The sequence below is a fragment of the Nicotiana tabacum genome, chromosome 10 (assembly GCF_000715075.1).
Source record: "Nicotiana tabacum cultivar K326 chromosome 10, ASM71507v2, whole genome shotgun sequence".
Classification (NCBI taxonomy): Eukaryota; Viridiplantae; Streptophyta; class Magnoliopsida; order Solanales; family Solanaceae; genus Nicotiana; species Nicotiana tabacum.
The window spans coordinates 165000668-165062061 of record NC_134089.1 but is presented as its reverse complement, the minus strand read 5'-3'; the positions used below and the strand labels follow the sequence as shown (position 1 = coordinate 165062061).

Here is a 61394-nt window from a genome sequence, read left to right as displayed (position 1 = left end):
TAAAGTGAAGTTTTACAATACATCTGAAGCAGCTTTTAACATTGGGGGGCTACTCTAGGCTGATCAAATCAGATGAAATTCAATTCGATCAGAAAGCAATAAGATTCCTCTTTTCCTGCTAAAGCTTTCATACCATGTATGCCTTACGTAATCCTGGATTTTTCACTAGTCGATTAGGCTATTTCTTTAGGGCTGGGCATATATCGGTAAAATCGATAGCCCGAATCGAAAAAAATTTACTGAGTTATCAATATTGGATTATTGGGTTAACGATACAGTAACAGTTTAGTATTATTTTATTATTGGGTTATCGGCTCAGGTCTCGATTTACCCAATTTTATTAACGGGTTAATCGATAACCCAATAAACTTTATAAAAATATTATTTTATCCTTTAAATGTTTCTGTTCTCCCAATTCTCGATCTACTGTTGTAACCCTTCCAAATTTGTCATTCTAACACATAGAGAAACAATATTGTAAGGTTTATCATATTTTTTGAGAGGGTTTACAACATTAGAGAAAGTTTATCATATTCTTTATACAATACACATTATCCTTTAGGACTTCTTCCCTCTAGAATCTAGATTGAGTTATTTTATCGGGTAAACCGATAACGATTGATAACCGATTAACTGATAACTAATAACCGAAATCTTATCGGTTCGGTTATCGGTTTAGCATATTTATAAATCGATAACCAATATACCAAATCGATAACACTCACAACCGAACCGAACCGATTGATACCCACCCATAATTTTCTTAACGCGAAAGGAAGAAAAGATAGAGACTCTTCAGTCTTTTTTGGGTATATAATATAACAACAACAACAACAACAACTCAGTAAAATCCCACAAGTGAGGTTCAGGAAGGGTATTATGTATACAGACCTTACCTATACCCAGATATAGAGAGGTTCTTTCCAGTAGACACTCGGCTAAAGAAGACGAAAAGAAACAATGATGTTTTATACTTCAATACCACACAAGAGGAGGGGGGGGGGGGGAGATTTGTATGGTGTCCAATTTTTTGCGTGCGTAGATTATAGAAGGACCTGGTTCTTCTATGTGTTCCTTATACTACTGTTGCGGAATAACAAATGCTGAAAGTAAAGAACACAAGTATATTTACGTGGAAAACACCCGGCTCAAAAGGTCAAAAAATTATGACCTACTATCCAGTAGGATTCTTCCCAACGCTCACTAAATCACTGAGCCAAAACAACGTTTACAAAACTCTTGTGAACCTAAGGATTAACTCTAACCCTTTTAAGAACCTACTTGACGTGCAAACTCTGTTTCTCTTTCGGCGCATGTTAAATAAATGTGTGCATCCATGGGGAAGAAGACTCGGATTCCTACTCAGAAGATGATTGAAGAAAGAGAATCATGTAAACAAGCAACAAATCTGACGAAGAAGCGAGGAAATCAAGTAAATCATAAAGTAATGGAGAATTGCAGTAACAGTCAAAACCTAAAAATGGCGACCAAGGAAGGTGAAATTGAGAAATTTCGAGGCAAGGAGAAGGAAGAGAATCAATAAGAAATGACATGCAGATTTGAATTACCATCACAATTGGAGATTGATTCAGCAATTGAAGCAATCTCCAATGGAACAGTAATGGTGGAGAAAAATGAAGCTGTGGGAAAAGTGGAAAAAGTGAAAATGGTAGTGCAGGAATGGGAGGAAGGAATACCGATACAACAATCTGGAAGAAATCAAGTGCGAAACAACACTGGCAGGAAATCATGGGCAGATGAAGCTGAAGAAGTAAATGAAACTAGCGCTAAGAAATCAATTTGGGAAAACTTTGATATCACAAAAGTTGCGAAAGTTGGCTTCAAATTGGAATATGTGAATCCAAGTAAGCATGGAGAAACAACAATTTGTGAGATTGAACTCGAAGATATTACATTTGAAATTGATTTCTTGAAAAATACCATTGTCTGTTATGTGCTTGGAGCACACCCTCTTTTCAATGTACTTAACAATTACATACAAAGATAGTGGGGTAAACATTGTGAGCACCTAATTTTTGCCCCGCATGAAAATAACTCCTAAAAATAGATCAAAAATAATTTTAGTGAATTTTAGGAGTTTTTCTTTATTTAGTTGCATTTCATGCATGTTTAATATTTTAAAATCATGAGAAAAACCATAAAAATTATCACATTTTGATTTCATGCCATCTTCGGTTTAATTTGCACTTTAGAAATTAATTACTCATTAATTTGTAGAATTAATACATGAAATTCACAACATAAAAAATAATTTAGTAAATTTTGAATGCATTTTAGTTAATTAATTTAGTCATTTATTAGATAAATCATTAAATAGGTTAATTTTGCAATTTTCAGCTTTACATGTTAGGTTAATTAATTGGTGGCTAAGCACAAAAGGAGGCTGCCTAGTCTTAATGAATTTGGGTCTGTCTAAACCCATTTTTCGTTCAACCCAATCCAAACCTACAACCTATTTGGCCCATAGCCATCACCTAATAAAATCAAAATTTTCTATTCTAAAAAACAGACCTAGACCTAATCACAAGGGGACCTTCCCTAATTTCTCTTCAGCAGCGACGCACTTCCCTCTTGCTTCTCCATTCCTTCTATGCACTTACCTCTTGCTCCTCCATTCCTTCTACTTCTCAAAACATATCAGAAAAACCCTCCCAAAAAATTAGAGACCGAGCAGCTAAAACAAGCGAAGAACAGACCCCTCCTCCCTCCCGCCGTTCCTTCTTCTTTTGACTAGCTTCATCAACCTGCGCAAAAAAAGGGAGGAAGACACACGCACACACACACGTGCGTCATTTCAACAGTTATGGTGGATTCCTTTTATTTATTTCCTTTTTTCTAGAGATATTACCTTAAAAGCTAAACTAGAAATCGTGGTGCATTTTACACGAGAATGATTATTGAGAAAACGGTGGATTACATGATTTTTTGCTAATTTTAGTAACATTTTTTGCTATTCTGGGATTTAAAATCAAAGTTGTGAGCTGCCGAGTTGAGTAATTGTTGAAGCTGCTGCTGAAGTTTAGCTCGATACCGTTAGCTGCTGTTACCTTTTGCTCATTTTCTCTATTTCAAGGTACTATTCACCCACTCAACTATGTAATTTTCACTATCAAATGAATCTAATGATATAGTTTTGAGCATGTGAAATTATGTGTTGTTCTCGTTGGCTAATTTATGTTATCATTAATTCTGCTATGCCGTGATTTCATTGGAGTGTGAAAGAGTTCATAGACCTGACCATTAATTGTCAGATATGTAAATTTTAAGACCAAAAATTTTTCTATCCTCTTCTGGTAATTAATGTTTCAATAAGAGCATGACCAGGACATAATTAATTAAGAGTTGTCCTTGTAATTTTGTTCAGATGTTTTTATATGGATTTTGTTCAAAAGAAAATAAATAGATTTAATGGTTTAAGTGATTTCTTATATTTCACTAGGTTCTTATAAGTATTTACGCCAACTTTAGCATGTATTTCTGGATGCTATATTGATAAAACATTGATTTGCTTAATAGATTCATATTGATGCATTTAAATGTAATAGAGAGTTGTGGTCTTTCATTACATTTTTGGCTAAGTGTAATTGATTGATGGCAAAATGCCTAATTTCACTCTCAAAATTGCATTCAGTAAGCTAACCCACATTTCCATAGCTAATTTATTTCTTCACTTCCACAAACAATTTTCATAACTATTGAACTCTCATATTTCATCCCAGACTTAGGAAGTAATTAATTCTTGAGCGTCGTAGTTTGCTTTTAGGCGCGATTAATTTTAAATCATCGTGACTATGGGTACGGTTCCCGTGACATAGTCATGATACCTAATCCAAATTCGGGTGTGCATTTCATGTGACCCGATCATAACAACTTCGAATAATATTAAAATAAACATGTCGCAAATTGCGGGTACATTTCATGTAGCGTGTTTTGCGATGTGTTCCAAAACGACAAGTGTACGACAATCGTAACTTGTTCAAGAAATAATTTCATAAATCATAAAAGCGGTTTTAAAATAATTAAAAGCAGTTATAAAGTTAAAGATGCACAATAAGTTTTAAAATATGTATTAAATCAGATAATTAGGCCAATTATTAATAGTTTAAGTGGCCGTACTAGAACCACGAAACCCGGGAATACCTAGCACCTTCTCCCGAGTTAATAGAATTCCTTACCTAGTTTTTTGGTTTCGCAGACTTTTTAAATAAAGTCAATCTTCCTCGATTTGGGATTTTAAAAAAATAAACCGGTGACTTGGGACACTATAATAAATATTCTAAGTGGCGACTCTGAAAATTAAATAAATAATCTCATTTTGAATAATATCACTTTAATTGGAAAAACTCCCTTATACCCCTCCCCCCTTCGGGTAAAAAAGGAGGTGTGACAGCTCTGGTCTAATGGCAAGGAACTGCCAAGTGCAATCCCTGGGTTTCCTGAGTTGATCCCCATGTCAGGTGAGGTTACCAATGCCCTTGTGCCCAACCCGCTCATCCCATGCGGGCACCATCCAATGCTGTCCAATGTTCCTGGCATGTCTTCTGTGGTTCGCCCCCAGACACCAGTTTCTAGGGCACCTCCAATATTATTCTCTGCAGCACCAGTTTGCACCAGAGCACAACCAACTTTACCACGGCCGTATATTGAGCCTCCAATGTTCACCTTTTAGGGTCCATAACTTCAATCAGAAATAACATATGTGACCCCGCACTCTTTCACTCAACCTCCGCAATATGATCTCTCGGGGGAGCAAGAAAAGGTTGTTAAAATCCCGAGCAAGAGGAAATGACTCGGAAGATAAAGAGCCTGGAATAAAGCCTGAAAAACATGCAAGGTCTAATTGGCCAAAAAAGTGTCTCATACTCTAACCTCTGTATGTTTTCCCATGTCCACTTGCCAGCGGGCTTCAAGATGCCAAAATTTGGAAAGTACGATGGGCATGGAGACCCGGTCGCTCACCTGAAATGATACTGTAACCAGTTGAGAGGCGCTGGTGGAAAAGAGGAGCTGCTAATGACCTATTTTGGGGAAAGCCTCACCGGAATCGTTTCTGAGTGGTATATGGATCAAGAAATTACTCATTGGCACGTGTGGGACGATATGGCCCAAGATTTTGTCTGCCAATTCCAGTATAATGTGGACATCGCTCCCGACAGAAACTCTTTGTCCAATTTGAAAAAGAAAATCGTGGAAAGCTTCCGCGAATATGTTGTCAAATGGCGTGAGCAAGCTTCCAGGGTAAAGCCTCCAATGGACAAAATTGAAATGGTCACGGTCTTTCTACAGGCCCAAGAGGCGGACTACTTCCAGAACATGATGTCTTCTATGGGAAAGCCGTTTGCTGAGGCTATCAAAATTGGGGAGATAGTAGAAAGTGGGCTAAAAACGGGTCGAATCTTGAGTCATGCTGCTTTTAAATCCACATCACTAGATGTTCAAAAGGATTCAAAAGGTTTGATAAATGGCAACGGGAGAGAAGAAGGAGCCATGATGGCTTCCAGTTCGAGGGGGGCCTGCAGGTCATTCAACCAATCATATATGCTTCCTGAGGTCCCTCAACATTATTATCCCCTTCAAGATGCTGCTTATGCCGTGGCACTACCTCCTTATGCGGTGATGAACGCGCAACCTTACACGCGGCCACAATATCATACACAAAACCGAGCTCCACCTCATATCCCATCCTTACCAAGCTCTAGATAATCCTCAATCAAATGTTCCCCAGTACAATCCTCGCCCAAGAGAGCCTTTCAAAAAGAATCAGTTCACCCCTATTGGTGAATCGTATTCAAGCTTGTTCCAAAAGCTAATCAGGCTAGATCTATTGCAGCCAGTGGCCCCGAACCAGCCGAACCTCGAGCCCCCCTCACACGGAGATGATGCTAGATGTGAATACCACTCTGGAGCAGTAGGACACAGTACGGAGGACCGTTGGACCTTTAAAAGGGCAGTTGAAGACTATAATGAAGCTGAAAGAATCATTTTTTGGGATGAAGAAGCTCCTGATGTGATGAACAATCTGTTGCCTGCTCACAACACTGGGCCAATAGTCGGAATTATTTGTGAAGATGAGGAATTTGATCCGGAACTGAAGGGCATTGCATCCATTGTCGAGATAGAAGAAAAGCCAAAAAAGGGTCGCCAAGCCTGAAAATTTCCCATCAAACGGGAGTCTCGGTAGCCAGTCTTACTATCCTTTCTGCGTCTGGATTATCTCAGGGTGTGGTCCGAATATTCTAGTTTATTGTCTTACTTTCTGATGTAAACTCTTATATATTTGAAATTAAAAAAAAATCATCAAAAAAAATCAAAAATCAAATGAAGTTAATATTTTATTATCCAGGAATGTCTTTTTTCTTAATTTCACTTTACTTATTCTTTTTTTAGTTCTGTTAAATGCAGATTTCAATAATATGACATGCTTGCGGACTTCATGCCTAGATCCTGAAACGCTGTCAGACCTTGAAATAATGAATCATGAATTATATCGCAATGAAGATAAGTTCAAGGAAATAAAGCAAAGAGTTGGAACAGCTGAAGGAAAATTGGTTCCAGATTGGAAAGGTCCATACATTGTAACAAGAGTATTGCCAAAAGAGTGCGTTGTACTTGGGAAACATCGAAGGTTATGTCCCTGAAACAACTGCCAATGCAAATGCAGTCAAAAGTACTATGTTGGATCCTCTATATAGCATTAATGTTCTCCGATTGGGATGAAGAAGGCTTTCTTTCTCACTATCAAATATTCAACCCTTTGCAAGCCCTTTGAGCCGGCTCCTATTCTTTGATTATCTTCTTTGGAACCTGAAAGTGTTACTGAATTTTTTTTTTGAAAAAACTGAAATGAAGAAAAAAATGAAAAAAGAGAAGGAAAAGAAAGATAAAAAAAAGGAAGAAAAGACAAAGAAAATGAAAAAAAAAACAAAAAAAAGAGAGAAAAAAGGAAAGGAAAAAGAAAGAGAAAACAAAACAAAATAGAAAAACAAAAGAAAATAAAAAAAAAGTTTCCTGAACTACGTTCGACTTGATTCCGAAAGGATATGTAGGAAGCCTCTCTCTAGGGTTCAGACACACCAAAATAAAAATCTAAATTTTCCCAAAAGTGAAACTGGGGCAAATGTTATAATGATTCCGCAATAATCCCGCCTGAATGGTTCCAAAGTTGTAATTCAGTCCAAATCATTTTTACCCAAATCCTTTCAAGTCTTTTTGATCAATCGGTGAGAATGTTCAAGGACCGGAGAATATAGTTACTTGGATCCGATGCAACCAAAATGAGAGAAATAAAATGAGAGTGTCTTATTGGTTAAAACCCCCACGGGCACCAAAGGCCGATGGTAAGCAGAGAAACTAAAAGGAGAGAGTCTTGTTGGTGAAAACTCACAAAGAGCACTACAAGGCGATGGTGAGAAAAGAAATGAGAGAGGTCAGCTGGTGAAAACCCGCAAAGGGCGCCCCTGATCGAAAAGAGGATCCTCACAGCTATTGACATCGATAGAGTCCTCGCAAGGTTTCTCGATTTTGAGGCAGAAGTTGTGATGAATTTCTGAGAGTCAGACGGTTTTTACGGATCAGGTATCCAGTCCAAAAGGCATGTCATGTTCATTGAAGTCCGCATGCACTCAAGATAAGTCCTTCTTTCCTTTCCCCGAAAGGGACACTTTTTGTTTACCCTCATTCTCTATTCTATTGTTTGTTTTCTTTGAATCCCTTTCGGCCTAATTCCGTTTGACAAAATGCTAAAATTCAAGAAAGCACCCTGCCTCAGCATGTGCATCAAGTCAACCTCGATTGGCCATGATGGCCGATGCTTCAGAGTCAAAAACTCTTGAAAAGAAAGGAAATCAAATTCAAGTGCCCATAAAGGCAAAATAAGATAGAAAAAGGCCAAGCCCCACACGGGTTAATCATCATATTGTAATTTGTGAGAAGTCAAGATCCCCGGATTTAGAAGTGAAACCAATTTCCATAAAGCCAGCGAGCAATGGGGATTTTTATTGATAGAGTTGGGCCAAGTTCAAGTGATTGAAACCATCAAGACCACAAAATCAACCACCATTTCAAACTGACAAATTGTTCTTTGTTTGAAAAACAGGAAACAAGTGCAATCCAAAGCAACCTTGAAAGAAGCAGGTGCAATAAAAAAGAAACTGTGCAAGGGCTAAAAACAGCTTTGCAGCAATAATCAATCCAAAAGGGAAGTCTCCTCCAAATTCTTTCCTGCATTTTTACTCATTTTCTTAAATAAAAAAATGAAATGAAAAGAAAGAAGAAGAAAAATACAAAATCATGGTAGTATAGGGTCTCTAATCCCTAGTTGCGTCTTTCCCAACATAGGGGCATAACCCGATGATTATTCCGGCATATCCCGATGATTCTTCCGGCATAACCCGATGACTCTTCCGGCATAACCCGATGACTCTTCCGGCATAACCCGATGACTCTTCCGGCATAACCCGATGACTTTTTCAGCATAACTCGATGATTTTTCCGGCATAACCTGAAGACTTTTTGTCACACCCGGACTTCCCATCCTCGGGAGTCGTGATGGCGCATACCCGTGAAAGCTAGACAAGTCGAGTATTATATATCTTATTACCCTTTTTTTAACCTTTTAAAATTTTTAAATCAACAGGCGATCAACAACGGAATAATAATAATAATAAAAGAAATGCGGAAGACGAAATCTGATAACTTAGCCAAATACTAGTACGAAAAATACAAAATACGTCTCTACCCAAAACTAGTGTCATAATATCATGGACCATCTACGAATACTACAAACAGTTGTCTGGAAAGAAAGATACAATCTGTCTCTAAAGTAAATGAAAACAGAATATAAGGATAGAAGGTGACGCCAAGACCTGCGGACGTCTGCAAGGCTACTTGGGGTCTCCGCCGGACTGAAGGCAGCAACCTCGCTAAGGTCGAAAAGCTCCGGTACCGAGATCTGCACACAGTGCAGAGTGTAGTATTAGCACAATCGACCCCATGTGCTGGTAAGTGTCGAGCCTAACCTCGGCAAAATAGTGACGAGGCTAGGACAAGACTACCAAATAAACTTGTGCAGTTAAAGCATATACGACAAGTAATAATAACGGGAACTAGCAGTTAAAAATGGGAAGGGAACATGCTGCGAGGGAATATCAAGTAGCAACAGTAACTCAGGAGAAAAACATAAAGAACATTTTAAAGTTCGCATCAGTAAGAATAAGAAAATAGTAACAAATCAATATCCACTTTTATTCTTTATTGTTGAGGCACACAACCCGATCCAAATCATATAACATTGTTGTGGCGTGCAACCCGATCCAAATCATATATCACGGCTGCAGCGTGCAATCCGATCCAATCATATATCACTGTTGCGGCATGTAACCCAACCCCTTATGTCCTCCCTTATTATGCCATGTTGCCGCGTACAACCTGATCCCATATAATATTGTTGTGGCATGTAACCCGATCCCAATATATAATTCAACACCAATCACAAAAGAATCTCGGTAAGGAAACAATAAGGAAGCAACAATATCCCGACATGGGAATCAACAATGAGAGTAAACGCATCCCGGCAAGAGAACCTACAATAATAATTAAATACGTCCCGACAAGAGAATTAGCTATAACCAAACTTGTACCAATATTTAACTTCACAAATGAAACCTCAACTGGAACCAATACTCAACAATAAACAAATACCACGAGAATAATCATAATCCTTGCCCAACACGGAGAATCAACAATTTAGGCATTTGTAGTACTTATCAAGAACACGATGATTACAATTTAAGACTCACGGACATGCTTGACAACGACGTATAGATACTCGTCACCACACCTATATGTCGTACACTACACTAGCACATAGCAAATAAAGCACAATACCTATTCCCTCTAGCTAAGGTTAGACCAAACACTTACCTCGAATTTTCACGGCCAACTCAAGCCTCAAACACCGCTTTTCCTTTAGAATTCGCCTCCAAGTTACTTGTATCTAGCCCAAATTAATTTAACAACATCAATATATGCTAAATAATTCATACCCAATGCTTAATTATAGGTTTTCTATCATTTTTCCCAAAAAGTCAAAAATTGACCCCGGGCCCACTTGATCAAAACTCGAGGTTCAGACCAAAATCCGACCACCCATTCACCCACGAGCACGAATATGTAATAAGTTTTGAAATCTGACCCCAAAATGAGATCTAAATTCCAATTATTCAAAAAGCTCTAACTCTACCCAAATTCTCAATTTCTACCATGAAAATTCTTGATTTTTGATTAAAAAGTGATGAAAATTGTTGAGTAATTGAAAGAGTAGAGTTTAGAATTGATTACCAACACTTTGGGGATGAATTTGTATAAAGAAAATCACCTCTAGGTCTTGGGAGTTCAAAAATATGGAGTAAATGGGTTCTGCCTGTTTTTTGCTACTGTTTTAAAAGACTGGGCAGGCCTTCATCGCATTCGCGATGGGCCTGCCGCGTTCGCGAAGGGCTGCCGGTTGAGGACTTAAGCGATCACAAGTTCTCCTATGCGTTCACGAAGGGTTGACCCCTCTGACTTTCGCGATCGCGAACCAGCGTTCGCGTAAGAATGACAACTTTCGAGCCTACCTCCAATTTACCATAGCGATCGTGTGCCATAGGTCGCGTTCGCGTAGAGCATCCCTCCCAGTGCTTCGCGTTCACGATCCAGGTTACGCGTTCGCGTAAAACAAATCCACCCCAGTCCCAATTTCCCTTTCGCGATCGCGAGGGTTACTATGCGATCGCGATTCACAAAAGGTCTGTGCACCATAAACAACAAATCTGCAACTTTCCTAAGTGTAAAAATATCCCAAAACATATCTGAAACTCACCCGAGCCCTTGCGGCTCCAAACAAAACATGCCTACTAACTCAAAAACATCATATGGACTTACTCGTGCGATCAAATTGCCATATTAACATCTTTAACAACGAATTTAGCATCAAAATCAAAGAAAAATCTCAAGAACTCTTAAGTTCAAATTTTAACAACCGAGGGTCCGATTCACATCATATCAAGTCCGTTTCTTACCAAATTTTACAGGCTCGACTTAACACCATATAAGACCTGTATCGGGCTCCAAAAACAAGATATGGGCCCGATACCATCAAATTCAAACACATTCAAATTTCCAAAAACTCTTATAATTTCAGTTAAACAATTTTCTTCAAAAATTCATTTCACAGGCTTGGAACCTCGGAATTCAATTTCGGGCATACGCCTAAGTCCCATATTTTTCTACGGACCCTTCGGGACAATCAAATCATGATTCAGGGTTCGTTTATCCAAAATATTGACCGAAGTTAACTTAAATTCAATTTTAAAGGCCAAATTATCATTTTCATCAAATTTTCATATAAAAGCATTCCGGATATACGCCCGAACCGCCCAAACAAATCGAGGTGAGATAAAAGGAGGCTTTTAAGGCCTCGGAATACAGAATTTACTTGTAAATCAAGTGATGACCTTTTGGGTTATCACACTTTTCCGACATAACCTGATGACTTTTCCGGCATAACCCGATGAATTTTCTAGAATAACCCAAGGACTCTTCCGACATAACCCGAGGACTCTTCCAGCACCCGATGACTTTTCCGGCATAATCCGATGACTCTTCCGGCATAACCCGATGAATCTTCCGGCATAACCCGTTGAATCTTCCAACATAACCCGATGACTCTTCCGGCATAATCCGATGACTCTTTCGGCATAACCTGATAACTCTTCCAGCATATCCTGATGACTTTTTCGGCATAACCCGATAACTTTTCTGACATAGGGTCCCACTCCCTAGCTGATGCCAACATAATTTGGTAATCTTTTCAAACATAGGGTCCCACTACCTAGCTGATGCCAGCATAACCTGGTAATCTTTTCCAACGTAGTGTCCCACTCCTTAGTTGATGCCAACATAACCTAGTAATCTTTCCAACTTAGGGCCTCCAATCCCTAGTTGATTTCATTTTAGATATAGGGTCTCCACTCCCTAATCTCTTTTTCTCAAGGATACACAATCTTGATTTTATTGCTTTCAATAAAGAAGTAGTTTAGATTTTTGTTACAATAACTCACGAAATTTTCCTAATGAAAACTAGGGCAGAAAAATTTCGTTGTTTGTTTGTTTTGGTACCTGAACAGGTTTTTACCGTAAGGCACGAGATTTGAGATGACCAAAAGAAGAAGTCTTAATCCAAATAAAAGAAAAGAAGAACAAGAAAAGAACTCTAAGTGTAGAAGCGGAGAAAAGATGTGGACTGCTCAAAATATGATTGAAGTCACAAGCTTTGCATGTCCCTCCTTGATTCGGAAAGTTGAAGAAAGCAGCTAACGAGCATCAAGATTCAGAACAGAGTATGCAGGAAGAACCAGCCAAGACTCAAGATCAAGCTTTAAAAGGTTTATATATAGGAATCTTGTAACTCGTAGTTGATAAGCTTAGTTAGCTAGTTTTTTATTTTTCATTTTGGTGTAATAAAGATATCAACAAGCAGTAACAACAACAATAGCAGTGAAATCACAGCTTCTCGGTAATTCCAGCTACCAAAATTTCCAGAACTACACTGACCTGATTTCTTTATTGCCAAGGATATGTAGGCAACATCCAAAGTAATGTTTGGTCAAACTTTTTCAAAATGCTTCCAAATGGAGTACCAAACGGGCAAAAATTGCTCGTAATTGCTCACTTTATCTTTGCCCGAAAACTCTTCATGTTCTCGAGCAAAGAGGGGCAGCTATGAGCACCTAATTTTTGCCCCGCATGGAAATAACTCTTAAAAATAGACCAAAAATAATTTTAGTTGATTTTAGGAGCTTTTCTTTATTTAGTTGCATTTCATGCATGTTTAATAATTTAAAATCATGAGAAAAACCATAGAAATTATCACATTTTAATTTCATGCCATCTTAGGTTTAATTTGCACTTTATGAATTAATTACTCATTAATTTGTAGAATTAATACATGAAATTCACACAAAAAATAATTTAGTGATTTTTGAATGCATTTTAGTTAATAAATTTAATCAATTATTAGATAAATCATTAAATAGGTTAATTTTGCAATTTTCAGCTTTATATGTTAGGTTAATTAATTGGTGGCTAAGCACAAAAGGAGGCTGCCTAGTCATAATGAATTTGGGCCTGTCTGAACCCATTTTTCGTTCAACCCAATCCAAGCCCACAACCCATTTGGCCCATATCCATCACCTAATAAAATCATATTTTCCTATTCTAAAAAACGGACCTAGACCTAATCACAAGGGGACCTTCCCTAATTTCCCTTCAGCAGCGGCGTACGTCCCCCTTGCTCCTCCATTCCTTCTACTTTCAAAACATATCAGAAAAACCCTCCCCAAAAATTAGAGACCGAGCAGCTAAGACAAGCTAAGAATAGACCCCCCAGTTGTTCCTTCTTTTTCTTCTGACTAGCTTCATCAACCTGCGCAAAAAAGGGAGGAAGACACGCACACACACGCGTGCGTCGTTTCAACAGTTGTGGTGGATTCTTTTTGTTTATTACCCTTTTTTGGAGATTTTACCTTAAAAACTAAACCAGAAACCGTGGTGCATTTTACACGAGAATGATTATTGAGAAAATAGTGGATTATATGATTTTCTGCTAATTTTAGTAATATTTTTTGATGTTTCTGGTATTTAAAATCAAAGTTGTGAGCTGCCGAGCTGAGTAGTTGTTGAAGTTGCTGCTGAAGTTTAGCTCGATACCGTTAGCTGTTGTTACCTTTTGCTCATTTTCTCTATTTCAAGGTACTATTCACCCCCTCAACTATATAATTTTCACTATCAAAGGAATCTATATGATATAGTTTTGAGCATGTGAAATTATGTGTTGTTCTCATTGGCTAATTTATGTTATCATTAATTCTGCTATGCCGTGATTTCATTGGAGTGTGAAAGAGTTCATAGACCTGGCCATTAATTGTCACATCTGTAAATTTTACGACCAAATTTTTTTCTGGTAATTAGTAAATAAGAGCATGACCAGGACATAATTAATTAAGAGTTGTCCTTGTAATTTTGTTAATATAGTTTTAGATGGATTTTGTTCAAAAGAAAACAAAAAGATTTAATGGTTTAAGTGATTTCTTATATTTCACTAGGTTCTTGTAGGTATTTACGCCAAGTTTAGCATGTATTTCTGGATGCTATATTGGTAAAACATTGATTTGCTTAATAGATTCATGTTGATGCATTTAGATGTAATAAAGAGTTGTGGTCTTTCATTACATCTTTGGCCAAGTGTAATTGATTGATGGCAGAATGCCTAATTTCACTCTTAAAATTGCATTCAGTAAGCTAACCCACATTTCCATAGCTAATTTATTTCTGCACTTCCAAAAACAATTTTCATAGCTATTGAACTCCATATTTCATCCCAGACTTAGGAAGTAATTAATTCTTGAGCGTTGTAGCTTGCTTTTAGGCGCGATTAATTTTAAATCATCTTAACTATGGGTACGGTTTCCGTGGCATAGTCATGATGCCTAATCCAAATTCGGGTGTGCATTTCATGTGACCCGATCATAATAACTTCGAATAATATTAAAATAAACATGTCGCGAATCACGGGTACATTTCATGTAGCGTGTTTTGTTGTGTGTTCCAAAACGGCAAGTGTACGACAATCGTAACTTGTTCAAGAAATAATTTTATAAATCCTAAAAGCAGTTTTAAAATAATTAAAAGCGGTTATAAAGTTAAAGATGCACAATATGTTTTAAAACATGTATTAAATCAGATAATTAGGCCAATTATTAATAGTTTGAGCGACCGTACTAGACCCACGGAACCCGAGAATGCCTAACACCATCTCTCGGGTTAACAAAATTCCTTACCTAGTTTTCTGGTTTCGCAAACTTTTTAAATGAAGTCAATCTTCCTCAATTTGGGATTTAAAAAAAATAAATCGGTGACTTGGGATACCATAATAAATATCCCAAGTGGCGACTCTAAAAATTAAATAAATAATCCGATTTCGAATAATGTCGTTTTAATTGGAAAAAACTCCCTTATATCCCCCCTCCCCCGGGTAAAAAAAGGAGGTGTGATAAACATGGCATCAACAAGGTCTCAATGCTGAAAATGGGATAGTTTTGGTGAGGTTTGACAATGTAATTGGGAAAGATGAGGTGCTGTAGGGAGGGATTTATCATTTTGACAACAAGCCATTCATTGTCAAGGAATGACATAAGGATATGGAGTTTACCAGGGAGGAACTCTATACTGTCCCAATTTGGGTGAAACTACCTGGATTGGATTTCAAGTATTGAGGTCCTAAAGGGCTTATCAAGACATGAAGCATGATAGGCAAGCCTCTTATGGTGGATAAGAATACAAAGAATAAGATAGGTCTCAATTTTGCTAGACTCCTTATAGAAGTAGATGTGGATTCTTCCCTGCCTGACAAGGTGCAATTCAGGAATGAAAAAGGTGCATTGATTGAACAAAGAATCCAATATGACTGGAAGCTAGTACTATGTAAACATTGTCACAAGTATGGTCACTCAGAGGAAGATTGTAGGAGGAAGAAGCAAACAACCCCTCCAAAGCAATAAACTGTTGATCCAGAAGTAAAAGACACAAACAAAGAATAGGGAGAGAATAACCAAGCAGTAGCAGCATCAAGAGTTGAAATCACAAAGCCAGTAGGGGAGAAGGAGTCAATAAAAAAATATAAGAGGACAAATGAATGCAGAAGGATGGGTGACACCTCATAACACAAGGAAGTCTCTTAAGGAACAAATACAACATTCTTCAGCAAGACACAACACTTCAGTGTGCTAAGTGAGAGTAGTACATGCAAACAATCACAAAGTAGACGAGTCTCAAATGGGGGAGGCACTGTCCTATCTCTAAAAGGTCATGGATAGCATGCTAAGATGGAATGTTAGGGGATTTAATGCTCCTAACAAACAAAAGGAGGTAAAACTCCTTTGTACTAATGAAAATATAGATTTAGTAAACTTACTAGAGACTAAGGTAAAAACTAGCAATATGGAGAAAGTAATAAATAATATGTTTGGAGGATGGAAGTACATTACAAATCTGGAGTACCATTATAATGGTAGAGTAGTTGTAGCATGGAGACCTGATTACTATCAAGTCAGGTACATAAGTGGTACTGCCCAAAGCATAACATGTCTAGTTACAGATGTTGTTCTGCAGAAGGAGTTTTATATGACAGTTGTGTACGCTTTTAATATAAGGGAAGAAAGAAGATTTCCAAGAGTGTATTGAAGTGGATTTCCAAGAGTGTATTGATTCTTGTGAACTCATGGAGTTACCATGTGGAGGTTATAGATACACATGAAATGACAAATATGGTGATAATAGAGTTTTTTTTAAAAATTGATAGGGCATTTGTCAATAGAGAGTGGCTGGATAATATTCCAGTGGTCAGGTTGTATATCTAGTGGAGGGAATAAGTGATCATTGTCCACTTAGAATAAAGAAAGATACAGGAGGAGGGAAAAGGGCTAGAGCTTTTAAATTCTGCAATGTATGGGCTTTACACCCTCAGTTTAAAGAGGTTATAACACAAGGTTGGCAGCAACAAGTAGCAGGGTGCAGTATGTTCCAAGTAGTTAAGAAACTGAAGCTACTAAAGAAGGCACTGAAGAAGCTCAATCAATAGCACTTCAGGAATATCTTAACAGAGGCTGAGGAAGATAGGGCAGCTTTAAACCAAGCCCAAAATAGGTTGCATTCTGACCCCTCTAATAAAGTTTTACAAGAACATGAGACAACCATATTCCAGAAATTAAGGAATTTCTCTTATCTAGCTGAAATGTTTCTATTACAAAGGAGCAAAGCAAGCTAGATTAAGATAAGAGATGACAACACTAGGTATTTTTACTCAGTAATCAGACACAAAAGACTGCAACAAACTATCACACAAATCAAGGATCAAAATGGGGAACTAGCAACAGATAATGTAAGCATAGCAAATGTTCTGGTAGACTACTATAAAACTAGCTAGGAAGGAAATAAAGAAGAAGAGCAAAAGCATTTCATAGCTTTATGAAGAATGGGACTACACTGAATGCTATACAGCAGATGGAACTCATACAACCATTCACAGTCAAGGAGGTGAAATAGACTATGTTCAGTATAGATGTGAACAAAAGTTCAGGTCCAGATGGTTATGGTAGTGGTTTCTACAGGGAAGCTTGGAGTATCATTGGTAATGATGTTACAACAGTTATATTGGAATTCATGGAGAATGGAAAATTGTTAAGGCAAGTCAACTCAACAGTAATATCTTTGATCCCCAAAGTTCTAGTACCAGAGTTTGCAAGTCAATTCAGACCAATTTCTTGTTGCATTGCCATATACAAATGCATTTCCAAGATGTTGTGCAAGAGGCTCAAGAAAGCTGTATCAATACTAGTAGCTGAAAATCAGGTAGTTTGTTGAAGGTAGATCTTTGATTCATAATGTCCTTATCTGCCATGACTTACTGTGACACTATAATAGGAAAACATCTCCTAGGTGCCTTATGAAAATTGACTTGAGAAAGGCATATGATATGATCAACTGGGATTTCATAGAGGAAGCTCTGAAAGGATTTGGATTTCCAGATTCATTCACTAAACTAGTGATGACTTGTGTGACTATAACCCAGTTCTCTATTAGAATTAATGGAGAAAACCATGGCTATTTTGAAGGCAAGTGGGGGCTTAGTAAAAGGGAATCCTATCTTACCCCTTTTATTTGTTCTAGTAATGGAATATCTATCAAGGGTTCTTGATAAGATGAGTGATCTCCCTGACTTCAGATATCACCCCATATGTAAAGAACAAAATTAACTCACTTAGTATTTGCAGCCGACTTGATGATTTTCTATAAGGAAATCCAAAATCTATATCTAGAGTGATGGAGGCATTACAACATTTCAGTGATGTTACAGGTTTGGAGGCAAACATAGATAAATCTAGCATATTTGTAGCAGGGATAGATGAGGTGACAAGGCATAATATGCTGAAGATTACTTGGTTCACTTTAGGGACCTTTCCTATAAGGTACCTAGGCCTTCCTCTTACATCAAGGAAATGGAATAAGATGGATTGCAAACAATTAGTTGATAAGATCACAAACAAAATCACAGCTTATACAAGGCAGCTATCATATGCTCGGAGATTCCAAATAATAATGGCAGTACTATTCTCTATATACAACTTCTGGAGTGCTGTATTTATTCTACCTCAAAGTGTGGTAAAACTTGTTGAAAAGAAATGCAGAGACTTCCTATGGGGTGCCACTGAAGACAAAAGGAAGGTTAACCTAGTAGCATGGGAAAGGGTCTGTATTCCTAAACAGTATGGAGGTTTAAACATCAAAAGCTACTGCAAATGGAACATTGCTGCAATAGGTAAACTTCTATGGCAGTTAGCTAGGAAAAAAGACATATTATGGGTCAAATGGGTTAACAGTATATACATAAAGGATAAGAAAAGTATATGGGAACACCAACCACCAGCAGACTGTAGCTGGTATTGGAAAAATTGAACTCTCTTAAGCTTCAAATGGCAGGATGGTATCAAGGAGATAAATACATGATGTCAAAAACAGGAGAATACTCTATGTCTAAGAGCCATTAGCATATGTTGGGGCCTCTATCTAAGACAAGGGAAGTAAAGCTAATATGGAATAATAATGTTTCCTAAACAGAGATTTTTAGTATGGCTGACATGTCAAAACAAATTGCTAACCAAGGAGAGGATGCAGAGAATGTAGTTTAAAGTAGAAGATCACAACTGTTGCTTATGTGACCAGACTCAGGTGGAGACTCAGACTCACCTCTTTGGACAATACAAATGGATAACAGCCCTCAGAGAAAAATTGAGTAGTTGGATGGATATCAAAATTCATAATAATGAAGCTAGTAAGGTAATTAAATGGATCCAAAGAAGAATATGGAGCCAAGTTCAGAAGGAAATAGTAGTTGTTGTATGGGGTGCCATGATGTATTACACTTGCAAGCAAGGAATTGGAAAATATTCAGGAAAGTAAATGTGAGCATAGACTTTGTAAATGAACAAATTAGGAAAGAGATTGTAGACAGATTAGAGATAATGTATAGGGGAAGAAGAGATAGGAAATGTAAAGTTTTGCTTCAGAGAATATGTAAATAGATATGTTGATATACTTGGAGATCTAGAGTCTGTATCTGTTCAGACACTAGAGGCTCATAGGTTGTAAAAATTGTTTTCTGGTTGTAATGGTAATATTTATATTGTTACCAAAAACTCTAACCCTTTTGTGGGAAGCAGCCTCAATCAATTGCGACAACTTCAAGTTAACTCTAACTTGAATACTACACTCCAAAGTACCTAGTACAAATGCTCTAGATAAAGCTGAAAGGTACAACACAAAAGTCCTACTACAATTGAACTAGAATAAAAGAGAGACACTCGGAGCTGGTTCTTCTATCTGGTTCATGTAGCTTCAGGTTCGTACTCTCGAATCACACATGAATTGCTTGCAAAATACCTTGCTATTTTGCTCTCAACTTTTGCTTAACTTCTGCGTTTTTGCATTACCTATAGAAGAGAACAAAGTGATATTTTTTGAGTTAGTAGAATATGATTAACTAGAGTTCTAATGTTATACTCTTCCTTGGTGGAAGAGTTCTAGTTATCTTCAACTTCTAACTCTTTTCCTTATCTTAGGTAGAGTTCTCCTCACTTAAGGAGTCCTGCTCCTTATCAAATATGCAACATTTTTGTTCAGAAGACATCTAGTATAACCATTTATGCTTATCTCCTTCACGCACATGCCTTGTGCTCGAATCTACCCGTGTCTGTGTACACTATGTATGGACCTGGTTCATGCGTGTGTTTCTTTGTCAATCATCAAAACAAACTTACTCAGGCCAACAGACAATAAATCAGTAACAGTAGCAGAGACCAGAAGAAATACCAATATCGTAAGTGTACGGGCCAAAAAATATCTTTGATATAGGCATTGCCACATCAACACCATGATAGCCTTCGCCAGCTGCCATGTGCTATCAGTTGGGTCTCCACAGAGATCCGCCCAGGTCGAAATAGCCTCGAAGCGATAAAGAGTGCGGTCGAAGATTCAGGAAGGATCAAGGTCGTGAAGTCATCGTAGTTCAAGGTCGAGGTCGAGCACCTCAGACAGAGTTATAACAGCTAGTTTTAAGATATGACACAATAGAGAATATTCTAGCGGATATTCTCTGCACCTATACTATTAGAGTTTCTAGGAACATGTTCTCTATAGATAGAAAGAGGCACAATTATAGTGGGGATGAGATTTTTCATTTGTAAAAAGCACATTGACTTTATAGAGAGAATCTGATCCTATCACAAGGATGCAAAAATAACCTTTCTAATAAGATCCTTGTAGCATTTCCACCGAATCCAAGAATAACTTAAGTGTTCAGAGGCTTATCAATCATTCATTAGTGTCAGAGGGAATATCCACAAATCTCACCCTTTTTCGGGTGACTCACACATTTCAATTTACTTAAATATCATTTATTGCTATTTATTATCATTTAATGTCCTACCCATCTTTTGGATTATTGACATTGTTATTGTTGCTTATATTCATTGCCATCTGAACTAATATACAAGTTATTTGTCATTAAGTCAATAGCTTTGTCTTTAGGTTATTATTATTAGCTAAGATTGACTCTTCTATATTAAAATCTAGTTGGTTAAACCAAGATTTATATTTTTGGTCAAACAGTAAAAACCAAAAAATAAAAAGAAAAATAATAGCAATAATCAGTAACAATAGCACGGTATTATAAAAAAAACTGACAGATAGTATGAACATAATCAATTATCTTTCATTATAGGCATTTCCAATTAAATACTAGGATTAAGAAAAGTTTTATTTTGCAAAGAAGTAAAAGAGATCATTTAATATGTTACGTTTTATAACGATGATCTTTGCCATCATCTTACATGCATCTCAACTAATTTATCATATATTCATCCGTATAAATATCATGTAACAATGTTCATTAGAACGGAGACAAATGAGACAAATTAACTTATCCAACGTTTTCTTTAGTAATTTCAAATGATATAATCCTAGAATAATGTCCATCAAATAGTTTTTAATAAACTTTGTTGTTCGAACTCTCTAAAAATATTGTTGGATACATGTCAAATCATTTAAAAATACACTATTTTTACAAGATTCAATATGAACACAATTATATTTTTGAAGAGTCCATACAACATAGTCAATAAAAGACCACGAAAAGGCCTAATCGATGTAGATCAAAGGAGAAGTCCTATCAATCGATTTGGTATGATCAACGCCACCATTAACTACCTAGATAATATGAAGTCTCAGGCACATTATTTCGTGTATAAATTGAAGAATCAAATCAAAACACGATTTTGAATATTTTCGTTTGATGGACCATCTAGTTAGGTATATTTTAAATAGGAATGTATATTATGTAAATATGTGGTGGCCAATGATGAGATATTATTACTATGATAGTGAACATTTGTGCTGAAATTTAATTTTATGTACAGAAAGTTTAGTAGGTACGTGCAATAGATTTCTTGGCAATCACAAGTTTAACAATTTAAGAAGTGTAGTTGTTCGAAGAACTAAAGAATGTTGGCACAGATAATTAATACGAAGATGAAAGCTTGCAATTGAAAGGCAATTGACAACTCTCTAATTAATACTACGTACTATAATATGTCTTCATTAGAAAAATGTTAGTCTAGGATTACAGTCAGACCTCTTTATAACGATAACTCTATATAACAATCATTCATTATAAAAATTAAGTTTTTTTCGTAACCAATTTTTATGTTATGTTATAATATTTGTCCTCTATAACATCACTTCACTATAACAACCAAAACATATCAAAACAAACGAACATGTTATAGAGAGGTTTGACATGTTCTTGTGATTCACATTCATGACAGACTCACTTGACTAAATCTTAGGCAAGCTACTATAACAATGAATCTGATTTATATATCAGATAGTTCCTCTCTGGATGTCATAATTCAATTCGTTTGGCTGGAAAAAATATATATAGTGTAATTATGTGTCATTTTGTAAGCTCATATATTTAAGACTTGAAAATTTTAACTTGGTGCCTCGTACAACTGACACAAAATATATTAAGATTGTGTTTCATAATATATTATAATTTGTGTTCAACATTTTGGGTTTCACAAATTTTATTCGGCAAATATGTGCAATGCTCACACAACTCATGTCAATCATACGAGATACAAAGTAAAATTTTTAAGAGAAGTAGTTTTCAATATAGAAATCTATCCCAATATTATACACATGTAACTCTTACACAATTTGTGTCAATTGTATGAGGTAAAAAGTAAAATTCTCCAAGAGAATTGGTTTGCAATATACGACAATCTATCCCAATGTTATACGCATCGACCAGAATATATTAAAATGACATTACTTATAGTGGAATCAGCCATTGATACTATATTATGATAGACTGCTTCATCATATCTCTTTTGGATGCGAGTTTTTTCTGGGCTTTGCGTGAACACAAAATGCTTTGTACAAAAGCTGCCCTACGTAATGACCCTATGTAATGAGGGGTTCGAGATATGGAACGAATATAGTATAGTTTAAATGGCTTAGAGGTGAGTTAATAAGTTAAACATGAATAAGTTATCAAATATTCCTAACAATTTCTATGATATATGAAATCGGGTTATATTGTATTTGATAGTTGTTAGTCAAAAAACTAACAACTAAGAATATTTACTTCATATTGCAAACTTGCAGAAGAAAAAAATGGCTCATTCTCTTTGAACTAGGCCTCTTATAAGAGACAATGACACTTCTCCCCAAGCAAATATATATACTTAATTATTTACAAATTAAATAGAACTTGTTGAATATAATTGTAAGAGAAGATGAACATTGTACAATGATTGGATACTTATAAACCTAGACCTATCCGTATGAATATACGAAATAAAGGTACTAAAAGAAGATTGCTTTTCTAATCCTGTAAGTGATCTCACTTTCAATTAAACATTTAGACTGCCTTTTCACGTACCTTGACCCCAATAAATTGAATCTGGAGTTGTCTCCCATGATCCCATGTTACTGTTTTATTACACTGAGAAATAAGAAGAAAAGAATGAAATTATTTCTTTAGCTAAAAAAATGATCATAGGAAAATTAGAATGCATGCCCTAGCCTATATATTATGGAATCGTGGAAACAGCCATTAATTCTTGCATTGGAGAAGACTGTATATATAATACCGCCTTAGAATACGATCTTTTCTCGGATCCTGAGCGAACACGAGATGTTTCGTATTTTCCTTTTATGCCCTAACCAAAGAATCGGGGATGACAAGCACTAAAATTCTCATTACAATTTTTAGTAATCATGTTGCTTAGAGTCGTTATTCGTTGTGTCATTAAGAGTAAGAATAATTACTTGATGAGAAGAACAATGAGATCAGTGATCTCGTGGATTAATAAAACATTAGAATGGGAACTTTGACATGCTATTTGAATGATTACATGTTAGGTATGCACATGCTCTCCTCCATATGAAATCTTGTTTGAAAAAGAAAAGCAAAATTATGTAATCATTTGCGCATCTTTTCGAATGAATTGCCTATATATATTGTAATTAAAATTTTAATGATGAGATTATTCTGTTCTTAATTAACTACCTTAAAATATTGACAGTCTTTGAATTTCTTGAATTTATTATTTGGAGGATGTTCAATTATTCATAGACAATCTCAAGACATCACAAATCCACTTGCCGCTTTTAAGTACGAGCCAATTCATACAGCTCTTCTAACGCTTGCTCGAAAAAATTAACTTACATATGGTGTTTATATCAATTTAATAAAATACATGATATACACTGTTATTAGTTAATCGTAATAATTAATAGTATTTTTTTTACTTCACTTTTAGTACTAATTATGATAAATTTATATAATTTGATCAATTCAATCCATTTGATATATACGGCAAACACCGAGTGTGAGATAATTAAGTGAATAAATATATGTCCTCTCCAAACAACTTAAGCTTTTAGCTAGATGGTCAAACAATTTAATATGATATCAGAGTAGGTAGATGTTTTGAATTTGAGTTTTAGCCTTTATTAAAAGAATCTCCACGTATTTAGCGCATGAAAGGGAATTAGGTCCGAATATGGGTGTGTATTGAAGAGATAATTAAGTGAAAAAAAATTTGTCCTCTCTAACAGCTTAAGTTTTTAGGTGAGATGGTCATGTACTTCAACAATGAAAAATAGCGTTATTTTGCACTCATGCATTTAGTTCTTGACCAGACTCCATTTATGAAATTACACTACATTTATTGTTGTTGTTTTTCTATTTAATTCTTGGAATTTTCCACTAAAGCATCTATAGAATATGTTTTACACCTCATTTTGGACCTTTGAACCACGGAATATTCTCTCTCTCTTATTATCCACAGTTAACGAGTGTGATTGACCAACAAGGAATCATCCAACCATACACTTTACTACCGTTGTAATCTAACATGTAAATATAGGCCTCATATATAAGAATTGATCATGGGTAACACAAAATGAGAGAGACCATTAGTAGTGAGTGGAAAGGAGTTTACAAGATTGAATTCTAAAATATATATATATATATATAAAGAGGCGGATCCAGAATTTCAAAAGGATGAGTGCACTGTTGTGAAGAGGAATATTTGAATTTTGAAATTTATATTTGACCGGTTTAACTTTAGTCTCTTACTATGAACTCACTACACTTTTGAAATTATCGGTTCAAAATTATATATTTTTCGAAATTTCACATATATTTATACTCCATGCTGAAAACAAGACCATTCGGAGTGAGATTTGAACCGTTAATTTCACTTGTAAAGGTGCACCCACCCAATAACAATTACACTACAGAAGTCTTTAAGCATGGGTATACACATATATTTAAGTAATTTTGAAAAAATATAACATTATTATATATGATTTAGGGAAAGGAGTATGGGTTCACATGAACCCATATCGCTTAAGTTGGATATGGCCCCTCTCTCTATATATTTATAACGTTGAAGATTTGGATTAAGTCAAATCTGTGAACTCATGATAGGATCCACCACTAATGGAGTTGGAAGTTAGTCGTAATCAAGAGCAGGACCATGGGATGCGAAAGGTGCATTCGAATTCCGTTTGTCAAAAAATTACACTGTATATATAATATTGTAAATGTTGATCGGGGCAAAGAAAAAAGGACCAATAAAATAGGAACTCTTTTTGGGGTTGGGTGGGGGGGCAACATCCAGGTGATTCAACTACATCTCTTAGCTGGGAAATGAAAGGAAAGTAGTGGTATGTCATCCACTAAGGAAGGAAAAGAAAGAGAAGGGAGGGGGCACATTAACATTATTATGTTAGCTGCATAGGGGTGGGGGCTCCCATTTTTATTGCACCATTATAAGGTGGGGTTCCATCAATTTTCCTCCACTCTGTCTTTCCAAATTTTGAGATAAAAGCAATTTTTACTCAAATCTTTTCTCTACTTATTGTTTTTCCTTCTCACCCTTCTATTCTCTTGAATTTCATTTCCCTTGTCCTATACTTGCATCCTTGCTCAAAACTCAACTAGTCAAATGTGTAGGCCATAAATTTTTAAGGGGGAACGGTCAGAGGATTCGTCGTAAACGGGAGATGCTTTATGCGCCAGACTGCTCTTTATATAGTGAATAGTTTGAAGTGTTTGCTAATGGTATACGATAGGTAGAATATATCAATTGATTTAACTTTTAAGCCATGCGCACAGACAATATAAACAATTTTACAATTTCAGTACAATTTGATTAATTATAACAAGTTCTAACTCTATTTTTTATATTATTTTTTTGGTTTCCCACCCGGTGTTTATCTGCATTGGGGCCGACTAAATCTGGAGTTGCCCCGGAAGAGGTAAAACGCTCTTAATGTGGTGGTGGAAAAGTATATACATTATTAATGCACAAAATAGTTAAATTTTATTCCATCAACAGCAAACCAATTGTATAAGATTAATGTGTAAAGACAAGGAATAATATTTATATACAAAAAGGGACAGAATGTGTGAAAGTAAAGAGGGGAAAAACAGAAGACTAAATTGACGGCAATAAACAAGGGCATGGCCAGAAGGGAACTTTTCCAAATATTATATACTTTTATCATGCAAAGAGTCGGCTGTGTTGCTTGTTAATGGTCAAAATTCATATAGCTCTACTAAAATAAAATTCCCATATTGCATTTAACACCGACAGCACCTAAACAAAATACTCTGTTTCACTTGTTCCCCTGACTCCTTTCTCAACACTTTCCTCTTTCCTCCTATTATTGCCCTCCACGTGGGGGTGGGGGGTGGGGGTGGGGGGGGGGTTGTAGAGCTGTAGGATTATCGTGGAAAATCTCCCTCCTAGAGAAATATTAGTGCCGTTATACAAAGCTCAATTCAAGTTGTGAGGTGAAATAAAGGTGTGTGTGTGTGTGATATAGAGTAAAATAAAGAATGATATTCCTTGTAATCTATGTCATTAGCAATAAAGAATGTGTTATTATTGTTATAAGCATAGAGCTTGAGCAACTAAAATGTGAATTAGGAACCAGCAAAATATCAGCTAGACTTGCCTTAAGTTTTGAAAATATGTTTGGGTACACAATTATAGTTTTGGCTTAGAAGAGCCAATTCGTAGGCATGATGACTATATTTTGTACAATGACGAAAATAATGATTAACAAAAGGTCCTATCAGATGGAGTATTAAAACTTTAAAAAAAAGAAGAAGAAAAGACTGTATTCCAGAAATTACATATAAATAGAGAAAAATAGTGTATGTTATTTTGATGAGAACATAAAAACAAAATACTCTGTTTCACTTGTATAAAAGACTTGATTCATACCATTAACACAATACTCGTATTGAAACACTTATGCACTAAGTTCGTCAGTTCACTTCGATTGCAAAGACCATCTCTTTTTATGCACGTGTCTCAGTAATATAAATCTAAATATTTTAACTCATTTGATTTTGAGGGTTTTCCGAAAACAGTCTTTTCGCTTTTTTAAGGCAAGGGTAAGGTCTGCGTACACTTTATCCTCCCCAAACCTCACTTATGGGACTACACTAGGTTTGTTGTTGTTGTTATTATTGATTGAGAGGAAGATTTAAGATTAACCATTAAGTACAGTAACAATGAAATTTTGTAACATATACGTGAAAAAACTAATCAAGAAATACACTTAGAGGGTACATGGGATTTTTCTTAAAGCAATGAACACCAAAAAGTTTAATTTTATTAGCTGGATGTCATTGTCTGCTGTGTGCGTATTTGGCCTAGTGAAAGAAACCACATTGACTTAACTATATATGTTACATCTCTTCATTCCTCTTTGTAATTTTCAGCATATCCCTCGAAGGGAGTTGGAGTTGGAAAACGAGATATACTAGAGAAGTAGCCAAGCAAACATGAGGAGTTTAAGTGGGCCAAGTCACGAGTGCATGGCCTGCTAATTAATGGACAAAGGCCTACCACATTTATGGGCCCATTAGCACTCAAGGGTGTTCTAGTAATTAATGAAATGGATAACTATGAGGTCTCATATTCAAATCTCATCTGTCCAAACTTTGGTAATTGTCAGCAGATACCCTATGAAAATAGTCGAAGTCGCGCAAGCTAATACGGGCAGCATGATTATAAAAAAGTACTAGGTGATTTCTTCTCATTTATCTAAGCCGTGTACTTGTACTGATGGAAGGTAGCAAGTAACCCGTAAAACTAATTGAAGCCACGCAAACTGATCCGGGCACCACGATCATCGCCTATTAGGAAGATCTCTAACATTCACGTGACGTGGGTGGATCCACACCTCATTGCTTTTTATGGACTTCCAACCGTCAACGCGTAGCTTTGATATAGACTCGCACGGCTAGGACCCATGGGCCTCAACTCTTGTGTTAGTTGCCTGACTCTCAGCTCGTACGGGTTAAGGCCCTATGGCCCACTACATTAAGGCCGTTTTGTCATAACTCTCAACAATAATTCACACTAACTGATAAGAGATGATAAATCTTGAAATATTAAAGGAAAAGGGATAAATAGGGTTCATATAGTACATGTACTTTCCTCATAAAATTTATACTCTCCATAAAATAAGCAAAGAGAAGAATTCTAAAACACCAATAAACTAAATTAAACCAAACGAAACCATACCTAGACCAGCAAACTGGAACCGTGAAATTTCCAGACTATTGGTTAATCTGCTAAATTGATTTCATTTTTGGTTTTAGGCATAAAACGGACTCAATCCATGCACACAACTAATAAATACAGATGTACTATTAGTGCTTCAATTTTAGTTCTTGAAAATCTTGGGTACAAAGCTTCCTAGAGTATACAAAAATTTTCCTAGTATAATTAAAATGCTAATCTGCGCGTCTTAAATATAACTGATACATTCTCAACAGAAAGAGCATATGTTTGCAAGCTGCTAGCACTATCTCACGGTCAATGCAAATAGTACTCGCTTTAACTTGCTCAGCAAAACTGAATACACGAGCTCGCCCGTCTACTTGATCCAGCGGCAGAGAGGCAGGACAACTGAAGATGCTAGACAGAAACATCTTGTGTACATATCCTACCCAATATCTCAAGGTTATCTCAAGGACAACAAAAGTTTCACATCCTCAATGCTCATCATCTTTTAGAAACTTTCCTCTTTTTCGATACGTTGTTATGTTTCTGATCTCTCATCCTCTTCTTTGATTGTTTTTGGAGCGATTTATTAACCAAAGATGGTTGTTCCTTCAATGCAAAACTTCTTGCTACATGCCCCAAGTGAAGTTTCTTCACCATAAAAATCCCTTTAAGTTCACCACGATGGGCAGTGTATGCACGAACCCATGAGCAAAATGCATTTTGTGCCATTTTCTTCATTTTTAGCTGACAACATCAACGAGGCAATCCATCATTTGAAGCATATGAAAATTTATTCCGTCTTACTTAAGTATTACTATTGTTGAGTTACTCGACCAAAGCAATTTTCAGATACAACTAATGAATTATCAGCTTTCTAATCATTAAAAAGGGCATTATAATTTACAATTATAAATTAATAGCATGTGAAACCATCAAATGTTGACCATCATCCAAAAGTGTTGCAATCCCATCAGAATGTGGGCAATTCTCACAAATAAATTTTAAGACCAGGATCATACTGAGCTAAAGGAAGATAAATGGAGGCAAATCAAATATCCAATAGAGCTCTAAATCGTCAACCAAAGGAAGCCTATTTCAGTATAACTATTTACAGCATTCAGATAATTTGCACAAACAAAAAAAAGAGAAGCAGATACCCACATAGTAGAATATATTGTACAAGCTTAACCCTCACTTCACCCTACAGAGACCAAGTTCCAAGAGATCATTTATGCCAAATAGGCGTTTTAAGTTATTTTTTCAACCTTAGACTTCCTTAGGTTAACTTGAAGTTGTAATGCCAACTAGCAATATCACAACATAGAAAAGGATAACCAGAAGGATGAAAACAATAGAATTTAAGATTTTTCTTTTTTAAAATCTCATAGAAACTAAGAAACTGGACTCCCAACTGCAGATAGGTACGTCAAAATGAAATGAAATGCAAGCTCTGCTGACCATGTTGATGAGATTTGTAACTATGCAAGAAGCAAAAAATAAAATCAGCAATTCAACATAAATAAGACCAATTCTCATACCTCTGATGAAATAAAGGATTCCAATGCTCTCTGTAGAGAAACAACCCATGGATGCGTGTCTACTGAAACAAAATTCTTCGGGTGGTACTTGATACCAGACAATGGAAAGCTATCCAAAAGTTTCTGAAGGGGATACTCTGTTAGAGTCACCCCATGTTTCTCCAAGCCATGCAAGTAATCAGTTTCAACTGGCTGTAGGAACAATAAAGAATCGCCCTTTTCACCTATGCGGGCAGTTCTTCCTACCCTGCATTATGATGTAACTAACATCAAACCACGAATTCAGAATAAGCACACCACTCAAATTTGCAAAACAAATTATTGAGGTGTAGATGTGTGTTCAATTACTCCAGACTTGGTAGTGCTTCTGGCTTAAGGAAATTTGAATTCTTTGATGGCACTAGGAAACTTGGGGTCCCTGGCAAAGGGTGAAAGAAATATGTGCAACCACAAAAAGGCGTACACAAAGGATATGTCACCTTTTAAGTCAGAAAAGTGAAGCTTTTTCAGGACCGAACGTGAACTAATTTTCCAATGTTTTTAAATCGAAAAATTTTAAAAGGAAAGAAAGAGGGAGAGAGAGAGTTCACCGGTGCACATATTCAGTCGCCTCTCCTGGAGGATCATACTGTATAATACACCTAACTTTTGGAAAGTCCAAGCCCCTAGCAGCAACATCACTGGACAGCAGAAGTGCTGATTTTTCTGTTTTAAAAGCATTGAATGTAGTTCTTCGGTCCTCGTGATTCATATTCCCATGTAACCGAAGTGTGTTGCATTTCAAAAACAGTTGTTTGTCTTCAATATCTGATTGCCGATGAGGGAGCAACTGAAATCCGCTCACCAATGAGTAATGAAAATCTACAGCATCACATGTTGAAAAAAACACCACAACCTGTACCAGGTACAAATGTAGAATATGCTCAACTTCTGACGGTAAAACATGCTCAAGCTTGATGCCAGTGAATGACATAACTAACATTTTTACAAGTCAAAATTGCTTGTTTGGCACTAAAGAACTGCCTTACCTTCTGGGAAGGCTCCTTCTCAAACAGATGTTTCAGAATTGCAAGAAGCACTACAAGCCGAGAACCACAGGGAACTGTGAATAGAACACCATAAGAATAATACGATCATACAGCAAGTAATCAGGGTAATATACGAATATATACTTCCTAATCATACCTTTTATATATCGCTGAAGTAACTGAGTCGGAAGCTTATATTCCTCAGTTGAAGAACTCAGTAGTTTGCCATCTTTTCCTAATATATCCTTCCCATTAAATTCCATTGGTTCCATGTCTTGCTGAGTTAAATGTAGCTCTGTTTTCTGGTCAAGCCCAACCATCACTGGGTTATCTAAACTAATTTTAGCGAGCTCGTTTACTTTCTCATTTAATGTAGCTGATAACAGCAAATTTTGCCTCTGAACCTCAGAAATCTGTGAAGTTGTGTTATCCTTGCCAGCAGATTTCTGTGGTTTAGAGCCCAGAATATTAAGTATATCTTCAATCTCTTTACCATATCCAAGTTCCAGAATTCTACAAAAGCATACATGCAATTGAGGGGTTAAGGATATGAATTTAGTAAAAGAGCATGTCCATTGGGAGATAAAGCATAGACATACCTGTCTGCTTCATCAAAAATTATCCAGCGCAGGTTCGTGTACAAGAATGATGATGTGTTTTTTAGGTGATCCAAAAGACGTCCAGGAGTTGCAACAAGAATAGATATACCTTGAAATGAGCATTATGATGAGGCTTTTGAAATGCTGCCAAATCAAGATGAGAAAAACTCTCCAGTAGTATTACTACAGAGAACGCTGATTAATATTATACACTATACAGCAATACCCCAAAAGGATAATAGTGGCACGACGGGCTAAGTACTCGGTGTAGAGAGCATAGAGCAGAAAGAGTAGGTAGCACTTAGCTCAGAGCAGAGCAAATAACTCATAGGACGAAGAGTGGGCCTGGAGCCAAGAGAGTGGCTCACTAGATTTACAAGTGTGAAAACAGATTTGTAAGATTTGGCGCTACGCCACTACCATATGAAAGAATTTAAAAATCCACCCTAAAACATAAAAGCAAAGACTAATGTAGTTTAGAATCATCGTAAATCCATCTGTAACCCTTGTATTATGCAACATTGTATATCTTTAAGAAGAATAAAATGCGTGCAATCTGGTGCTGGTCCAAAAGGAAATCCTAGCACCCACTATGGAGCTGTCAACTTATCAGCACCAATTTCAGCATATTTAAGTAAAAAGCTAGAATAAAAGCAACATGAAAAAGCTTTCTACTATAGCAAGACACCTGACTTTAAGTTATAAAAGTAACTCAGACCAGAGGTCAGGATGCAAAAACATGTACTACCAACATTATACAAAACACTGAAAATATTGAGAAAGTCCTCCGTTACTGTAGCTAACAAATGCGGGGCAATATAGGCAATCTAATTTGGAAAAAACAGACAAGGAGAAGTTTTGTCTAAAAGCAAAACACTACTTTCATTTACAAGGACAACGAATAAAAAGGGGATAAAATGCACCGACCTTTTCGCAATCTTGCTTTCTCTTTGTTCCTGTTTTCCCCTCCCATAATATAGCCAGGAACAATCCAGTGAAAACGGTGCAACAACTTTTGCAAGATCTCATACACCTGCATGCATAATTCGTGTGTTGGCACAAGAACCAACGCTATCCCAAATACCTCAGTTAAATTGATTTAAATCACCAAAATTTACAAACACTTGCTTTAGCCTATATACAATCACAACTATTCTAATAATGAGAAAGATGATTAAAGTGTAATGAAGTTTTTACACAATCAGTGTAATTTAAATTAACCTGTTATAACAAGTTACTTGCCATTTATTCTAGGTTACAAATCAATGTTTTTAAATAGAGTCACCTACAATTACTTTTAAGTAACCTAATTGTGTAAATACTTTTACATCGTCGGTGCATAGAATTTAAGTTCTAATGAGAATCACATTTTTATTTTCAGATTCGATAAGCAAATATTACACGTACCAAAAGTACCATCGGTTCGCTGAATCCTGGGATCAGACTTCTGCAACTGGTGAATGACTGGAGCCAAATAAGCTACAGTTTTCCCCGTTCCAGTAGCTGCATTCACTAGCCTGTCACCATTCATTAACATTAATCCAAAAAATAAATTCTAATATTAAAAAACAGAAAACTTGAAATCGAAATACAAGCACATCCATAATATAATAGAATAAAAACAATCAAAGAGTAGGGAAATTACACGTGTCGACCGGATAGGACAACAGGAATTGCTTGAGCCTGAACAAGTGTTGGAGCCTCGAATCCAAGCCTCTCTGTTGTCAAATTTACATTAAAAATGAAGCCTAAAATATATTTTTTTAAATAACTTTCGAAAATTAACACGAAAAATATGCAATTTTTAATAATTCCAGCTAGAATATATATATAAACCTTTGAGCTGGTCGCATAAGGTAGGGTGAAGACCGAGACTTTGGAAAGAGCAAGAAGCGAAAACCTCTGAATTACTGTTTTTGTTGTTGTTGCTGTTCTCAATCTTTTGCTTTTTCCTCTTGTTAACGTTTAGCTCCATTTTTTCTTCAGTTTCAGTTTAGAAGCGCTGGGTATTGTGTAGGGTTTTAGTATTCATTCAACTGAAAAAAGACATTGTTTTGCTTACAGGTTGATAATTGGAACTAGTGGGCTTCGTTCGATTTTCATTTTAGGGCCGCAGGTTGTCCGGAATACATTTTGGGCCGAGTATTAATGTTCCGTAAAAATTGCATGGGGTATCCTATTTGGTTGTTCCTTTTTAACCTGTACTCGCTTTGTTTTTTATTTGCATTCGTATATATTTTTTTATTAAAAATATTTTAAAAAGACAATTTTTCCCTTCTTTAGTCTCTCCAAGTATACGGCATATTGTTTTTTGTCTCTGTCTCTCTCCCCTTCTTCGCGTTTTTTGATTTGTTCTTCTCTGAAATCAAACGGTTTTCGTCATTGCATTCTTCTTGATTTTGCGACTGTTTATTCCCCAACAACATTACATATAATCACAAGTACAATTTTAATGGTTGCTTTTGTACATTGCATTAACTTTGTATGGAATTTTATTTTATTATTAGTTTTATAATTTAATTTCTGAGTTTTTTGTTGATAGTCATCTTAGTTGAATCATTTTCTTTTTTCATTTGTGGTAAAATAGTTTCCTCGGTTTCACTTTGATTAGTGTGTTAGTTTTGTAGGTTTTACTTTTACGATTGTGTTTTTAGGTTTTTTTGTAACTTTGTTTGTGTTTTTTATGAAAATTCTATATATTCTTCAGTGATTTTTGGAGACGTGAAAATTTTAAAATTTTTGAGAGTTAAATAGATGATGCTATTAAAGTGTGAAGTTTATAATACTTCAAGGATAACTTAATTCTAAAAGCTGAAGTTTTGTTTTCTATTTTGTATAAGTAAATTATGTTTTGCGTGCAGTTTTTGTTATATTTTTGATGAACTTCAGCATTATTAAGGTTGAATTTGTGTTCTGTATTTGTAAAAACTACAACATATTTTGGTTGAAGTTTTTGTTTTGTAATTGCTGAACTTCAGTATTCTTTAGAGCTAAAGTTTTGTTTTGTATTTGCTGAACTTCAGCATTCTTAGAGCTGAAGTTGTATTCTGTCTTTTTTTGAAGTTAGATGGTTTTAAAATATAACTTAATCCAAATTGTGCTGAAGTTTTAACTGATTTTTTTATAATGTTCTGAAGTTATTTTTCCTACCTTTATTTTTTTTTAACATATGGCATCTACGAAATCCAAATCAGCTACAAATCCTAAAGCACCTAGAATACGTAAAGCTCCTTCAGTCCCTGTTATTGTACCTACAAAACCAGGGGAGAGATATTATGAGTTTGGAGATTGGTTTCATTGTCGTGCTTACTGGAAGAGAAACCATGACTTGAAGCGTTTAATTGCAACTTTTTGACTCCTGCACAATAAGAGAAGCTGAATAATGGTACACTTCGATATATTATGGCTATGGAGAATTTTTATTGCATCATGAAGTTGGCTCATTGTTTGATTCTTTCGCACGTATTCACTAATGATCGAGATTCCATTAGTTCCAAGATTTTTGGTTGTGATGTATCCTTCAGCCTTGAAGACTTTCACATTATGTGCGGTTTGAGGATAATGTTGAAAAACCAATTAAACGAGGCAGTAAAATTTTGAAGCACTATTTTGGTAAGTCTAAGGGTATGACCTTGAAGGACATTCGAGAGTGTATGACCCGGAATAAAATTAAAAAGGATGATGTGAATTTCAAACATGTATGCGAAAGTGATAAAGATGATGTGAAAGCTTATGGAAATTCTTGTTGTGAAGTCTATTTTGTTTGGAAGAAAGAATGAATCAACTGTGTTGGAGGAGTATGCAGCTATTGTTGAAGACGATCATGCTTGTGCTGATTATCTTTGGGGTAATTCATCTTATGAGAAGCTCGTTACCTCAATGAAACATGCTTTGGACAAGTAGGATAAAAATAATCCAATTGGGTATATTGTAGGTGGATTTCCATATCCATTATATGTTTGGTTTTATGAGCGTTTCCCAGATATTCGGGATAAATATTTAAAAGAGGATGACTTCCTTGATGCTCCTCAGGTTCCCAGGATGTTACGTTATATATTTTTGGGAGAGCCTAAATTTAAGAAAACTTCATGAAGATTACTTCAGTAATCATGGTATAAGTTAATGTTCTTTATTTTTTCTTTTTTTTTCTTGTAGTTTTGTTAATATATTGACGTATTAGTTTTATTTTATTTTTTATAAAAATACTTTTTTTGTATTAAACAGAAATATCGGACATTTAGGATATTGGATATAATTCTCATCGAAGAGGAATTGAATTCAATGCCTTTAATTGGATAATTACCATACAACCATATTCGTTCAAAGTACCGAATCTAGTTCCTTCAACTGGTGAATAACCACCTAGTCGGAGTCGTTCAAAAGAAACCAATCGAGCTCCTGTAATTGGAGAATCACCTCGTACCCAGAGTCGTTCTGACTGTTCTACAACGCGTTTGACAATAAATTAGTCAACACAATATGCCATGTAAGTTTCGAGGTGAAGTTTTTGTTCTGTATTTTGTAAAACTACAACATATTTTGTCTGCAGATTTTGTTCTGTTTGTGATGAACTTCAGCATTCTAGTAGCTGAAGTTTTGCTTTGTATTTTGTAAAGTAAAATATATTTTGTCTGCGGTTTTTGTTTTGTTTTTGATGAACTTCAAAATTCTTGGAGTTGAAGTTGTGTTTTGTATTTGTAAAACTACAGCTTGTTTTAGTTGAAGTTTTTGTTCTATATTTGCTGAACTTCAGTATTCTTAGAGCTGAAGTTGTGTTCTGTATTTGCTGAACTTAGCATTCTTAGTGCTGAAGTTTTGTTTTGTGTTTCTATATTCTGAAATTTTTGTGTTGTTTCTATTTCTATACTAGAGGGGAATGAGGGAGGTTAAAATCCATACAGAAGAAGAAAGGTGCATGATCACAAAAAAAGTTGTTGAAGAGTTTCAACAGGATGAGCAATCTGCTATTGTGGATGAGGTTTTGAAAAAAGTCAAGGTAATCTTATTTATAGAGAAGTCTTTTTTTCTTGCTAATGTTCTTCTTTTATTCAGATTAATCATTGTTAGTAATTTTTTATAGGAATATTTTGATGAGAAGTTTAAAAAGTTGTTTAAGATTATTAACAAATCAAAAGAAATAGATGATGGCGATGCAGATTTTGATTTCATGAACTATCGACAATATGATAGGATGAACGACTCGTTCGAACCTCTATCGAATATTAATGTTGCACTGCATAAAGTTGCAGATGAAAATGTAACAGGTGAGGAAGCAGCTCTTGAAGGCGACATTCAAGTATTCGAAGAAGTTCAATGTGTTGAACGGCAAGTTGAAGTGGAATGTTCTAGTGTGGATAGACTGAGCAAAGTTGATGGATATGATGAATAGTTATCAACCGAGAATGTAGGAAGCAAGAATGGTGCAGATGATGAAGTTGTCGGTACTGAAGAACATGTACCGACTTGTGCTTTGGGTAGTCATATTGCAAAAGGGAATGTGTGTGCGGATGGAGATCATGAATCTGTTGGTACTGAAGAATAGACACCGAGTGATGTGGGTACTCCTATTGGGAAAGGTAGTCCGTTTGCGAAGCAATAGCTATTTGCCAAGAAATTTTAGGTGTAGAGACACATGAAGTTGTCACTATAGGTATAAATCTCTCTCTCTCTCTCTCTCTCTCTCTATATATATATATATATATATATATATATATATATATATATATATATATATATATATATATATAAGGTCGGCAGAATTGATTTCCCCCTATGAATATGTAGTGGAAGTTGAAAATAGTGGTACTTCAATTGATACAACTCAAAAACTCTGTGATGATGCTACATTCCATGAAGATGGAGTCGGGAAAATCCTTCCGCAGAATAATCCAATGTTTCTCGACAATGTTGCATCATTGAATGAAGCTGGAGCTGCAGAGATCGACAAAGGTATACAGTCTGGCGATACCGCAATGGAAGACAAACGTCAAGGTATTTCGGGTTTCAAGAAAACATTCGAGTTTGAGTTCGAGGTTTTTCGGGTTCTAGGCTCGTTCGTGGTTTGATTCGCAATTCCCATTGGGGTTTCGAGTTGCTTTTTGCTATTGTTTCGAATTTTTTGGTCAAGCTTTGTTCGCCAGCCTTCTTTTGTACATTTGAACAGAAATTTAATGGAAGAAGTTTGTTCATCTAAGGTCCAACCCTTTTCCTTTATCTTTACTTTATTGTTATAAAAAAGGCTAGAATATTGATGATTTTAAACATGATGCTGACCCATTGTCTTCTAGTTCTTATGGGTTCAATTTAGTGTTGAAGTTATTAGAAATTTTGGGAGTATTATATGAAGTGATAAAATCGATTTTGATATAAATTCTATTTATAGTTATTCTTAATTGCCTCCTAGTCTTGCTTCGATCATAATTATGAAATGAGATTTTGACTAGTTGGAAAATGTTTGTATGAGTAAAGTTTTCAAATAGCATTAATTTCAAGTTGTTATTAAAGTTTTATTCTCGTTTCTGTAGATTCGTTCTCCTTCATAGTCTTTTTTTGGATCTCTACTAAAATTTAATTTTGTAACGACCTGACCAGTCATTTTAAGCTCTAGCACGTTGTTCAGCAGTTTGAGGCTATGAACAGCTTCACTTCAGGTATTATGGCTTATACGCATGGTCAAAATTAGATTTCAGAAAGTTCGAGTTGATTTGAAAAGAAATTTTTTATTTCGGAAGCTTTAAGTTGGAAGAATTGACGAAAGAGTATTTTTGAGTAAACCACCTCGGAATCGGGATTTGAAGGTTTCAATATGATGATTTTGGACTTGGGCGTATGTTCGGATCGGGTTTTGAATGACTCGGAACGTTTCGGCGCCTATTGTGGAAGTTGACATTTTGGAAGAATTTCATAAATTTGGGTTGAGGTGTATTTAAATATTATCGATGTCTGTTTGGCATTCTAAGTCTGGGAATAGCTCCGTATGGTGATTTTAGTATTGGGAGCGCGTCTGGAAGTGGATTTGGAGGTCCGTAGGTCATTTCGGGGTCATTTGGCGAAAGCTATAAATTTGAAGGTTTTTTTTGAGAAGTTTGATTGGAATTGGACTTTTTGATATCGGGGTCGGATTCCGATTCCAATTCCGGAAGTTAGAGTATGTCTGTAATGTCAAATACGACTTGTGTGCAAAGTTTGAGGTCAATCGGACGAGATTTGATAGGTTTCGGCATTGAATATTGAAGTTTTAAAGTTCATTAAGCTTGAATTGGATTGTGATTCATGATTTCGATGTTGTTCGATGGGATTTGGAGGCTCGACTAAGTTCGTAATGTATTTTGGGACGTGTTGGTTTATTTGGTTGAGGTTTCGGGTGGATTCCAGGTGGTTAACAGATTGAAATTTGAAGTTGAGGAAGAACTGAGGTAGCTTGGCTTCTGGTGTAACCGCACCTGCGTGAAGAGGGCCACAGGTGCGGGAAAGGACTCACAGAAGCGGATTAGCAAGGGGAGGCCAGTGACTGTAGAAGCGGACCAGAGACCGCACCTGCGAAGGTGCAGGTGCAAAGGAAGCCATCGCAGAAGTGACTCAAGCCGCAGAAACGTCACAAGCGCGCAGAAGCGGCCTATGCACTGCAGGTGAGAAAATGCTGGAGGCAGTGAGGTTTCTTTAAAACAGGGGTTTGGCCCATTTTCCTTCCATTCTCTCTTGGTTGGACGATTTTTGGAGAGCTTCAAGTGGAGATTTTCGTCATCTATGTCAAGGTAAGTGATTCTCACCTATTGCAAGTTAAATACTTGGATTATATATGCATTTGAGCATGAAAATTAGTAAGAATTTGGAATTTTGAAGAAAAACCTAGCACTTGGTATTTTTGGATTTTTACTACGAATTTGAGCATGGAATTGGACATAAATTATATATTTGAGTTCGTGAGGTTATGGGTAAACTTTATCTTCAAAAAAATTCGGAATCCGGGCATGTGGGCTTGAGAGTGATTTTTATCGACTTTTCGATTGGGGTTAGAAATTGTAATAAATTGAATTGTTATGAGTATTTGAGTATATATTTATGAGTTTGCATAATTATTGGCTAGTTTCGGAGCGTTGAGCATCGGGTTGAGTCGTTGGAAAGGCTTAGAAGTTGGTTATGGAACTTCGGAGCGAGGTAAGTCTCCTTTCTAACCTTGTAAGAGGGAATTAACCCCATAGGTGAACTAAATTATTATGTGCTTCTATTTGTGGGGGCTACGTACGCACGAGGTGACGAGAGTCCGTACGTAGCTACTAGTTATGCCTATGTCTGAGTAGTTTTAGGCTTACAACATGCCTTGTTGATATTGTTATTGATTTATATTTATTGTTTTCCTTGAGAGGTAGTGAAATTGAGTTTGCTTATTAAATGTTTTGAAAGGAGTGAAATTGAAGAATATAAGATTTAAAAGGTTTCGTTTGAACTTCGTATTTTTGAAAAGAATAGAGAAATGTTATAATAGCTTAAGAAATTTATGTGTAACCGCGTCGCATGTATGTTTCACGAGCGGGGTACTTTCCTTAAAAAGCTACAAGCTGAATTTCCCTTATTTTTAAAAGAATCAAGAAAGAAATATAATTTAAATGTTAAGCTTATATTTGACCGCATTGCAAGTATGATCCGCGAGCAGGGTGATTCCTTAAATTTATATTTGACCGCGTCGCATGTATGATTCGCGGGTGGGGTATTTCCTTCTACTACTCTTATGGGATTGGGCAGTTTGCCTCGACATGAATTATGTACCACACTCTCATGGGAGCGGGCTGTTCGCCTCGGCAAGTTAATAGATGCATTTATAGTTCACGCCACTCAACCCTCGACAGTGCACAATTTACTTTTATGTTAGATCGGGTCGTACGTCTCGACATTTTCTATATATATATTATTCTCATGGAATCATGCGTAATATTTGGCAAGAAGCTAGTGCATCTAAGGGTGTTTTCCCTGATTTAAATTATGACAACCTCTTTGATAAAATTGACTATATCTATATATATGCTCCAGTTACGGAGGGACTTGCTAGTTGAGAGCTTGAGTAAATTGTATAGAGGGGAATTGTACCTTGTATTTTATACTTGCTTGTTTCATATATTTACTCTGTTTCATATTTATTTACCTCTTTACAGTATATAATATTATTGGACCACTAGTAAGTGTCGAATTCGACCTCTCGTCACTATTTCTTTGAGGTTAGACTGGATACTTACTGGGTACGAGTTATTTTTGTACTCATACTACACTTGCTGTGCATTTTGTTGCACAGGTACATGTATGTCTAGTGGCCTAGTTAGGCGCAATGACATGGTTGATATGGAGACTTAGGTGAGCTGCATCTCTCGAGACTACCCGTAGCCAACAGAGTCTCCTTTAGAGTATTGTATTTTTCCTTTCTATCCGACTTGTATTCTGGGCAGTTATTGTACTACATGTTATTTTTCCTAGAAATTGCTCATGTACTTGTGATACTAGATTCTGGGATGACTATGGGATCATTCAATATTAAAATTTGTTAAAGACATAACTATTTACGCAGTAAAGTTCATTATTTATTATTTAATGTAAGGAAAAGAAATGATTTCAAAAATGCTAAAATGAGAATTTAATTAACTTCTCGGTGTTGGCTTGACTGACAGTAGTATCCGGCGCCATCACTACCTTTAATGGATTTTGGGTCGTGACAACATGGTATCAGAGCACTAGGTTCCCTTAGGTCTCACGAGTCATGAGAGAGTCTTGTAGAGCCTTGCGGATCGGTATGGAGACATCTGTACTTATCTTTGAGAGAATCAGGACTGATAGCAACAATTCCTTTTTTGATTCTTCATTGTGCGATTTGATTCTTTTGAGGCTTATGTCTTCATTTCCTTATCATTCAATATTATGCGACGTGAAGCACTGGTTATAAATCGGGAATTGAGGAATTGTCAAGGCATTACAGATGTGGTGCGGGGTGTTTTTCCCTATGTAGTTGATCGGGCTAATGTCGTCGCCTCGCGGAAGGATATTCTATCATTTCAGCTCAGTAGTTGTACTTCTGAGAACTTTGGGGCTATGCACAGGTTACTATAGTGCTCATGAGCTGTTATCACACAGTATTGATGTGATGGTAGGATGCTTACTTATGAGTCGGGGTAGTGAATGACTTGAAAGGAGTTTTACTCAGTGCATGATTCAAAGATTCGGTATTTTATTTCCAACATAGGAAAGGTAATTGGACTATAAATGTTTGGGGTTGGGTTGATGGAGTAATGAGACTTGGTATTTTCGAGTGTGGTAGAATGTTCATCTGCAATGTGGTATCGTCGTCCGTGATTGAATGAGTTAAGTTCACTGGTGTTATGGTCTTCTTCAATTCGCCTTTGGGGCAGGGTATTGTGAAATAGAGTCGGGGAAACGACTGTCAGAGATTGCGGTATGCGGTGATCAAGGATTGAATCAGTGTTTTTTGTGTCGATGGCTCGAGAAAGAGGATCTTTGGAGAGGTTTAAAGTTAGTAACGATCTGTGGGTTCAAGTGCTACAGAGATGGATTCTGATCTAAGGCAATAACTAGACAACATAGGATGAGGAAGTACATATGGGAGGTGCCTTGCAGTGGTTAAATTTTCTAGAAGGCCAAGAGTGAGAGACGGGAGTCGGATGTTTGCTTAAAGGAGTGAGTTTGACCAAAGTGGGAGAGTCCCACCACCTACGGTTGGATTGCATGGTCGTCTATTTATGAGATTTCTTATTATCAGTATATTGGTGGGATATTATGACTAAGGAAGGGGGTCATCAATGGTGATTTGAGCAAAGAATTTGAGGAGTGTGTGCTATAATTGGTCTTATCAATTATGTTTAGGATTGGGGAAAGTTCAGGATTTATGCTTCGTGTAGATGCGAGTTACAAGGAATGTGACTCAGCCGTGTGCTTCGTTGAGAGGGTGTTCATGTGCTAGTAGAGTCTTGGAGCTGATTATATTCGGAACCAAGTCAGAGTGGGTGACTCTCAATAACAGTCCTAGTGGATTCAAAGGTTAAAGTGTGGTGCCTAAGGATTTCGGGTCCATAAATATGGTTAAGAATCGAGCTTTTGTAGTGGATTATGAAAAGAGGCTTGGAATATTCTATGATATCTTCGGCTTGTAGTGTATCAATTGGAGAAATGAGAGAAATGACTTCAGATTCGTAAAGGAATTTTCAGAATGGGTATACCAGTTGAGGGTGCGAATATATGCACAAGGAGGGTATGAGATGGTTCGTGGGATTTGAGACAGCATGGTCTCGTGATACAAGGCCTCTAAGGATAAGCACGCAATGAGTTCGTTATGTGTTGACTGGAGTTATTATTATTTCTAAGACAAGCTAAGGATAAGTTAGAAGAAGTCAGATCTGTTAGCCATGGTTGAATTGGCATGATGGTGGCAGTGATCAGTTCCTCCAGCGTGGTTAGATTATGCATGTGATTTGTAACGGTACGTGCGAGGCTTGACGACTGCCGTAATTGGTTTTAGTTGGGAGTATTCAAGTATTATATCATGTTATGTATAGGTGGATCCCTGAAGGGTTATGGTGGTTTAGACCACTACATGAGGATTTTCATGTTCTACGGTTATGAGAATTCGCTCGCATGTTTCTATGGTTCTCTTGGAATGAGTTAAGTAAAAGGTTTCTATATGATGAGGTTTTTACCCTATTAGTGGTTCAGGAGTCATGATGAAATTCTTGTACTATCGCATATTGGCATGCTAGGTGTAGTGAGCGGTATGAAATTTAAAAGTGAGGATCAAGGTTGCGATTCGGTGTTGGCAAGAATGTCACGAGCTCGGATAAGTAGGAAAGGGATTTGGATGTTTGGAGTAAGTTGGTACTGTCTTCAGTATCACCTGAGATCAGCATTTTGTGTAAGAGGCTTTACATCCTGGTTACGGATTCTTGATTTGCTTTACAACATTAGTGTGGCCGATGGTATGGATGTGTAGACTTGTTACCTAGTGCGGAAGGTCGTGAGAGCGTATCTCACGGGAAGATCGTATAAGTGTGACATGTAGTCTGTTGATTTATTGAAGATTTAAACCAAGTATGAAGATTGTGGTAATACCACTAATTTGAGAATTTATGCCTGGAGGGCACTTGATTTATTGAGTTGAGGACTGTAGAGGTTTACTCCAGTTATAATGGTTGTTCTTGTGAGTTATAGGAAGGAGGGGTTATTATGGACCCTTGAAAGGTTGTTAGCCTAGTACGATGCGGTTAGAATCGGCTTGAGGTCGGTGGATGGATATAAATATGAATATGGGCTCTACATCATGCCGGATGTGTTCATTTCAACATAGGCGCTCCTTATGGAGGAGTATTCGGGCGTTGGATGTTGTTTCTTCGTCAGCTATTTCATGTGATACTATGTTGTGCCGTGTGAGTTGTGAAACGGCTTGGTAAATTTCTTATGTGTTTAGGTTCTGTATAGCGATAGTATTATGTGAGCGGGATAGCTCTTGAGATTCAGATCATATAACGCACCTCAATTATGTTTGAGTTTTGTAGCGTATGGCGCTATCTGTCTCCACAGGGATGGTATTAAGCACTTAACGTGCTTGTGGCCGATATTCGGGTGTTTCATAGTAATGAGCATTCTAGCTCGGTGAGTATCTCCTTATATATATTTTATGTGTGGATCGGGTGGCACGCCGCCACGGATATATTGTTTGGATCGGGTTGCACGCCGCAATAGTGTGATATTGAGTACAATTTCCTATATCTATTATTGTGTGTTTTGCTTCTCATTTTCTGAGGAAGGTTCATAACACCGTTTCTGTTGTCTAATTAGTTGTGTGGGTTGAGTAGTCCTTTCCAGAGTTCGTTTCTTATGTATCACATTCGAGTTTGTAGCTTGTTGACACATTGCGACATTATATGTGATTTTTTGAAGTGTTTGAGGTGGCTTATTGCTTGGGCAACTTATACTAGGTAAGACAAAATTATTGGACCCAGGATTCGATGCAACTAGGTTTGTATGAAGTATATTAAAAGGAAAATATAGTTATTTGGTTCATAATGAGGCAATGGTTTTAGTCAAGAGGAAAGACTCAATAATTTGTTAACTCAGCAGTTGGTTATGAGTTTCTACACACCTCTTCCGTCGTGGCAGTGTTGCAAGAGTTAGAACAAGACTTATATGTGTCATGAGGTGTGTTGTGAGTGCCAGATTCGTAGAATTTTTATGGTCATGTGGAGTATGCAATGCATAGTGTGGATTTAGCAAAGGTATGCAATCATGTATTGGTGCATCGTGTGGTGATTGATACCGTGTTCGTATGTTGGAAGCAGGCCTGGAAGAGAATTCCAGATGTTGGAATTTGCCTCTAAGGTTATTTACCTAAATGAAAGAGAATATTTTCAGATTTGATCGAGATAATGTTCTCAACTGAGTTGTGGTAGCACGGGTAGGTGCACGAGGTGTTAAACTGTGATTTCGGACAACTCTGACGCAGTTCTTAGCACATTCGAGGATGAACGTATATTTAAGTCGGAGAGAATGTAATGACCCGACCGGTTGTTTTGAGCTCTAGCACATCGTTCAACAGTTTGAGGCTATGAACAGCTTCACTTCAGGTATTATGGCTTGTACGCATGGTCGGAATTGGATTTTGAAAAGTTTGGAGTTGATTTGGAAAGAAATTTTTTATTTCGGAAGCTTTAAGTTGGAAGAATTGACGAAAGAGTGATTTTTTAGTAAACGACCTCGAAATCAGGATTTGAAGGTTCCAACAAGTTCGATGATGATTTTGAACTTGGGCGTATGTACGAATCGAGTTTTGGATGACTCGGGAGCGTTTCAGCGCATATTGTGGAAGTTGGCATTTTGGAAGAATTTCATAAATTTGGGTTGAGGTGTATTTCAATGTTATCGATGTCCGTTTGGGATTCTGAGTCTGGGAATATCTCCGTATGGTGATTCTAGTAATAGGAGCGCGTCCGGAAGTGGATTTGGAGGTCCGTAGGTCATTTCGGGGTCATTCGACGAAAGTTATAAATTTGAAGGTTTTTTTGAGAAGTTTGACCGGAACTGGACTTTTTGATATCGGGTTTGGATTTCGATTTTGGAAGTTGGAGTAGGTCTGTAATGTCAAATATGACTTGTGTGCAAAGTTTGAGGTCAATCAGACGAGATTTGATAGGTTTCGGTATCGAATGTTGACGTTTGAAGTTCTAAAGTTCATTAAGCTTGAATTGGGTTGTGATTCGTGATTTCAATGTTGTTCGATGGGATTTGGAGGATTGACTAAGTTCGTTATGTGTTTTGGGACATGTTGGTATATTTGGTTGATGTTTCAGGGGCCCTAGGTAGATTTCGGGTGGTTAACGGATTGAAATTTAAAGTTGAGGAAGAACTTAAGCAGCTGGGCTTCTGGTGTAACCGCACCTGCGTGAAGAGGGCCGCAAGTGCGAGCCCACAGGTGCGGGAAAGGACTCGCAGAAGCAGACTAGCAAGAGGAGGCTAGTGACTGCAGAAGCAGACCAGAGACCGCACCTGCAAAGGTAAAGGTGCAAAGAAAGCCATCGCAGAAGTGGCTCAAGCCGCAATAGCGGCCTATGCACCGCAGGTGCGAAAATGCTGGAGGCAGTGAGGTTTCTTTAAAAACAGGGGTTTGGCCCATTTTCCTTCCATTCTCTCTTGGTTGGACGATTTTTGGAGAGCTTCAAGTGGAGATTTTCGTCATCTATGTCAAAGTAAGTGGTTCCCACCTATTGCAAGTTAAATACTTAGATTATATATGCATTTGGGCATGAAAACTAGTAAGAATTTGGAATTTTGAAGAAAAACCTAGCACTTGATATTTTTGATTTTTTACCACGAATTTGAGCATGGAATTGGACATAAATTATATATTTAAGTTCGTGAGGTTATGAGTAAACTTTATCTTCGAAAAATTCCGGAATCCGGGTACGTGAGCCCGAGGGTGATTTTTATTGACTTTTCGATTGGGGTTAGAAATTGAATTATTATGAGTATTTGAGTATACATTTATGGGTTTGCATAATTTTTGGCCAGTTTCGGAGTGTCGAGCCTCGGGTTGAGTTGTCGGAAGGGCTTGGAAGTCGGTTATGGAACTTCGGAGCGAGGTAAGTCTCCTTTCTAACCTTGTAAGAGGGAATTAACTCCTTAGGTGAACTAAATTATTATGTGCTTTATGTGTGGGGGCTATGTACACACGAGGTGACGAGAGCCTGTATGTATCTACTAGCTATGCCTATGTCCGGGTAGTTTTAGGCTTACATCATGCATTGTTGATATTGTTATTGATTTATATTTATTACTTGCCTTGAGAGCTAGCGAGATTGAGCTTGCTTATTAAATTTTTTTGAAAGGAGTGAAATTGAGGAATATAAGATTTAAAAAGTTTCATTTGAACTTCGTATTTTTTAAAAGAATAGAGAAATGTTATAAAGCTTAAGAATTCTATGTGTAACCGCGTCGCATGTATGTTTCGCAAGCGGGATAATTTCCTTAAAAAACTACAAGCTGAATTTCCCTTATTTTTAAAAGAATCAAGAAAGAAATATGATTTAAATATTAAAACTTATATTTGTCCGCGTCGCAAGTATGATCCGCGAGTGGGGTGATTCCTTAAATTTATATTTTACCGCGTCGCATGTATGATTGAGAGTAGGGTATTTCCTTCTACTACTTGTCGCGCCCCCTTTTTCCCTCCTGGAGAGAAGGTCCGGGTTTCGGCATTCATGGAGAGTAATAACTCATTTCCTTTTTAGAATAGGGTATTTGAAGAGTCGCCACCTAACGGGTTATGGTGCGTTAGGGCACCTAGAGCGATTAACTCTTGGATTGGTTTGCATTACCAGAGATTAGGGTAAGGGCTCGAAATAATCTTGAGGGGAAGGTGTTAGGAACCCCTCTCGGTCCACAATGGTGGGTCCCGACCGAACTTATATTCACGAATTAGTCCATTAATAAATAAATAGTTGAATCAAATAATTTACAAGTAAAGCACGTTGGACGTTGTATAACTCAAATAATAAGACAAAGGTTTTGAACAAGTTGTATACATAAAGGAAAGTTTAAAACACAAGGAATTTGGGAAAGGAAGGGTTCTAGGTTGGTTAGCCTACATGATCACCCCACAAAATATCCGGTAAATGCTCCTCAATGAGGGGGCTACACATGACATTAATGCGTAGTCATCATATCCATATCTACCCTTTCCACCCCCTTAGTGGTTATTAATGCGAGTGTTGGTTAGCGATCTCTATTGCGTGTTGTTACCCGTCCCTTCTTAATGGTCCTGGAAGAGATTTAGGACCTCTACTATAGGTAGTTCTAGACAGACCCCCTAAGGTTTAAAGGAGAAAATACTAAGGCGACAAGCAAGAACAATTATGACCTTAACATATAAAACAGAAAAGACCAAATAAGAGGCTCAGTTTACCTCCACAGATAAGGCATGTAAATAGCACGACTCAATCACAGATAAGGGAAATGGTATCCTAAGACATGATGTCTAGGTGGGTATCAGAACACATTAGATATGCAGGTTCATTTTATAACTCAGAAGCAGAGACCTTAATCAGTTTGCCTACTGATTTTAAGCCCGTTAATCAATAAGCAATACACACAAAGGGGAAGTTTCCAATCTTAGGAGGAATTGGATTACCTAAGGCTTGCCTAGGCGTAGGATAATGCACAATTGTTACCAAAACCATTAGAACAATGAAAGGGTTATTTTACCTAAAAACATGCGGTTCTAAGGGCTATAAAAATGCAGGGATTAATACCAGCTTATTTTAAACAGGATAATCAAATGTGAAGCTGCTTTTTTTACCTCTTCCGTAATCAGTAGTTTACTCTAAGTGTGACTGAGCAAGTACGAATGAGATCTTAAAGCATGGTATCTAATATGCACGTATAAATGTAGAGTGATTTATATGCAGAATTCCTAAAGTAGGATTTCTAATATGCACGACATGATTGCAGAATTTCCTATAGCAGGATTTCTAAATGCATAGAAAGGTTACAACATTATAGAGCATGCTGTCAAGTGTGCAAGAGTAGCAATCTTTGTTTTTAATGCCCCTTATCTTAAAACAGGATTTCTGAGTGATAAGAATGTCACAGTATACATAAGCCCTAAGAGCATGGTTTCTAATGCATGATATGTTTTGAACATGGATTCTATTGCACATACAGGAAATATAGACCTAAAGCATGGTTTCTACCCTTTTGATATCTATAACATGCATATCTACCCTCCCATTTTTACTATCCAAACCCCAATGTTCATTTATAAATTATTATAGGCCAATATCGAATGAATTATATAAGTAGATAAGAAAAATAAGAAGTTATTCTATAGGGAGCCTACCAATAGGCCTAGATTTCCAAAATTTCCAATGCCGGATTGCCTCATACCCTTTCATATAATCCGGGTGTGTCAGAATTCCCTAAGGACCTCAAGAGATCCGGGCAGTGCTCACACCCAGATTTCATAGTCATAGTTGAGTAAGTGCAGTGTGGAAGGGCCAACTCTAATGTATCAAACTTCAGAGGGATCTCATAGGGATCCCTAAGCAGTCACACATTAGAGGGGTAGAACTTAAACCCTAAGAGTAGATGTGAGAGTGCTTGAAAAGATTTAAGTAGGGAAACAATTTGAAAAGGGACTTGTTTGAAATAGTTTTGCAAAAGACATCAGAGACAGTTTTGAAAAGAGAGTGGAGTAGTAAACAACAGTCCAAACACAACACCCCAAAACAAATTCATACACAGCCAAAGATCATAGAACCAAAGCAGGTTCAACAACTACCAATAGGGGGTCAAGGGATTTGGGGACACATAGGTCACATAGGTAAACACATAGTTATAGGAGTACTTAAGTATAGAATCAACAGCATGTTAAAGGGTTAATGAACCTCAGAATTAATACAAAATCAGGTCAATTAAAGATAGCCAACTACTTTGCATAGAACATTAGTAAGGGAGAGTCATATTGGGGTACACTAAAAGGGAGATAACACTTCATAAACATGCCGAGTCTAAGGGAGGGGACACATTTAGGAGCATGCTGATGAAGCAATGAAGTAAACATATTAGTTGCAAGTTGAACAACAGAACCACAAGTAAAAACAGACTAGAAACAAGAGGAATTGAAGTAATAAAAGAAATATATTGGTTTTGGAACTTGAATTGGAATCAGGACATACCAGTAAAGTGACAACAAACAAAAAGTGAAATATAAGAGAGCACAATAGTTAGCCTTGGCTTGCAGCCGGCTAACTTAGAACAATAGTAAGTAATCACAAACGAGGGCAGAGATCTTTTAGTGTGTGTGAGAGAGTTTTGAACCAAATGTGTTCGTGTCCGTGTGTGTTAATGAGAGAGCATACATATAGTTTGAAACTAGGTAGAATAATAAGGTAAGAATCAAAGTCAAGCAGTAATTATGGAACTAGGTATCAATTAGTATAAAATTTTAGAAGTACTTCCTTAATTAAGGGAGTGAACTTCAAATGGTAAAGACAGATAAGGAATGAGATCATATGAGACTGGAATACAACACATAAGGAAATCAGCATAGTACAGAGCATGTAATAGAGGTTAGGTTCAACAAATTCTAATTAAGGAAAATGTCTAAGAATCAACTTGACAACATAATCAACCACAAAATAAAGCAAGAAGATATTTAGAGGTTGAAAATCAATAAGGAAATCATCACAAGAGAATAGTGAAAGGTATCAATTATAGGAAATTAGGAATTCAAATAGGAGTACTAATGATTAAGGGGATTAGCACAAATTGCTGTGAAATAAATGAAATAATCACATCATAGGCAAGAAGGAATAAAAATCAGAAACCCTAATAATCATAGTAAAATAAAAATCACATAAAGTCAGGAATTCAACAAGAAAAAAATAGTACTAATAAGAGGAATTGACACAAATTTATGTTAATAAACAGAACAAATATAGTATAGGCAGAAAAAGCAAACTCAGAAACCCTAATGAGCATAATAGGGTAAAAAAATCATAGAAACATAGAACATATTCATGAATAACAGACATGCGAACAAATAAACGAACAAATAAACAAGGATGGCTCTCATAATCAAAGATTAAGACCAAGAATTAGTGTTTTCAACATAATGAATCAGATAAAAGGAAAAACTTAAATAAACCGTTTAAACATAGTAAAAATCATAGATTGATATCAACAATCAGAAGAAAAAGCATTTTGAAAAAGGGGTTACGAACCCTAGTTTGAAGACGAAGAGGCATTTTCAAAAAATCGGAGAGATTATCATGGAAAACAGCAAGAATAACTCAAAATATACTCAGATCTATGGTAGATCTGAAGGGTGAAGATATGAGTTAGGGTTTCAGAGTGAGATAACCCAGAGATAAAGAGATTCCGGCTTAGAAACCATGGATCTAGCCGAAAAATATAAAGATCTTACTCGAACAACCAAGGGTGGCCTAAGAACGGCATAGAAACCATGAGAAGTGAGTGAACCGCATTCTAGTTCCCTTAAGGGCCTCAAGGCAGCAACAAACGACATAGGAAGAGAGCCATGTGGCTGGGGATGGTGGTGAGACCACCATGGTTACCACCGAACCAACGGCCGACGAGTAGGAGCTAGGTTTAGCAGAGAGGATTTTAAGAGAGATGAGAGATATAACGGCGGAGAGAATGAGAGCAAATGAGAGGATGGGAATGAAGGTTTGGGGGGTAGCCATTTTAGGTTAATTATGGTAAGGTCGGATCTGGTCTGTTGATCAAAATTGATCAACGGTCCAGATTAAACGAAAATTGGGTCGGGTAGGATAGTGGATTGAGCTTTGGGGGATTAGGCTGATTTAATTAGGTTTGGGGCTGGTTCAATTTAGGCTAGAATTAAAATGCAATAGGCTATTAGTTATATACCCAATTAAATTACCTAAAATAATTTGTAAAATAGCTAATAATTATATAAAAAAATGAATTTCATGCATAGAAAAATAATTTTAAAAGATTATTTAGTATTTTAAAAATATGAATGACTAAGTTTTTAGTAAGAATATTACAAAATTATATGCCTGGACTATATTTGCAAAGTTATTGCAATTATAGCCAAAAAATGCCAATTTGGCTAATTATGGAATAATTTGGTTTAAATAGGATCATAGATAATAAATTAAATCAAGAAATGCTTTGAAATCACTTGTGATGCGATTCTGTAATTACTTATTGGAAATTAAATGGTGGATAAATTAATAAAAATATAGAAAAATTGTGAAAAAATACAATTACTATTAATGCACAATTTTGTAGGTATATATGCAATTTTAAAATATTTTGGGAAAAAATACAACACTACTCTTATGGGACCGGGTCATTCGCCTCAGCAGGAATTGTGTACCACACTCTCATAGGAGTGGGCCATTCGCCTTGGCAGGTTAATAAATGCATCTATGATTCGCGCCGTTTGACCCTCGGCAGTGCACAGTTTACTTTTATGTTAGATCGGGTCGTACAAAAAAATCATTTGCTTATATATATATATATATATATATATATATATATATATATATATATATATATATATATATATATATATATATTATCCTCATGGAATCATGCATAACATTTGGCAAGAAGCCAGTGTATCTGAGGGTGTTTTCCCTGATTTAAATTATGACAACCTCTTTGATGAAATCCACTATATCTATATATATGCTCCGATTACGGAGGGACTTGCTAGTTGAGAGCTTAAGTAAATTGTAGAGAGGGAAATTGTACCTCGTATTTTATACTTTTCTGTTTCATATATTTACTCTGTTTCATATTTATTCACCTCTTTACTGTATCTGATATCATTCGACACTGGTAAGTGTCGAAGTCGACCTCTCATCACTACTTCTTCGAAGCTAGAATGGATACTTACTGGGTACGTGTTATTTTTATACTCATACTACACTTGCTGTGTATTTTGTTGCACAGGTACATGCATGTCTAGTGGTCTAGTTGGGCGCAGTGGCATGGTTGATACGGAGAGTTAGGTGAGCTGCATCTCTCGAGACGACCCGCAACCAGCAGTCTCCTTCAGACTATTGTATTTTTCCTTTGTGTCCGACTTGTTTCCCGGGCAGTTATTGTTCTACATTTTGTTTTCCTAGAAATTGCTCATGCACTTGTGATACCGGGTTCTGGGATGACTATGGGATCATTCAGTATTAAAATCTGTTAAAGACATCACTATTTACACAGTAAAGTTCATTATTTATTGTTTAATTTAAGGAAAAGAAATAATTTCGATAATGCTAAAATGAGAATTTAATTAACTTCTTGGTTTTGACTTGACTGACAGTGGTGTCCGACGCCATCACGATCTTTAATGAATTTTGGATCGTGACAAATTTGGTTCCTAATATTGCTAAAATCGTTTTCTCACTGCCAAAGGGAATGATAAGTATTATATTGAATTTTTTTTTCATAAATTGGAATTGAGAATTCACATGGGTTAGAGCGTGAGCAATGTGTGTCTTCTTGGAATTTATTTTCCCCTTTTTTCTTTAAAGGTTAGTTCGACAAGTGGGTTGACGTCATGTTTCAATCACTTGGTCTTTTTATTTCAACTTAATTGTATATATTTGATTGTTGTCTTATCGTGTTTAATATTTGTTGGTTGTTTTGCTAGGTTGAACACGTAGTATCTACTCTTATTCGATTAAAGTCTTGCAAAAATACAAAATTCTTTGGAATGGGACATGAGATTGGGTATTAAAATGAAAGAAGATTCGAGTTTACTGTCACGACCCCGGTTCGCCTTCCGTGAACCATCGTGACGACACCTAGTCCCTACGACTAGGTAAGCCTAATAATGCGGAAAATAAACCAATTTGCGGAAGAAAACAAAACCAATTTGCGGAAGAAAACAAATAAAAACCAAAATAGTGAATAAAACAGTATTTAATAGTGCCGCTCGACATACACAATATCAACTCTCAAAACTAATACTTTTCCCAAAACCCAGAATCTCATGAAATCACAAGCTAAGGATACTACATAGTGCTCTAACTACAGAATGTCTAAAACAAAATAAATACAGAAGTGCTGAAACTACAAGAGAGAGTGGAGAGAGACTCCTCGATCTGCGGACGCGACAGATATACCTCGAAGTCTCTGAAGGATCGCCTCGCCTCAAGGATGGTAAGTCTGAGTCGAAGTACATGGATCTACACATGAAAAACATGCGTAGAAAGGGCATGAGTACATCACAACGGTACTCAGTAAGTGCCATGCCTAACCTCGGTCGGGTAGTGATGAGGAAGGTCAGGGCCCTACTGAGGTTAAATAAATATAAAGTTTGACAGTATAGAACAGAACCGTATAAATAGGTACAACAGTAAAAGTAACACGGGATATAAAGGACGACAACAACTATTACAGAGGTAAAGTAAACACAGAAAGAAATACGGCTCATCACCAAATCATAACAATCGGGGATCTCCCAGGATACCGTCCTGTAGTCCCAAATATACATATTTAATAGAACTTCTGGGATACCGTCCCATAGTCCACTCATAGTGCGCGAGGATCTACCAGAATTCCATTCCGTAGTCCCAAAAGTAAATACCCAGTACTGGGGGAATCTATAGGGTGCAGTCCCGTAGTTACATATAACTGGGCAGGGGGATCTACCGAAACCCCGCATCTGTAGTCCCAAATGTAAACAAACAAGGGGGAGCTACCGGAATCCCACATCCGTAGTCCCAATGTAAATACACAGCAACAACAGGACAATATTTAGAAATGTCAAATTTCATATTAAGGCAAACAAGTAATTCTAGCCTAGCATGCTGCACAGAATTCAGGTAAAGCAATTTGAGCAAATAAAGCAATTAAATCACTTAGACATGCTTTCCTAAGCTAACAACAGGCTTAATAGTGCAAGTAATAAAATAGGAAATGAAACATACTAGTAATTACTTAATGAAAACCAAATTTCCAACAATTAGCACAAGTACGCACTCGTCACCTCACGTACAAGGCATTTCAATTGTCAATAATACCAAATCCTAAGGGGAAGGTCTCCCACACAAGGTTAGGCAAGCCACTTACCTCGAACCAGCTCAAATCAATCTGAAACCACGCTCTTGCCACGAGTACTCGACTCTAAATGGCCCAAATTTATTCAATTCAATTTGATAATGTAAATAACACTTCAAGTAATTGATTCTACAAAGAAATTCTAAGCTAATACGCAAAATTAGGTAAAATGACCAAAACGCCCCTCAGGCCCAAATCTCGGAATTAGGTAAAATTTACATTTCCAGAATCTCACACTCTCACGATTTCAGTCATACCAAAAGTACCAAAATCGGACCTTAATTGGTCCCTCAAATCATAACTCAAAGGCCTTTAATTAGTCAAGCCCTAACCCCCCAAATTACCACTGATTTTCCTTAATTTTTCATGACTATAATGATAAAAATCACTCCAATAACGAGTTTAGGGACCAAAGACCTTACCCCAATGAATTCCTCCAAAAATTTCTGTTGAAAATGCTCCCCAAGGCTTCTTCCTATTTGAAAAGAGGTGAAAATAGCTCAAATTCGCGAAGATAAGTATTTATATGTTTCTGCCCAGTTAATCCGCTTCTGCGGCCCTGGGATCGCATCTACGGTCCCGCTTCTGTGAGGACATGGTTGCATCTGCGACATTTCACTTAAAGCCCACTTCTCCACCTGCGGTTAACCTTACGCAGATGTGGGACCGCTTATGCTATAAAGCTCCTGCTTTTGCGGTCCCTGCTGGCTTCTCCCTTTTTTGCTTTTGCGATGGCGATGCCACTTCTGCAGCTATGCACCTGCGGGACCCAACTGTAGGTGCAGTTATGACAGAAAACCAGCAGCTGAAGCTGCTCAAACAAATTCCAAATTCTTCTGACAACCTTCCGAAACCATCCCGAGGCCCCTGAGACCTCAACCAAAGGCACAGACAAGTCTAATACCACTGCCCAAACTTATATCAATCCTTAAAACACCTAAAACAACATTGAAACGACGAATCAACCACGGATTCAAGCCTAAGAATTCCAAAACTTTAAAAATACGCTTTCGATCAAAAAGTCAATCAAACCTCGTCCGAATGACCTGATATTTTGCACACACGTCACATTAAACACTACAGAGCTTCTCCAACTTCCAAAATTCCATTCTGACCCTCGGACCAAAATCTCACTATCGAACCGGAAACTTCAAAATTCGACTTTCGGCATTTCAAGCCTAAATTAGCTACGGACCTCCGAAACACAATCCGAACACGCCCCTAAACCCGAAATCACCCAATAGAGCTAACGAAACTATCAGAATTCCATTCCGAGGCCATCTTCACACTGTTCCGACTACAATCAAATTTCCAACACTTAAGCTCTCATTTAAGGACTACGTGTCCCAAAACTCTCTGAAACTCAAAACCGAACATCCTGGCAAATCAAAAAAGTAGAAATAAACACAGGGAAAGCAGATAATAGGGGATCGGGCGTAAATTCTTAAAACGGCCGGCCAGGTCGTCACATCCTCCCACACTTAAACATTCGTTCATCCTCGAACGAGCATAGAGACATACCTAAAGTAGTGAAAAGATAAGGGTAACAGCTGTGCATATCCTGCTCGGTCTCCCAGGTCGCCTCCTCGACCGGCTGACCCCACCACTAAACCTTCACTAAGACAATGTTCTTTGACCTCAGCTTTCTAACCTGCCGGTCCAATATTGTCACTGGCTCCTCAACATAAGATAGGTCCTTGTCAACTGGACTGAAATAAAATCCAACATGTGCGACGGATCACCGTGATACCTCCGGAGCATAAAACATGAAATACTGGATGAACTCCTGCCAAGCGGGGAGGTAAGGCAAGCTCATAGGCAACCTTCCCAATACGCCTCAATATATCAAAAGGGCCAATAAACCTCTGACTCAACTTCTCCTTCTTCCCAAATCTCATAACGCCCTTCATAGGCGAAACCCAAAGCAGAACCCGCTCTCCAACCATATAGGAAACATCACGAACCTTTCAGTCCGCGTAACTCTTCTGTCTAGACTGAGCTATGCGGAGTCTATCCTGAATCACCTTAACCTTCTCCAAAGCATCTTGAACCAAGTCTGTGCCCAATAATCTAGCCTCACCCAGCTCAAACCAATCCACCGGGGATCGACACCGCCTACTATATAAAGCCTCATATGGTGCCATCTAAATGCTGGACTGATAGCTGTTGTTGTAGGCGAACTCCGCTAATGGCAAGAACTGATCCCAAGACCCTCCAAACTCAATCACACACGCACAGAGCATATCCTCAAGAATCTGAATAGTGCGCTCGAACTGTCCGTTTGGCTGAGGGTGAAATGTTGTACTCAACTGTACCCGAGTACCCAACTTATGTTAAACGGCCCTTCAGAACAGTGATGTGAACTGAGTACCTCTATCTGAAATGATGGAAACTGGAATACCATGTAGACGAACAATCTCCCAGATATAAATCTCTGCCAGATGCTTTGAAGAATAGGTAGTACACACAGGAATGAAATGCGCGGACTTGGTCAGCCAATCCACAATCACCCAAATGGAATCGAACTTCCTTAAGGTCTGTGGGAGCCTAACTACAAAGTCTATGGTGATCCGCTCCCACTTCCACTCCGGAATCTCTATCTGTTGAAGCAACCCACCCGGTCTCTGGTTCTCATACTTCACCTACTGACAGTTGAGGCACCGAGCTACAAATCCAACTATATATTTCTTCATCCGCCTCCACCAATAGTACTATCTCAAATCCTAATACATCTTCGCGACACCTAGATGAATGGAATACCGCGAATTATGGGCCTCCTCTAGAATCAACTCCCGAAGCCTATCAACATTGGGTACACATATCTAACCCTGCATCCTCAATACCCCATCCTCACCAATAGTCACATCTCTGGCATCACCGTGCTGAACCTTGTCCTTGAGGACAAGCAAATGAGGGTCTTCATACTGACGCTCCCTGATACGATCAAATAAGGAAGACTGAGAAACCACGCAAGCTAGAACCTGACTGGGCTGTGAAAGATCCAATCTCACAAACTGGCTGGCTAAGCCCTGAACATCTATCGCCATAGGCCTCTCCGATGCTGGTAAATAAGCCAAACTCCCCAAACTCTTTGCCCGATGACTTAAAGCATCGGCCACCACATTGGCCTTGCCCGGGTGATAAAAAATAGTGATTTCATAGTCCTTCAACAACTCAAACCACCTCCTCTGGTGCAAATTAAGTTCCTTTTGCTTAAACAGATGCTGCAAGCTTTGATGATTAGTATAAATCTCACACGTCACACCGTACAAATAATGGCGCCAAATCTTCATGGCGTGAACAATGGCAGCAAGCTCTAGATCATGGACAGGGTAGTTCTTCTCATACAGCTTCAACTGTCTAGACATGTAGGCAATACTCAACAAAACAACGGTAATAACCTGCCAAGCCAAGGAAACTGCGGATCTCTGTAGCTGAGGATGGTTTGGGCCAACTCTGCATAGCTTCTACTTTCTTTGAATCCACCTAAATACCCTCACTCAACACCACGTGGCCTAAGAATGCCACGGAATACAACCAAAACTCACATTTCGAGAACTTAGTATATAACTTCTTTTCTCTTAAGGTCTGAAGCACTATCCTTAGGTGCTGCTCATGATCTTCCCGACTCCAAGAATGCACCATAATATCATCAATAAAGATAGTGACGAACGAGTCAAGATATGGCCAGAACACATAGTGCATCAAATACATAAAGGCTGCTGGGGCATTGGTCAGCCCAAATGACATAACAAGGAACTCGTAATGACCATACCGAGTCTTGAAAGCATTCTTCGGGATATTTGACTCCTGAATCTTCAACTGACAGTAACCTGAGCACAAGTCAATCTTAGAAAACATTCAGGCACTCTGAAGCTGGTCAAATGGATCATCAATACGAGGCAAAGGATAATGGTTCTTCACTATAACCTTGTTCAACTGGCGATAATCAATGCACATACGCATAGAACCATCCTTCTTCTTCACAAACAAGATAGGAGCATCCTAAGGTGATACGCTGGGCTGAATGAAACCCTTATCAAGCAATTCCTATAACTGATCCTTCAATTCCTTCAACTCAGAAGGAGCCTTACGATACAGAGGAATAGAAATGGCTGAGTGCCCGGCAACATATCAATGCCAAAGTCAACATCTCTATCAGGCAGCATGCCCAGAAGATTAGCTAGGAACACATCAGGAAAATCCCGTACTACTGGAACTGAATCAACTGAAGGGGTATCAATACTGACATCTCTCACATAAGCTAAATACGCGTCGTACCCCTTCTCAACTATACGCTGAGCCTTAAGGAAGGAAGTAAATCTACTGGGAGTGTGATCGAAAGTACCCCTCCACTCAACACGCGGTACACCTAGCATAGCCAGTGTCACGGTTTTGGCATGACAATCAAGAATAGCATAATGGGGTGACAACCAGTCCATGCCCAAGATAATATCAAAATCTACCATGCTGAACAACAATAAATCGGCTCTGGTCTCAAAACCACTAAGAGCAACCAAACATGACCTATAAATGCGGTCCACAACAAGAGAATCTCCCACATGAGTAGAAACATAAACATGGGAACTCAAAGAATCCTGAGGTACACCCAAATACGGAGAAAAATAAGAAGACATATAAGAGTAAGTGGAGCCTAGATCGAATAGAACTGATGCATCTCTGTGACAAACCAGTATAATACTTGTGATGACAGAATCAGAGGCAACAACCTTGGTACTGGCAGGAAGGGCATAGTATCTGGCCTAGCCTCCCCCTCTAGGGCGACCTCTACCTCCCTGACCTCTACCTCTAGCTGGCTGAGCAGGTAGGGTAGCATCTGGAGCTATAACCATAGCCTGAGAACTCTGCGGGGCACGCTGTGGCTGAGAAGTCTGTGGAGGTGCACCCCTCCCAAGTCAGGGGCAATCCCTCACCATATGGTGTGTGTCACCCCACTCAAAACAAGCTCTAGGAGGATGTGGCGACTGTGATTGGCTCGGGCCAAGTCTGCTGGACTAACCTTTGAAAGCACCCCACATAAGAGGCGCGCTAGAAATCGGAGGTGAATAATAAGGCTCCTGAGGCCTAGGAGGAGCTGGAATACCACTGGCTACTAGAAGAGCTAAATAAACAGGGTGACTCATATAACCCCTACCATAATGACATGCAGCTGGGGCATGGGCACCAGAGTAATGGCTCGACTCTCGAGACCTCTTGGCCTCCCTCTCCTCCATCTCCATAACATACATACCCTCAATCCTTCTAGTAATGCTTACCACCTGCTAATAAGAAATAACCATCTCCAACTCACGAGCCATGCTAGACCTGATGCTGGGAATAAGCCTCTCAATAAACTGGCGAACCCTCTCGCGAACAGTAGAAATAAAGGCTGGGGCATGTCTAGCCAAGCGAGTGTAACAGACAACATACTCTGAGATAATCATAGCACCCTGGTGCAACTGCTCAAACTCTATGCGCCATGCGTCCCTGAGGCTCTGAGGAACAAACTCTCTCAGGAACATATCTGAAAACTGGGTCCAAGTTAGTGAAGCAGCCTCATCCGGACAGTCTAACTCATAGGTGCACCACCACTCATAGGCGGCTCCTCGAAGATGGAAGGCAGTGAAAGAAACCCCACTCGATCCTGATATACCCATAGTGCGGAGGATACGGTGATACTCCTATAGAAATCCCAAGGCATCATCTAATTCTAACCCACCGAACACCGGAGGATCATACTTCTTGAACCTCTCAAGTCTCCACTGCTCATCCTCTGAAGCCGCTGCCCTATCCTCGGGTTGAACTGGTACTGTAGGCGGTACAAGAATAATCTCTGGGACCTGATCAACATGCACTCATTGCTCAGGAGTGCAAGCAACGGGAGGCCTGAGATGTGGCTGCAACTAGAGGAAGCAACCCTGCCTGAGCCAAAGTGGTGTACATGCTCATGAACTGCGCAAGAGTCTCCTGGAGAGCTGGAGTAGTAGTAGCAGTAGGCGTATTAGGTGTCTGGACTTCGGCTGGAACTGCTAGTGGTACCTCGGCAGCAGCTCGCGCGGGTTCTCTAGCTGCACCACATACGCGTCCTTGGCCTTTATCCCGGCCCTGTCCTCTAACAGCTGCAGTAGGGGGCGCGGGTGCCTGATCATCTCGGGTGGCGCATGTCCTCACCATCTGAGAGAGAATAGAAGACAAAAGTTTAGAATTATGACATCAAAATCTCGCACGGCAAGAAAATCAATTGAAGTGAAATTTTCCTAACAGTTACATAGCCTCTCGTAGATAAGTACAGACGTCTCCGTACTGATCAGCGAGACTCTAATAAACCGGCTTGTGATTCATGACTCCTATGAACCTAAGGCTCTAATACCAACTTGTTAGGACCCCGGTTCACCCTCCGTGAACCATCATTACGACACTTAGTCCCTACAACTAGGTAAGCCTAATAATGCGGAAAATAAACCAATTTACGGAAGAAAAAAAATAAAAACCGAAATAGTGAATAAAACAGTGTTTAATAGTGCCGCTCGGCGTACACAATATCAACTCTCAAAACTAATACTTTTCCCAAAACCCAGAATCTCATGAAATCACAAGCTAAGGATACTACATAGTGCTCTAACTCCAGAATGGCTAAAACAAAGTAAATATAGAAGGGCAGTAACTACAAGAGAGAGTGGAGAGAGACTCCTCGGTCTGTAGACGCGGCAGATATACCTCGAAGTTTCCGAAGGGTCGCCTCGCCTCAAGGATGGTAAGTCTGAGTCGAAGTACCTGGATCTACACATGAAAAACATGTGCAAAAAGGGCATGAGTACACCACAGTAGTACTTAGTAAGTGACAAGCCT

The 61394-nt window shown here is 37.6% G+C and overlaps 1 protein-coding gene and 2 long non-coding RNA genes across 7 annotated transcripts; 2 read left to right on the top strand and 1 right to left on the bottom strand.

Moving 5' to 3' along the window:
* Positions 1–2530: 2530 nt before the first annotated feature.
* On the top strand, positions 2531–12605 carry LOC142164806 (uncharacterized). Of its 4 annotated transcripts, none has more exons than XR_012695873.1 (2): positions 2531–3094; positions 12189–12605. It is a non-coding gene; the product is annotated as an uncharacterized LOC142164806 (long non-coding RNA). The 4 variants fall into 4 exon arrangements; XR_012695872.1 differs by having other exon boundaries at positions 12151–12605; XR_012695871.1 differs by lacking the exon at positions 12189–12605 and adding an exon at positions 6424–6812.
* A 39-nt stretch (positions 12606–12644) lies between these two features.
* Positions 12645–20413, top strand: LOC142164807 (uncharacterized). Its single transcript, XR_012695874.1, has 2 exons — positions 12645–13812; positions 19737–20413. It is a non-coding gene; the product is annotated as an uncharacterized LOC142164807 (long non-coding RNA).
* Positions 20414–28333: 7920 nt separating this feature from the next.
* LOC107831279 (DEAD-box ATP-dependent RNA helicase 17) lies at positions 28334–33493 on the bottom strand. 2 transcript variants are annotated; one of them, XM_016659034.2, is made up of 10 exons: positions 33282–33493; positions 33091–33163; positions 32853–32962; positions 32373–32516; positions 31446–31554; positions 31004–31359; positions 30847–30920; positions 30409–30713; positions 29819–30065; positions 28334–29024 (listed from the first exon to the last, which is right to left on the bottom strand). In XM_016659034.2, exons 1-10 carry the CDS (start codon positions 33418–33420, stop codon positions 28779–28781), a joined length of 1803 nt encoding a protein of 600 aa, XP_016514520.1. In that variant the 5' UTR covers positions 33421–33493; the 3' UTR covers positions 28334–28778. The 2 variants fall into 2 exon arrangements, with proteins under 2 accessions (XP_016514520.1, XP_016514522.1); XM_016659036.2 differs by having other exon boundaries at positions 32373–32478; positions 33282–33483.
* Positions 33494–61394: the final 27901 nt, after the last annotated feature.

Bases quoted from the DNA above. Each gene is read 5' to 3' on its own strand.
- LOC107831279 (XM_016659034.2), bottom strand. From the start codon at position 33,420: ATGGAGCTAAACGTTAACAAGAGGAAAAAGCAAAAGATTGAGAACAGC. The intron at 32,517-32,852 runs GTACGTGTAATA...TATTTGGGATAG, and splicing joins GCGAACCGATGGTACTTTTG to CGTTGGTTCTTGTGCCAACA. The intron at 30,066-30,408 runs GTGAACTCTCTC...ATCATAATGCAG, and splicing joins GCGACTGAATATGTGCACCG to GGTAGGAAGAACTGCCCGCA.